Source organism: Amblyomma maculatum, chromosome 3 (assembly GCF_055883805.1).
Source record: "Amblyomma maculatum isolate TAMU_Amacu chromosome 3, ASM5588380v1, whole genome shotgun sequence".
Classification (NCBI taxonomy): Eukaryota; Metazoa; Arthropoda; class Arachnida; order Ixodida; family Ixodidae; genus Amblyomma; species Amblyomma maculatum.
The window spans coordinates 178934830-179006918 of record NC_139346.1 but is presented as its reverse complement, the minus strand read 5'-3'; positions in this window follow the sequence as shown (position 1 = coordinate 179006918).

The window sequence follows — 72089 nt, the reverse complement described above, 5'->3', positions numbered from 1 at the left end:
TTCGCGTTAAAACTGACGCCATTTAAGGCCTTTGTGTGAGATTCAACGCGCTGTCTTTTGCGAAAGTTAGCCGAACAGGATAGTAGGGTAAACAAGGGAGCGCAATTCTAAGCTGATGCACCCAACCGCACCTGCTTCGCAAGGAATACTATCGCAACGAGCGGGTAAGTTTTATCAAGACCAGTATTAAAGCCATGTGCTTTACGCTGCGGAACTTGTACCAAGGAATGTATAAACGAAGGGTTTAATGATTGTAAGCTGCGTTCCTTTATATTCGTTTCCTTGCGTTTACCGGGCTGTCATTCTTCTCTGCCCCTGGAGACGTATGCCAGGACAAAATGCGAGGTGCCAGAGTACCCCTGCGGTATGCCCGGATGTAAAGACTCTATGCAGATGAAAATTTCTAAGGAGGTGCGTACGTTCATGAAGCCAGAGCCAAGGCGTCCATGTGCAGCAGCGGCTTTTCTTTAGGGAGATAGCGCTTCGGTCCAGCGGCCACCTTCAGCTTTCGGGGACCAGAGAAGAGTTGATCCCAGCTAGCGTGCGTCTTTTGTGCGGCAAGAGAACCTTACATTGGCAGTTTCCTTTCGGCGTCAAACTGTTAGCGATCGAGAGTACGCTTGACTGGCGAGTTTTCAACAATCAAGTGAGTCAAGGAATCTGCGAAGAAACAACTAAGGAAATGTTTCGAAGATAAGCCATTATTACTTGAGCACACTCAAGGCAAAACAGCGGCTTAAAGCCAATACCAAGAGGCCTGGTTCTGTGTTCCTTCTCACTAGGGCAGAAACAAATGTAGGCACTGACGTTAACAGAGACCCACGTTAACAATAGAGGTGATTAACAGATATAGAAAACTAAGGCTCCACTCGAAAGTGCATGAGTAATGCAAAGTCGGAGTTTTGTCAATTCTTTCCTGCCTTGGACGGACTGTCTAGAAAGAATCGTACCAAGGCGCATCTTTTAGAAACAGCTGCAGTCATCTGAATTCACAAAGTGGCATTTACTTCGCTCTGCGATTACTGTAATAATATAGGGACGATGGGGGTGTATACTTACTATCGTAACTAGTCTAAAAGTTGTATTCCCGCAATCACTGCTTTTATAACATTTCATCCGAAGATTCATTCTCTACCACAGTACCGTGAGGCTAGAAGGAAGCGTAGATGGGCCGGCCTCGTCATAGCTGCTAACACTCGGCATGCACCATGCACCATCTGCTGGGAGGACGAGAAACAAAGACTAGAAATGCGGTGGTGTCTAAATGCAGGCGAACTTCGTATTTTTACAAAGCTTTGCGTACACTGTCACAAACAGAGATCGCGTGGTTTGTTAGACGTTCGGTGCTGGTCAATATATTCTCCCCAGTAAAAATAAAGCTCCCGCATTTGACAAAAATTTTACTCGTAACAACTGCACATGACTTTCTTGGCTTCCGTAGTATTTTATTTATTTATTACAGAGTCCTTCAGCACCCGAAGGCATTATAGTAGGGAGGGGGGGGGGGGCGATGATAAATAACATTACTAGAAAGGCCAGAAGTACAATAAAAATACATAAAATGAAGAAAATAACACAACAAAAATGCAGAATGAAACGTATGCATCGAAAGGGGGCAACTGCGCGACGAATAAAGTGATGAAAATACTCAACACCAAATAGATGAAGAAACCACGCGCAAGAGAACTGCGCGCCACGTGACACATCTGATAAAAAAGCCCGAGGTTTGTTCGCATAAAGAGCTTTAATTTAAAGAAATATTTCACTAGGGTGCTTATGCAAGCCATCGCTTAACTGTAACCATGGCTTCAATTCAATGCGAAGTTCTGAAAAGGACAGCTGCCCAAACAATAACTTCGTGCTGGCGTATTTGTTAAGCTCTTTCACAAAGACTACGCTATAGAAATGCTCTACAGACTCCAGAAAACGCGGTAAAAATTTCCTAATGCTGCTGATCATATTACCACCTTTATTATGTTAGGATTTCAGTGATGTATCGAAGTATCGACGATACAGTACCGAGTATATGTATCAAAACTTGATTTCGATTCTGTATCGTGTATCGGCATCAGAAATACAATTTTTCAGTGTATCGAGTATCGGTGTCGAAGATACTTTTTCGAAGTATCTTGCCCACTGCTGATCCCTCGTCTAGCAATCAAATGGCTTGAATACCCTGTAGAGCATGCATCACCACACCCAGACTCTTTATGCAAAAAAGCAAACTTTCCAGATATGTGCTCCTCTCCTCAGCACAGTACAGAATGCAGAAGGTTGTCATTTTTTTTTTTCGTGTGCATTATGCAGCATTTTTCCATACCTTTAAAGAGAATAAAGGGAGAGAGGGAAGGAAGGAGGGAAGGATTTTATTTTTTTCTTCTTCCCCCTGCTGGCCTAATGACCGAGCTCTAAACTAAGTCTCCGGCAACGACACTACACCACCTAAACAAAATTTGGTTACAGTCTCGTTGAACCTTAATGACATTACTTGTTTGGAGCATGTTTTTGCTTAGCGCCAATTTTTGTATAGACTTTTGCCTCTGTTTATGTATATAATTCAGGGCGAGGACAGATATTTCAAAAAAGAGAATATTGGACTTAAGAAGAAATCTGTCTGAACTCTAGTGAATCTGAAAGAAAGCTGCAAACGTTTCTCCATATATCTACAATTCGGTAAAGTAAATGTGAGTAATCATTCACAACCAAAACAAAAACGGCAGAATCTATAACTATTTAACAGGGCGCAAGCAAGGAAGCCTGAATGCATCGGGAATGGTCCGGATCCCAACAGGTACACATATATCGTAACGATGCTATTTAACGTTAAACGAGAGCAAAACGGCATTTAAAACGTCAGAGAGGACGGGCACAGGCTTCTGTATATAAAGCGAAAGCCTTTATAGGCTCATGAGTGTCGACAGGAGTTCTGCGCCCGCGGAGGGTGTCACAGAGTCATTGTCGAGAAATGATTGATCAATAAAAGAATGGTTACGAGGTAAAGGATAAAAAATTGTGGGTGCAAAGTTTTGTTATGCGTAGTAATTCATTAAGAAATTACAGCCAGAAAAGGTGATTTGGCGTTAAAATAGGCAAGGACGTCGATATAATGTGCAGACATCCAAACAGCCACGGACGTCGCAATTGTGCAAAATATGCAAAAATTGTGCACAAAACGTTGCAAATAGAAAGGAGTAAAAACAAAAAAAGAAAGAAAAAGGAAGAATCAAATGAGGGTAAAAGCCACAAAAGAGAACAAAAAATCACTGGGAAGGCTTTCTCCTTGGCGCTGTTACGAGAGATTTAAGTGCCTCCAATGAATTTTATGTTAGAGGGATCTTCAAGGTTGTGTTAATCTTGAAACGGAACATTCAAAGAAAGCGTTCACCTGTGGGCCGCTGGCATTTTAACAGCATTGATCTACACTTAGCTACTCACCTCATCTCTAGATAACCGCGCTCTTTTTAGATAGTATGATGAGGGTATGGTATATACTATAAATACTATACTATACTATAAATGTAGCATTGTTTAAAAATGCGTACGGACACGAGAAAGCGCGAGCAACTTTTTGCAAATCGCTATTTAAATGTTTTTACAAAAACCTGCATCCTCTCGTTGAAAGAACGGGTTGTTGGACTAGTTGGTGGTTGTTCAGCATTAGGTAGTCGAGAGTCAGTCCCATGGAATCATCTTGTGCCTCTGTGTGTCTTGCTCCTTCAGCCAACGATGAACGGCCCATGCACACAATATTTTTTTACTCTTCTCTCTTTCAGAAAATTCTTATAATAACCTACAATGGCTGGAGGATCGATTTAATAATTGCCTGCACCTTCCCATCATTTTTGAAAGCAAGTTCAGCGTACCTTTTATTGCCTTGCCGTATTGCATTTTGGACAGGTTACGCGCCTCGAACGTGCGGCGCTGCGCATTATGGAGCGTTCCTTTACAAAATTCAATTACGCCGCCGCTGATGAATATCGATGATCGGAAGCGTTCCAATCTGGCCGAAACTGCTCCGGCAGGATTAATGTAGTGTATGCTTTGCCCTCCCCATCTTTTTCGTACTGTGGTATCTTTGCTGCAACCACACAGTTAGAAAGAAGCAGCATTGATTTCAATTAAGGAAAGAATAATTCACCAAATTACGGTGATTTAATTCACTTTCCAAGTAAAAGTCAGGTTTTTTATGTTAGTCGGATCTCAAAATTTTGCTTTTGTATTTTGCTTGGCGCAGTGATTGGAGATACCTATGTTTTCTGTGCAGTGAAAGGATTATACATTCCTAAAGCAGCAGGATCCTGCGTACCTCCAACGTTTCATTTGATCGCATCTCTTTCCGAACAACTGGAACTCCATCGCTAATTTTTTCCAGGAGGTGTACTATATACCCTGCGTACTAGAAAAGCAATCTTCACGAAAAAGAGGAATAATGAATGGACGTGAGTTGTTGCAGGACGGCAATTTATTTCAATTATTCTGGCTCACCTCACGAGAAGAAGCTTAGATAGGCGGAGATAAACCATGCGGCCACGGAAGCTAACCATGTGCAACCATCGGATCGGTTGATATTTTATTCCGGTAAATCCCATCATGTAAACAAAAATGGGAGGACGCCTAAGCTTCGCCTTTAACAGTTCAACGAGATAGCATTATCGGGCCCCGTTCGCATCACCTTCTCATGGTTAAAGATATATTTGTCATGACAGACCATTCCTTTCTTTTTGTAGTTAAATCAAGGGAAAATATCACTGCTGCTTTGATTGTATCCACCAGTCAGATAATTTTCATTTCGGTATTTCTTCCCGCTTGAAGTCTGTAGTCTGTTTTTTTTTTTTTTTTTTTTTTCATGCTGTCCTTAAACACCAATGATTTGAAGACGATGGATGGATTTAGATGGCTTTGAATCGGGCGGCGGCTCACGCCATTTGTTGCGGCAGCGCCGAAGGATCGAAGGATGTTTCCAGTAAGCGCCGCATCGAATGTAATCAAAGCGGAAATTGTCTTTGCTAGTCGCTAAACTATTGCTTCAGTAATTAGTTTCATTGCAATGACACACCTCAACACTAGCTGACAGTCATAAGGCAATGCATACAATAGGCACACCTCTATTCGGAGAGAAGCAATGCAGTTCGGTGGAGGAGTGATAGCGTGTTTGTCTTGCACTACGAAGGAACCGTGTTGGACACCACCGGTTTCCGCAAGTCATTTGTTGCTTCTTTACTTTCTTCTGATTTTAATTTTACCACCACAACCACGACACCGGCGTTTCTGCGACAGGTGGCCCTGAATAATATCGCGGTAGAGTTCGCCGTCGTCACGGAAAAGATGTATTTGTGAGCACATTGCTAGAAAGCAGTCGAAATTTCCGCCCCACCTAACTTTGAAATGGCGATAGCATGGTGTTCTATTTTCGGTCGTCACATTCAAACACGAAAAATTCACATTCAACTAATGCGAGCTATATTTAGACTGATTATTTACTCTACATCAGATTGAATCAGCAGTGCGGCCAAATTGACTAAGAACACAAGAAGTGAAGTATTGATGCACTGGAAAACCATGTTGTGTGACCATCCTACGGTCAGTTGTCAGATAGGGTAAACCGGGATTATACTCTGCAATATTTTTGCCTGTATTCAAGAGAACATTAGAACTGATTACGAGTTTTCATTTACTACAGTGCATTGTGGAGGACGTTCTCCATGCTAAGCCACGTCTGCTTCATCGTATGACATGAACGAAACCTTCCGCTTCACCTTTGGCTTTTAAGAATGCTAACAATATAATCGATGATGTGGACGCTTTCATTGTGTGTCTGGATGGTGATGAGATTTAAGTGGCGTAGCCACTGCGTGTCTTCTAACGGGAGTTGTCGAAAGGCTGGGCGAAAAAGGGGATGAAATATAGCAGCGATCACTGTGATGTCTTATCTCGAAGCATAGCCAGGAGTGTGGGGGAGGGAGAGCAAGGTTTGTGAAGGTTGTCAGTTACTCTTTATATTCTGTGTCTCCAAGCGTGTCGATAGATCTTTGCTGCGCGCTTGTTTGTCATGGGCCAAACCTTGAGTCCATCAGTGGAGCTGCGGGATTCCGTTCTCTCAACCTTATGGTCCTCTGAGCAGCACATTTCGCGACAAATAGTAAAAATATTGTCAAAAGGAATAAGAGTGCCTTCTATGTCACAATAGATCAATACTGCAGATCTCAGCACTCAAAACATCTGTGCAATTATTCTTCGTGCAATTTTCTATATCTTTTTTTACAGTTCACTATATTACACTAAGTTACATAATTTCTGGGGAGCGTTCCCTTTAATATAAATTGGGTTATGTGATGTATTTGATTCTTTATAGGCGCAGAACCAGCCGTGAACAGAGCCAGAAGGTGCCAATATAGCAAGGTTACAATATGCAATTATCTTCGCCCTACTTATTTCCTGTCTTAAGTAAATGTATGTTACCTTTAGGTCGTCCTCAGAGACAACTCTAAGCAGCAATCGCCGTTTAACTCGCTGATAGACAAGAAGTGAGGAGAAAGAAGTTGCGGGATCTTACCGTTGATAGAACGGAATTACTCTTTGAAGCTTTGCAAACTCAGGTATGACCTCTATCCCAATAACAACACTGTAATCTCGAAGCAAACCCACTATATAGACCATAGCTGATGTAGTACGTGGGGCGAACCTGACTTATCAGGTGCGGTCGTTGGCTCGTGAACCATCGTTTTTGTCGGAGAGCGGCCTTGTTTAACAGCACAACAACTGCCCTCCTCGTCGCTGATGCCGTCGAAACATACTGCCTTACAAATGAAAGGCCGTGCTTGTGTCAGAGGGCATAAGGAGGATACAGTTGTTATATACATTGATTTCGAACGACTGAGAAGGCCAGTCTGCTTGTAACAGCGGAGCTGCCCAAGGCAGGTTCACCAGTAGGCTTTGAACAATAGCTCACTTTGTGCTGGGCTTGGCATTCGTAAACAATTTTTTTTCAAACGGTTTTGTTTCATTGAAATCAGCGAGTTCCATATATTTGGAGAAACCGGATGCCTGCTAGAATGCATAAGCCTCTGGGGTCCTAAATATATGAAATAATTGATACAGCCACCAGCGTTAGTTCCTCAACTCGTTCTTTCTGTGTAAGGCTTCAAATGAGAAGAGCCTAAAATATTTTTTCCTTTGTTCCCAGAAAAATTTGGTACGTTGGATAGACAATAAAGAGCTACACAGAGCAACAAACACATCTTCGTCTTAAACGAGGTGGTGTGTAGAATGGACAAAGCATATTCGACGTTCCGTACTCCAGATCTTTTTCCAATTCACATGTCGCCCAAATAGAGTGTAGCCGACGCAGTGCACCCATGGCTTTCAATAAACTCATCATTAGGTTCCTCCCTAGGCAATAACAAATGAAGAAGCACGGAACTACTGTTTTACTCTGCTGAAAGAGAGTTCGCTCTCACGGCCATGGACAGCGACTACCACAGTGGCAGCGCACGCGTAGCCTACCGCGCTGCGGAAAGGGTCAGGAGGGTCATGTATGACAAGTCTTGCCGCAGAAAGGAGCCTGCAGCAGCCGCAGCGGGTTTCACGCAGTAAGGAAGACTGAGAGGGAATAACACAAATGAGGCGCAGATTCAAACACAGCTGCAGGTTTCGAAATTCAGATGGAGGGTTGGGCTTACGAGCCCCGCCGCCTCTGAATCCAAGGACCTCCTCAGCGCTAGGCGGCTGATGAGGTTCGTCGAGGCATTTCTCCGGCCACGTAACTGGTGCAGTAAGGCAAAGCCTTTTGCTGCAGTGCTCGCAACCAGTCCACTCAAGCCACGCGCCCGGGGAGGCGAGGCTTAAAGACTGCTTTCATTTGGCCCTTTACTGCCAATGTTTCGCCTGCAACGCGCAATCATGCTTACCAGGAAGTTGCACTGGCTGTTTGCGTGGCTGTATGAGGGACGCGCTAGCAGAATGGGCTGGCACTGGGCGAGAAAACGACCGGCTCGTTTCCTCGCTTCTCACTGCCAGATTTGCTGCAGCTGTCACGTATCGTGTACACAGCTGACAGTGCTGTGCAAAGGCGCAGCCATCGATACACGATCGTGCCTAGTGAAGCTCAATACACAAGTGCATTCCCGTCTCTGTGAAGACTCTGGGCTGAGGAAAGCACCTCGGAGAAAACAGTCATGATCACCTTGAAATCAGATACCTCAGTGTATGCACTAGCTATTAGTTTTATTCGCAAGTTGCCCAAAACAAGAATACGAAATTTCTGGAAATGAATTGGATGCAATAAAGCATGATTTACGGTGTGGTGGTCGCGTGTTGTCCGCCGTTGTCTCGTGCTTCGTTTGTTTGACTGGCTTTTCTTTAAGTAGGCCCCGGAAGACCCAAATCTCTACTTTTTCCAAATACGATTTATCGTGCCAGAACATATGTTGGTTTCCAGAGAAAACTGTGGCGGAAATTAAAAGCCAGAATTCGGAATACTTTTTTCAAGTAAAGGCACTTTAGAAGGGGTATGTCTACTTTGTGATTTTTCTGACTTGCCACAGCAAGTTTCTGGACAAATGGCATCTGGTGCTTCCCGTTAGCAGGCACCAGCATTACAAGACTTCGGGATGTGCCAGTTTTAATTTACACTCCCCAACCTATCAATAAACGCAAGCTGACTGGTACATATCTAACAGCATACATGTTTAGTGAATGTGATAAGACAATTGTCGCCTTGACGAGGATTACAAGTTTGGTTGCGATATTATGGTGCGCCTAAGTAATTCAGACACCTTTTCGTGGTACAGAAGATTATATTCTGCTAAGTTTCGCTTTATTCTTCAACTTTTCTTTGCTATCTGCAATTTTTAAACTCCCATGGTAGCTGCTGGAAGGCTGTTTAGCAGGAGTGTAGCCCGCACGACAACACGTACGTAGCGACGCTCGGCGGCGGCGACCTCATTCGCAGAACCCGTATTTAACAAACTACAGGAGCCGTTTTCTATTTCTGTGTCAACAAAAACACAAAACATCTTATCTTCGTCCAGAGCAGTTAAGGTACCTATAAGGGAGAGAGCAGGCTACAAAAGGGGCACAATAATCATCGTCACGAACATCATGATGTATACGAGGGTTCAGTATTTCTCAATGCATTAATCTAAAGCGCGTACCAAGTGCCGTGGAGCTCTTGAAAGCACTCTCCACAGGGTGTTCCTATTTATACCCAGAAATAACAGGGTGGCATCAGCGACTGCGGTTGCGGTCGATAGCTAACTCTCCTTAAACTCGGTTAAAGGATAGTTTAGCTCTACAATTTTTGTTGAAGGCAGATCTGTTGCTGAAGGCAGACCTAAATTCAGTCGGGACTAGATCCATCTATACAGGGGCCTATTTCTCTTACCACTCCTCATAAAACTGCAGAAATAAATCTGTCTTTTTTTTCTTTTAGTATTTTCTTTCGCTTTCTGAGCTAAGTCATATATTCTACTTGACCCTAGTCCACCTTTGAATGCGAAAGCACAAGTACCATCGAAGTAGAACCACTATAGATCACAAAGACAATCCTAGAGTGTGTCGCAATTTTCGAAATTCGGCATTAACTGTTTCCAGGCGAAACACCACAGGTTTTTTTATCTGCTGACAAATCTCTTTACTCACGTGCACCAAACAAATCAATTTCGCAACTACAAAAAAGAGAATCTGTTTGTTCGTCAATATTGAGCCAGTCACCCGCTTTTGTTTGCCTTGACTAGAAAAAAAAAAAAGGCGAAAGGTATGACACGCTCTTTTATTTTTTGTTGTAAATTATCTTCTTAATTACCTTTTTGTGCATTGTATCTTTTGTGCAAACAGAGGCTGAACGCTGCCATTGGAGCATCTTCCGGTTGATTTATTCTTTCAGCAGCATTTTTGCCCGCGCCTTCGTCCATCTTAGCAATGTGCAATTGCAGACGACAGAAATTTTAAATGAACTACGTTCTATGAGAAAGCAGCTGCTTCCTTTTAAGAAGATAACCAGGACTTTCTATGTTTTGTCGCGTGTGTTACTCCTACACATCCCTGAAACGAATTCCTTCCGCAAGTATTGGGCAAATTATATTTTTAATTCTCATGAGAAGCTACCGTATATCCTTAGAGCTATTGTTGGAACAGAGAGTAAAATGGCGCCAAGGAGAGCCGCAAATTGTTTCAAATAAATAAGCGCAGTATGACTTCTCGTCCTTCATACGACGTCGGGAAGTAGTTACCGCGCTGGATAAATATAATCAAGCGTCATTTAAAAGCAAGTAAGAAGCGGAAAAGATTTTTCAGGCAACACTGCAAGGAGGCCATCCCCGGGGAAACCAAACAAAACACATCTAGTCCAACAAACATTTTCATCGCCGTGCACACCCTTCATGATTAGGCTGAAAGGCTTAGGTACGAAGAATAAAATGCACCGCCGAGTGTTCCGTCCCTCGCGCATCGATTTCGGTCTTAGAAGAAAGTGAAGAAACGCGGCATAATACGATGACAATGCTCGTGCACGCTTGGCCGTCCTCCTAATCATACAAGCATCACGCAAGAACTCGGAGAAGTTTGGGCTCTCCGGCTGCGCACGCTACTCGTGAGCTGTGTGTGGGTTCCTGGTACTCTCAAATATTGAGGGCCTAATGGAAGTGGCGATAGCAGCCAAGTCTTGCCTCGTCTTTTCGCGTCGTGCTAACGCCTGTAAACATCGACGCCACGTAAAGCAACAGCAAGCGGCCAGCTTTTGTGAGTGCGCGTTGCAAAGAAAACCGAAAGAAGTGGGAGGATACCGTGTAACGCCATACGAAGCATCAATTTTTTGTTGAGAAGCGCACCACACACTGCTGTATTTCAGAGAGCGCAGCTCAGAGGCATTTAAGCGTCCGCGGTTGAATGCTCTTTAGCATAGACACTCACATTCATTTTGTGCGGCGTACGACCGCTAAGAGCAAGACACATTGAACTGACTCTTTTCTTGTCTTTTCTGCTAGTTTGTTGTATATTATCTGTAATATAATATTGCAAGCTTGAAAGTGTGAAATGCTCGTTTCGTATTGACAGTATATGACGTGCCGGCCGCTGCTGTCTCACATGACTACAAAGTCTCGCCTTGATTATCGAAAATAGTTTTCATTTATATCTATAGATAAATTATAAACAACGAAGTCAAGAACCTTTAAATATGAGCACCTATGAAGGATATATGTATGCATAAAGGGATGAAAAGATCTGTACAGCTCTTCTGTCCTGCAGTGGCTCCCTTTTCATTTCGGTTGCAGAGCCTTGTAAATTTCACCGGTTACGAGGACAACGTGGTCAAGCAACAGTATTTCTGCAACGAGCCAACAGCTTTGCAACGAGTAGAAATAGGTGTTCTCGGTGCCATTTGGAAGCACACGGATAATTTTGAAACAAAATCAACAGCAAATACATCACCCTTCGGCACTGAAACAAAGCTGCGTTGCTAACTCGCAGCTTACCCCGCAAGAAAATATGAAGGAATAAAGTGTTTTTTTTTTTTTGATGAACGCGTTGTGCGTGCTTCCATAAATGTGACATATCAGAAGATGGCTGTACTAGTTGCCTCACTAGCATAAATAGAAATAATAATAACGACAAAAAGCTAAAAAACGGTGAGAGTAAACATGAACGCGCTATTGTTGGAAAATAAAATAAAGTTGATTTCAAAATCATCTCCGCACAAAACCTTCCAAAATGCTCAATAATAATGACTGGCTTCTAAAATTCATAAAACTAAGAGTGAAAGGGCCATCTCCAGGCAGGTTAGTCAGCTTGTATACTCTCTTTTCTAGCACGATATTGTTCAGAGCCTCGTTCCGCTGACAGTTGATTTCAAAATCATCTCCACACAAAAACTTCCAAAATGCTCAATACTAATGACTGGCTTCTAAAATTCATAGATATAAGAGTGAAAGGGCCATCTCCAGGACGGTTAGTCAGCTGTTCTACTCTCTTTTTTAGCACGCTATCGTTCAGAGCCTCGTTCCGCTGAGAATCCGGCGTTGGCGTCAGCTTTCTCGTTACCCACGTTGTAAGCAACAAAGGCACGAGCATCGCTCCTACAGGTAACTTGTTACGCACTGGTTCTTGGTTGGTTGTACAATTTTTAATTCCATCGGAAATGGGCGTCCTCTTCCCCGCCCCTGGCACGCGTGCCGGGGAAGACGGGGAGTCGTGCGCCCGCGGTTTAGAAGCTGGCAGGTAGCCCTTGGCTTGTTGCGGCCTCTTCCGCCAGATGGATGGTGCGGTGCTGGATCACAGTGTCCGCGCTTCGCAGCAGGGTATCCCAGGCTTCTCTACTTGTAATATTTTGTCCTATCCCTGGAGATTGTGGGCACTCCCAAGTTATCTCGCACACACTATTAGCATACAGCTGTATGCCATATTATATGGCATACCATATGTGGCGTAAATATAAAGGAAATCACTAACCAAGGCGAACCAACGTGTCTCCATGGTGAGCCATTCAATTCAGACGCCGTATCTAAAGGTCCCGGAGGTTTTCGTGCCCATCTTACGCTCTCATTGCCAGCTCCAACCATGTCACGTGGCCTCATGACGTCACACAGCCCGTACAAGAACCAGTGGTCGAGGGCGATTTATTAATTAGTGTTCGTTTCATGGTTTGACAATAGAGTGACAAATCAGCTGTTCTCTAAAGCATGGAAAGCACGATTCTTTTCTAGCATTTTTTAAGCATGCATTTCGGCGGTGCACTCCAAAAATTACTTAAGGGCTGACGACTGCGCTAAACTGCGTGACTTTCACATAGAAATATTTTCTTAGCTTTTTGACAACCCTAACTTTGTTTATCTGGTATTCAAAAGATGCTGTGCGAGCGAAAGTTTTAACTAGAAAACGTACGGGTCACCTTCAAAATTTCATGCAAGGCAAATGATTCTGCACAATAGATGAACATGAAGCGCACCTGTGTAGTCAAACATCATGAATGCGTTTATTTAAACCATAGCACTGTGAAATATATGATACGGTAAGATTAGTTGAAAACATCGAAGACCCAGTAAGCAACACAATAAAGTTTCATTTTCAATATCTTGGCCTCGGGCACTACACTAACTTTATGCCCTCCAAGGATGAGCGCCTTATACGGTGGTTCTACACGTAATTACAACTAACAGCCGAGAAGAAATCGCATCAACGTAAGGCAGAACACCGATGTAGAAACAATTCTTGCTGCCAGGATTTTGCTTTACAGTTTTCAATTTCCTGCTTTATTTTTATAAATGGCTCATTTCCAGATTAATATAGTGCTGTTTTGTTGTTCCAGTTTCACTCAATACAACAACAAGCCAACAAGTCTAGCGTAGGTAAACTTTAGCACACTCTACGGCGAGCTGAGGAGTTGAAATACTCGCGATAAACGACCCCCTTACGCTTCGACTCAAGCACTCTAATGTTATTGGCAGAGTCGTGGCTGATCTTAACTTGCACTTGAACAAAAAAGGAAAACCTATTTATGGCATTCCCAAGATTTTAGCAGTCTTTTACGAGTAATAAAGATACGTAATTAAACCTTACATGCGTAATTCTGAAAACATTTTACCATTTTACCCTGTGAGCGCAAACATTTACTAAAGCGCGCAGGCTACATACGTAAAGCAGGTGCTATTTAAATTGGCATTTTATTCACGAAGGCACTCGCTGTTTAAAACTCGCGATTGACTTTAAAAAGCCCCCGAAGTGCTTACTTTAGCCGAATTAGAGCAAAATCAAACAAACAAGGAGCGAAAAGCAGTTGTTTAATTTGAGGCCGTTCCACATTCTTACTTTTCCTGTATGAAATGGTAAAACGCAGGCTGAATGCGATTAACAAGATTCTTGTTTGTCTGAGAGAAGCACACGCACCGCTCTTAAAGGAAGCCTCCACGGCATAAGCGTTTGTTCACCGTAGCGATTTTTTTTTTTAATGCTAATCGCGAAAGTTCCAGAATAGCACTGGCCTGGTGTTCTAGATTCTCGAGAATCAAATTATTGCAGTGCTCATGAATATGTACAGACCCTCTTTGTTCAAGGTCTGCGTCATAATTAACCGCAACGCAAGGAAAGAGTAATTGCAAGGCATGTAATTTCTGCCTGATTTCATTAGGGCCTGCATTTGCTTATGAGCCCATGCGTGTGTTATCTTTCGTACTAATCAGCTGGGGTTGCTTATATTTTTTAGTTGCTCTCCTTCGGTGCCGCCTATTTCGTTTTAATGTTTCTCATAGGAACTGAGTTTTCTCCTAATCAAGCAGTCTGCCACTATTATGTTTATTGCGAAAACTTTTAAGTCATAACAAAGTACTTCAACGCAGGCGACTTTTCTTTTGACGCGAAACAAATGCTATTGCACACCTCATAAAGCTACTTGGATGCTTAACAATGTGCTTCACACTAAGCATTCTTCCCCAAACGTTATGACGCTGCGGACATGTTAGCTAGAGCGTTAAAAATATACAATCTTAGTTCTTATCAGAGATGTAGGGGGAGCTCTGGTCGACGAGAAAGTACTGGTCATCATAGCTGGCGCTCTATTTTGTGAGCAACGTAGCCTTCATCAGTGTCGATGTAAATGACATAAAGCGAAAATATCTATGAGTATGCATGTAATCAGCCTACTCACATAAATTTTCCAATAGCCGTGCGCTGAGCGGTCATCAGGCTATGTGACGTCACGAGACCGCATGGCACGGTCTACCTGGCAGGCGCTGCCAACATTAGAAGGCCAGATCGAAATCCAGACCTCCAGGCTCCGTGGATACTGCATTAGACACGCTGCTCTATAAGCCACGCAGGTACGTTCTTACGGCTTGGTTAAAGCGGGGATATATATCTATACCGGGATGTCTTTCATATAATGTAGTGTATTGAGTGCATGCTAATGAATATGTGTGGGATAATAAATGAAGAATTGACAAGCCAAATGATCAAGCGAGTACCAAAGCGCATGTATACGAACAAGCACACTGCAATGGTAGTCTGCTTGTTAGGCCGTCTAGTCAGGTCCTTGAAGGGGGAACTTTTGCGTCCGCCGATTCCCAATGTTTTCATTTTTGGCTTTTTTAGGTAGATAAAGGAGTTCACTCAATTTAGAGTATCCGCGGGGCATGTTGTAATGCAGTAACTGCGCATGGTGCTTTTAACGCGCTTCTATATGCAGTGGCGCCAAAGTTTAAGACGCAGTCTCTCCGCAGGAGCGCACACACGCCTGCGGAAACGCACACAGTCAACCAGGACCATGTGACGGCAGACGAGTATCTGCCATATGCTCTTTGCAAAACCGCTACGAACCTTACAGCGCTTTCTCAGCAGATATATTTCTGTTTAGCAACGATCCACCTCTGCGTGTCATGTGCGGTGGTACATCCGTGAACTTAGCGAGTGGTCAGGGGCGAATTTCTTACGGCGTGCGCCGAAATGGCTAACAGGTACGAAAAGAATCAAAATGGCGGACCATCGAAGAAGCACTAATAACGTTAGAAGGCGGAAAAAAATCAAGGAGGAGAAAGTAAGCGTCAAGAAACAATGGTAAAATATATAAAGGAATTAGAATGGGGGCAGAAAGGCGGGCTTTTACAGCGTAGCATAAAAAGGAAATAATTGTCAGCTGGCGTGTTGCTTTTATGCGAGCCTTTGTGGTGAAACTAAGAACAAGGGATCCTCGACTAGGTATACCGCGTGGGTTTGGCGCTATAACATACACACCCCATTAAAATACCACAAAGCGCAGCGCGTACATCGCGTCCCCCCTCCTTTCTTTCTTCGTCACTGTCGTCAGCTAGTTTCGTGTTTGTAACGCGCATGATATAGCAGAGTTAAATAGTTGCAGTCAGACTGCAACGCTTGTTGCACACCAGTCCTTGTATATATTCGTCACCGGTATGCACTGTTACTGTTTTTTTTTTTTTTTTTTAACGCTTTAAGGTTGAGGTCTGCGCTCTTAGCCGCACTAGTAGCCCTTGCTGCGGGAGCGAGTTGCATCAGATGCATCGGCGCAGCCTGCTCGCCATTCCCGTATATTAAAATGACTTTGATAAAGCTGTTCGGAGAGAGGGGAAGAAAAAAAAAAGAAGGCAAAATCAGAATGACACTCGGTATCCTACCCTGCACGTTGGAAGAATAAAAAAGAAAGGAGAAACAGATGAGGAGGGAGAAACGGGAGATCAATTTTACGTGTCTCCGCAGGCCCTTAATATTTGAATGCGCGGGGGCCGTACAGAAAACGTGTATAGCCTTGAACATAGACACAATCTTTTACGAATTTTAAAAGTGCATTTCCAGCTTTCCTCTGGGCTGAAGGTTCGCAGTACAATACCCCAGGGGAACAAAGATGCATGTGGCGGAGTGGGGCAGCCTGTGCACTCACGATCAAACCAAGGGCAGTCACAAAGTAGTTACTCAATCTTCGCGGTGAACCCATAGTTCTCACCCATCGGAGAGTCCGTCATTGCGTTGAGGGGGCAATGGACATTTGTAGAATCCAATAAAAATCACAGGCGACACAAACGCGTAGCGTCACAGTGGGAGAGGCTGGAGAGTATATTCAGTCGAAGTAAGAAGCCGAAGCGGTGCGAGCGGCATGCCGAGCTATGCCTTTAGAATGTTTCAAATTCTAACCTGCGTTGAGCGGCGCAAATTATGGCAGCTATTTTGTGCAGCTGCATGGGATGAAGGCCACCCTGACAGAGTGCAGGTGGACTAATTGGCTAGACCACTGCTGTATGTGAAATTTTATGGCATCGAATCATCCTGATTCAATGTGAGATATCCCGGTGCTCACCTAAAGGCAAAGTTCATCCACAAAACTTATTTAAAGATGAAACATGTGACATAAAAAAGAAGTTGAGAACGGTCAACCTGCACCCGCTCATCGGTGCAGCTCTGTGCTTATATGAGATTTTATTGTGCAAATAGCTGTGTACAAGTGCATTAAAAGCTGCAAACCCACCTTCAGAACAACAGAGATTGCGCAAAAGCCTATAAACAGAAATATGATAGTTTGTAAGATTCCAGAAGAGATGTAAGAGTAATCCGCAGCTTATTCCCTTTCTACTGCAAAGTAAAGTATGTTGCAACAATAGTCAAGTTAAGAAGGTTTTTCATGGTTTACGGGGCCATTGCCAGGAGTGAAAGAATAGGAGTAATCTCCTATTATGGAGCTGCCATTCGGCCTCGATGGTGTGGATGTTAGCGAGAGCCTCAGGCATGTGTCCACAGTGCAGACATGGCACCACTTTCTCTGTCACTAATTCAATGACTGCGTACGGAAAGACATGGACTTTTTTTTCCGTCATTGAGAGGGCACGCACAGCTTCTGAAGCATATTGCGCAACATAATTGTTAATAGAAGAGTGAACTACTCAATTGGAGGAAGAGTGAGAGCATAGAAAAGTCAAAAGGTTTATTAGGTATAGGAAAGCTATGCTCAGGCACATTCAGATTTTAGTGCCCTAATATACTAGCATATCTCATTCTTAACAAGAACAGTTCTTAGATAGGCCCCACCGTGATGGGACAAAGGCTGGGGCGCTCCTGCGCCCCTGCGCCCCAAATTGCGTACTCAAATCCCGGTCATAGCGACCTCTTTTTGATGGAGGTGAAAAGGAAGGCGCCGGTGTGTTGTGTGCACGTTAAAGGAACACGGGGGATATATCTTTTCTGAGCCCTTGACTAAAGCGTCTTTCCGGAGCCCGCCACCACGACGCTTTATGACGTTAAACCCCATTAACCTAACCAAACCAAGTCAAACCAAATTTATTATTGGCACGCCTCAAATACCTCACTGTTTTTCTGGGCAGCACAATTCAATTTGGAATTATTACTGACTTGGAAACAACGCGATGGGTGCTGCCGAGATACGGCTATGTGATGTGTCGCTCGCTTTCCATGTCGCCCAGTTGGCCTTCATGAAGTGGCGTGTGCAGAACTTAAGAATCAGGGGTTCTAAAGCGCACTATTCTGCTTGATAGGCATCTGAAGCCTGTTCATACAGTTTGTATGTGTTGCTCGTTTCAGAACGTTACCTGCAAGCTTCCTTCCTGTTTTATTTTGGCACACAGTCCAATAATAAAAAACAAACTATTCCCGTTATCTGCCACTCTTGAGGCCAAGTTGGCTACTTCATCATTCGCCAAATCATTTCATCGTTCGCATTGGCCTAAAAACCATGTGTTGTCTGTGTTAAAAAAATTTCAAATATGTTCAAATATGCTTGAGAAGGAGAACACGCACTCGCTCTCTCAAAGTTTCTTTGCACGCCACTCGCAAAAGAATTCCTTCCTCGATATCTGCTAAGATTATTTGAGCCATGTTTTTACAAGTGCTTTTTTAGGCTCGGAAAAAAAAAAGTCCTGGGTTCGTTCCGCACATTGAATGTGGCTCGCAGAAACCGAGGAATATTTAAGGCCGAACAACAAAGAGGCCTGCAGTGCGTCTGGGGAAACTCGTGAACGTCTCTCTTGGAGACAAATCACAGCCAAAGTAGCGTGGCAAAAAGCCCCCACCAAATTCTCTCTAAAGATGAAAGAAACCAAGAAACGTGGATGAGAGGCATTAAACGTGCACCAAAATAGACGCCAACGACATTACGTAAGGCGAGGACAAAGGAAGTTCGTCTAATTTACGTGAAAGCTACGCCTTCCTACTTCAGTATATACATCATCTTCCGTTGTTACCTCATCTTTCCTCCTTTACTTCTTCATTTTCTCTGCGTCAGAATACCCCAATTCTTGAATTCCGTCGACATAGGGCTATGAGATGACGCTGGATCAAAGTGCAGCAGAAAATTATCCAAGCCTGAGCTGTTCAGAGTGAAGGAAGGCGAGGAAAAAAAGAGATAACAAGACTGGCGGATATTTCATATCGTCTTGCCGCGTGTACCGCCTCAGCTACCCATGACTCACAAAGCCTCTGCAGGCTGCGCCAGCAGCATTTCTACAAGGTTTTTCCGCCGCCCCACCGCAAAAAGTGGAAAAGGACAATCGTATTTTTGTTTCGACCTCGGCCTTATCCTGTATGACTGCAAAGAGTGTGCGCTTGTGAAAAGTTACAAAAAAATACCGAAAAGAGTCCTAGGCCTCATCCCATGTAACTTAAAAGAGTGTGCGCCTTTGAAAAGTCAGAAAAGGATACCGAAAAGAAAGTTTTTATTTAACGCATATGCACCAAAATTTTAGGACTTTTTTTTTAGCTTCCTCTCTACCGTCTCCCTTTCTCCGACCACCCCATGCTTAGGGCAAAACATAGTTATAGTGCTCCGTTCCGTTTCATCTTTCACGACGGCGGTGAGCTGCGCAAAAAAAGTGCTTCAACAATCCACCTTAGCTTTTTTTTTTTTTTTTTTTTTCAGCAAGAAAGACCACAGGAAAGCACAGATATGATGCACATGCTGTTGTGCAGCCAAACAAAGAAAAATGCGGACACTGACGCGCACGGCAAGGGTGCACTCTATACCTTCCAAACAATCACTCTTGCGGTGCCTTTGACTATAAGCTAATAAAAATCTAGTCAGTTCTGCAGAGAAGTGCTTGTCCAAATGACTCGGGGTTGAATATGGACAGTACGTCGACTACACTACGTTTATTTTGCCGAACAAACCGGCTTGAATGGCGAGGGATACTGACCAGTTATTATCACATGCCGGCCATCTAAGAATGTAACTAGCTCTGCCTCTAGCTTTCTTTGTACGCGCTTTTAAGTGAACAGAGTAAGCGGAATAGTGAAAATAAAAATAAACAAACAAAGGCCCGCCACTTACAGAGGCGCTGCGAGGCCAACTAAAGAAATCCGGCCTCAATGCAACATTTTTCTATGTAGGCCACGATGCGAGGCAGGCTTTCTTCTCTGGATTACCTCGGAGCAGCAACAAATTGGACTGGCTTTTCGGCACATGATCCCGCCACCTGCAAGCGGAAGACTGCGGCACCGAACAAGCGCAGTGTACGTGTTACCTTCAGGCGGGACACTTCTACCATGCCATCGTTGAGCTGAGCGACGATATTACCATATTGTTTTGTTTTAAAACATACCCTACCTCTACCGCTGCCAACTTATGGTGCGGAAATTTTTCACTATTGTTTCATCATCTGTATTCTGCTTCTGTCTATCTAGTCCATTTCCTTTTGCCTTGCCGCGGCTTTCGGTGCCTGTGTATTATGCATTCACAATATTTCTTTGTCCATGCAGAAGTACCTTCCCAATTTTGTGCTGGACTGGACGTCATTGTTTGTAGCTGACACCGTCTTGTAAGAAAAAATGTTGATATCAGCTTCAATGACACTTTTAAAGAGCGCGCTTTACCTCCTCCTTTTCGAACGTGTTCTTCTAAATTTGTCTTGGATCTTTCATGTATATACATAAACAATGAAAAGGCTTATCTCCCAATAGACAGGGCTCTGTGAGAGCAGCTTCCTTCGACTGCTGCAAAAAAGGCGAGCAAATACATTTTTTTTTTTCAACAGCTGCTAGTTTATTTTAGCTGTGATTGAAATGCGTCGAGTTATTTGCGCGAATCTTTTGCGTTGGTAAATGTTGCTCTGACGCGAACTGGTGTTCTTAGAAGATAATTTTTAGTGGGCTACCACTAGATCGCTCTATAGGCGGTCTACCTAGATGCGTTTAAAGGTGTCTCGGCGTGCAGTATCCTCACCGGCGGAGAGGATACTTGCTTACATCGTCTACCACGACAACAAGAAATATGGGCAAATCTTGGTGATAACTGATTACCGTCATGTTTGCTATTTTATCTATAATCACAAACCTAATGGCTAGTAAATGAGCCAAATCACAGTTCAAATAAGCCAGGAAGAAGTCTGGCAGAAACCTGAAAATTTCTTCCCCCGGAATGGTTGAAGAGTAGCCTCTTTGGTGGAAACTACTGTCAATGACCCCCCAGGTCAGACACTCTACGCCTCTAACTGGCAGGCACGTTCGTAACGCTTTAAGTCGCCACTTTATATTTGTTGTTTCCGGTGATATTTCGAAGTAGCATGAGCTTCCGTCTTGTGAAGCACTTTTGAGACGAGTATCAAACCCATCGGACCATCTGGATCCCGAATCAGAGACGTTATTCCTAGGGTCATGCAGGCAAGTTGATATTGCTTTCTGAAGTACTGCTTAAAATCTATATCGAGCTCTCTTTCACACCATCTGACAGAATTTTACGCTAGGCCAGCTAGTATATGCAACCAGAAAAAGGAGTAGTGAAAGTCAATGTGCTAGCGCAAGTAATTCGAAATATCCTAGCCAGGCTAAATATTATCTGTCATTAACTTCTTTTTCTTTCTTGGAGTCCTTCCTATTTTTTCACTCCTTTTTTTTTCCAATCAATCACTGAGCAGAGTTCTTTGTTCTGATGACGTGTGTGAAATAGCTATCATGTTCATTACTTCTCTTTGCCTTTTTATTGCTTTCTTTCACTCTTCGTTTATTTTATCTCTGTTTTTCTTCCTTTCTCCTCTCATCGCACTCGCCCTTTTCCTCGAATAATTCATATCTTCTTTCTTTAATTGTCCCTTTGTTAAATTTCTTTCTGTCTCGAACTTTCCGTCCCTTCCACTCATCGTCTTGGCCTCCTGACTTCAATTATTTGTTTCTTCTTCACTTGCGTTCCTTCAGTCACTTTTCTCCATTTTTATTTATCTCTTCCTTCTCCTTATCTACCTCTAATCTTCTCTCCGCTCGCAGCCTACTTTCTGGCTTACTTATTTTCCCGCGTATACTTTTTCGCTTCTTTTTTCTTGGCTTCTGCCTTCATTTCTTGCTTCCTACTTAATTTACGGATGACTTTTTGTTTTTCTTTTTACCTTGTGCACATTGCTCTGTCCTTTTTTGTTTTTTCAGCAGCTGCCACTTTATTTTAGCTGTGGGTGAAGTGTGACGAGTTATTTGCGCGAATCTTTTCTTAATTTTTTTCTTCCTCCTTGCCTTTCGTTTAAACCTCGTTTCCTTCCTTTTTCTGATTAAATCAACCCCGATCGTGAGATCTTCCTTTCTCAGCTACGGTGAAGATTGCGGGAGCTATGTCAAGGTCCACTAATTCGTTTCATGCTCTTGCCAGCCTCAAACTCTTAGCGTTGCAGAGAGAACACTGCGAAGGCTGTCGACTTCATTTTTACCGGCTGTGGACGGCTTTGAATTATCGATATTTGTTCGAGGGCTTCATGATTCCGCTACAAAGCTTTAGCTTTTACTTTTAAATGTTTTCTTGCTTAACTTCTCAGACTTTACTGGCGGTGGCTTCCTGAAGCCCCTGCCAGACTTGCATCAATATTGATCTCTTTATCTGTTTTGCTTTTTTCTCATGACCTAAGCAAAAAATGATACCTTTTGCAACAAGCCTAAATAGGGAATTTCCCGCCAAGGATTTTAACCCATTGTATACGTTTATTTTTCTTATTCAGGTTGTACCAGCTTATTGAATGAATAGAGCGTCATAAAACAGGCTTAAACGCTATAGCATCAAAGACTACGTTCTAGAGAAAATGCGGCGTTGGCTTCGAAGTTCTGAAGGTGGGCGCTCTGGCAGGTGGTAATTGGCCGGTTGCACGGCAGGGGCTGAGATTGGTTCCACATAATTATTCACTATGACAACTGAAGAAAACGACAGTCACAGATAGAATGCAATGCAGTGTCCTCGGTTTCAGCAAACAATAAAACTGGCTTTTAAAAACAGCTTCGTTGCAACCTTTTCAGTGGCTTGATTGATGTATACGTCAATATGCGACCCAAAAATGAGGTCGACAAATTCGTTCCTTGGCTCGCTGAGGTCTTCCGGACGAAAACTCTGATTTTGTAAAACCGATCGTGCAGGTCACCATGCTCAGCCCATTTAGCGAGCATGATATTGGAGCTCTAGTCCCGTTCATGAACTTTATTTCGATCTAGCTAACACACATGAAACGTTCGATACACATTTTTTTTTTTACATTCAGCCTCTGCCACCGGGAGACCATCTTCGTTTTGCGCGGTGCACGAGTGCACACTGCAAGCAAGAACGCAAGTGTTGTGTTCTCGAAGCTGTCGAGCGGGAAGAAGCACATACACACATTGCTTATATATGAGCCCAAATAATTATTAAAAAAATTGAAAACAAACATTTTTCAAGACACGTCGTGGGAAACGGAAGGGCGTTTACTTGATACTGCACGGAAAAGTGAGATTCGCTGGAAAAGAGAGGAGGGCGAAGGAGGAGAGGGGGGGGGGGAAGGGGTTAACACCAGAAGAGCCGACAACTCGCTATTTTACGGTACGCAGTTATTTCTGATTGTTACTTATATAATGCGGCAGCTTACGGCTGTACGTTAAGGAATATGGGCGAGATAGTATGTCGCCACAAATTAAGTTATTAGTCACTAAGCGTGGAGAAATGCTCATGTGCGCGAACGAGAATCCGCGAGATGAGCCGCAAATGGGAGCCACGAACCCTGTCTGGTCATACCCTTCAAGACAGAGGTTAAGCATGCCATCAATTTTCTTTATTGTGATGATCATCACGGAGGAAAGCACAGGAAGTTCTACTCTTTCCGTCGACAGTAACAGGCACGCCGACAGTGACATGTAGGAAATTCTACACTTACCGTCGACAGTAACATGCACGTCGCCAGTGATATGCTCATGGCACAAAAGAAGTACACATCTTACTTTCGGCACAACTACGCCCAAAAAATTCTGCTCACGACCTTCGTCACTTCGAGAAAGGCGCTATCAGCATATCTTGCATGTTCAAGCTGAGTACGATGGCGGAATGGCAGTGCGCTGAATGCACCAACGTGCCTTTAATGCGGGGCGTTGAATTGTAGACGCACATACGTGCTGGGGGTCAATCAACATCAAAGGAGGGGATGAAAAGCGCAGGCCCGCGCACACGTCAGGTGCTCTTCCGGCATTTGTATTGTTGCGTACGTTCTCCTATTGTGCTCAGGGTGATGGATAGCGGCAAACGGAGGCGGAAACAGGTTCATTTTAGGAGGCGAAAGTAAACATCGGTCTTTCGTAAAGGTCTAAGGATGCGAGCCTGGCTTAATGGATCGATTCTCGTTCCAAGTATACCGAATTCGTAGCTCCATGAGTTCCTTTACTTGTTTCTTCCTTCTTATTCGACGGCTATGCGGCCTTCATGAAAGCGAAATTGGCATTTTAGAGGCGGTTCTAAAGGGACCGTTTCTGCCGATATTCAAGCTGAAATGCAGTGGACATTTGCAAAAGAAACGGGCCTGCTTCAAATTGAAATGGCTTCTGCTTTCACAACGTGCAGAGAACGCGTCATTGGAAGCGAAATGGAGTTTAGCGTTGGGCAAAACTGTGAAAGGCGATGCTTCGAGGAATTCGTCATCCCAAAAGCGCGAAGCAGGAAAGCGACTTTTTCGAAGCACGTGAAAACATGAGGGTATGTAAAATACACAAAAATGTCAGCCGTTCAGGTTACCAAATATATATACTAGAATTTTATTCTAATGCGTTGGCGTCAAAATGTTGCTATTGCAATTTTATGGTGCACATACCTATTGGAGTGGTAACGTGTTCCGAGTTATGCAGACATGAAATTTGCATTGTGCGGGAAAAGGCACCAATGCATAAATTTATATGGGGAGGGCAATTTCTGCATCGCGGTTTCAAAACATAAATGAGTTTCTTTCAGTAAGATCGTCCATGGTGCTGCAATCTCTGTATCAATGATTTTTAGTAACAGTTTAAAATTGGTGCACTATGAAACCCAGAAGCATTGTAACCCTAAATCTGCTTAACCAATCACTTATCCTGTATGCAGCCATTTTAGCAAGGTCATGGTTGAAAACAGCGCAAAGGGAGTACGAAGACCGACATGAAGGACATGAAAAACTTCTTGTTCCCGTCGTTTCTGCCCGTCTTCGTCGCTGCTTCGCGCTTTTTTTTTTTTTTTATCATGATCGCAAATTGACCTCCCATCTATCGGTGTTCACTTTTTCTTAAGAAACAGATAGTTCAAGAACACGACAAAGGATTGTAGCGTACGCATTGTAAACAATATCCTTCATTTCCATCAATGAATCAATAAATACTTTATTCATTTCAAAAAGAAATACTCTTGGCCCGATATAATGCGTCAAGAGACCTAAATAACAAATGACCTTTCATGAAAAAAAAAAAAAAAACTGAACGCGAAATAGGCGGCTAACCTACTGCAGATCTCCTACGCTCTTACCATCGGTAAGGTAGTGAGTATTTGCTGCCCACAAACGGAATTCACAAGAATAATTTTATGCTCCTTGAAGTATTCAGGCCACTTTTTTTTTATTCGAGGAGTTTGCCATCAGGCATGGTGAAAAGGAAGCGGGAAATTGGTATTAGAAACTATTGGTATTAGAAACTAGAAGAAAGAGTGCAAACAGGTCTCCCTTAAATAATCGCACAGGTTGCCGATAAACTGATTGTTCAGCGTCCAATCACATTCGCGTTGTCGCAACCAAGTCAGGGGTCTAACTGTAATAAGTTAATATACAACTTCGCAGAAAACGGTTTTTAGTTACGAACGATACCTTTCTCATTTCATGCTAGCGGTTCTTTTACATCGAAGCAGAGTGGCGGAACTCTACTCACTTTTAATGAGTCGTATATGAACTCCCCGTCCTATTCTCGTTGAACTGCTCTCTTAAGGCGCTTGGCTATGTTCAACCCTCTAAGCTATTCTTGAAACAAAATCTTGGGACGGCAGTACTGACTCTGACATTGAGGGCCTTTACCACGTTCCTCTCAGGTGAATAAACGGCTTAGGTAAGGCCAGATATAAGCAAACGACTAGTTTAGGCATTTGAACAAAGAAGCAGGCACAGTTGTTTATTCCAAAGGGCACGTTACACCTTAATGAGAATGAGGAATACTCCAAGGATTGGCTTTGGCTGCACTCAGTCACACCGGAGGTCCTTCTCTCGGTCAAAGCGGCGTTAGTTGAGGACAAAATTCTTTGGGTATGTGCGGTTAGCCAACAGAACATATTCATTGCAGCCTTCTATGCCAATTGATTTCCATTCATCTGATTCGATCTTCATCAGACGAAAACCGCTGCTGCATATCGTTACGTCCAAGTGCAATGTGTCATCTAGAATAAGACGTGCCCTCGTTCAACAGCCTGAAAGTTTACTTGCGCGAACAGAGCGTACATGCATAGACAAATATTTCCGCACGATGCGTGCCTAAATGTCCTTCGTCAAAAAGGCGAGATAATGAAGCTATCAGCGGAGCTATCATGATAGCAGATATCTTATGGTTGCCTGCATTGCCTTTTGATGATTGTCAAAGCGCTTACTTGATTTTGGACCCCTCAGGTGTGATGTCGTCTATCCTTGGTCTCGACAACTGTACGAGCAATACGAGCAGGTGCAAGAAACGATATATACACAGGCAAAACATAACTACGATAATGAGAGTTAACTTCTGCTTGCTGTGACAACAGAATCATGTGAAGCATTTTGTTGATACCTTGCATGTTACGCTACTAAGCATGGGCATACAGCTCTCAAACTATGTATCTAAAGATAGCGAGCGATTTTTCGTTTACTCTCGCCATCCTTCGCCAACGAGACGCTTATTCTTATTCACCCAAGGACACATGCGCGCTAATAAGATGTGGGCTACCACAGCGCTCGGGTGAGCCAGAGATTAGCTGCGCGAGTAACTAGATGAACGTTTTCGCTGCGACATGGACGCACAGAAAGCGGGCGACAGAATTTCCTGTTCCGACGCATGAACCACCTGTGTGCGAGAGAAATGCTTGGGGGTAGCATCTGCTGACAGCATGGGACAGTAGGAGGAGAATGACAGCCACGCGAGTGCTACCATTGCTTGTAACCACGTTTTACTCTCACCTCTTCTCTCCAGCATCGACCGACGATCGTTAGTTCGGGCGCTGGATGACGTTGGCATTTTTTTTTTCGATTCATTATAAAAAAGACATTTAACACAAAAACGACGTTTCGCTGGCTGAGATTATCCTTTGAAGCCTGGGGTGCTGTTTGCATATAACCAGACACGGACATTAACAAGCAGGGAAGGACAAGAAGCGTGAACTCATCATGACGGTGAAGCCTCAATGTTGGCATTAATATTACTCATATCTCGAAGCCTGGGTCTGTTTCACTTCTTTTTATAAGCCTGCAGTGTATCGTGCATTGAGTGTTGCTGCTTTAAAGAACACCACCAATCTCAATTTTTAAGTATGCATAACTTGTCGGTGTCAGGGATAGCAGCATGCTCGCGATAATTTGCGAGGGAGTCATCATGCTTCTGCAAACCACTCACACCATGGGTTTTACAGGCCTTTCGATGGAAAAGATGACTTAATGTTCAGAAAGAAATGCATGGAAATGCATGGGTAAGCTTAAGACAAAAGCTGTCTTCTGTTAAGCCTCCATGCTTTGACGTTATACCAGCTGCAGGCAGGCTCACAGCGGATGCTCCTGGCAGTTATGTCAAAAATGTGAGTATTGACGTCATACTGCCGTTCCTCGCGGACCGGTTTCGAATACTGAACATTGGCGCTAGTAGACCCATTCTAAGCCGCAAACTACCGCTGGATATGTTGAGCCAGCAAGCACCTTTCCTCCAACAGAGTAGACACGCCTGCACTGCTGTTACATGTATTGTACCCCTGGGGCTTGGCATAATGAAAAAACAAAGCTAGAAAAGAATATTACCCGTTCTGAACTCGAACCGCCATTATGCGATTGCTCATTTTCTTTGCGAGGAAGATGCACTACTTTTCTTATTGAAATCCCTGTCGTGTTGCCCCTGGTTCTTTCTTTCCAAACGTTTCCGATAATTTCTGCACAAATGCCTGCCTCGAGGTTGGAATAATATCTTATAAGCTCCCCGCTTACCTGATTGCCGAGCAACGGGACCCGCAGGACGTTCCCGTGATGTTATGATTTTGGGCGAGACAGCTGCGTCGCAATTCAATGTGCGGTGTTTTCGGAGATTGAGATAAATTTCCCCGTAGCAATCTCTCTCACACCAGCACGCACCAAAAATTGATTCCCAAGCAGGGTTGCAGAAGGATTGCTCTGGGACTTTCGGAGCCAGTACTGCTGAGTCCGTCCAAATACGTACGAAAGATATGAACAAGCTGAAAATAAAAGAAGCACGCGTCCAGAAATTGAGGCTTTGAGCGGCCAGGCATACTAATCGCTGCGGTGACTTCGAGCGGGCAGTTCCTTCTGGCGGATTGTCTCCAGCGCATCGCTAGAAACGGAAGTAATCAGAAGGAAACGGTCAGAATTGATAGCTGTATGGAAAAAGATGTGGGGTGCGTTTCAAGAATATTATTCGGCTGATTTTTGTCGTACCTGCACAAACGTCTCTCTGAGTCTCAGTCTCGCGATGATTACATTTTTCATCTCATATTGTTTGTAAGCTGCTCCTTATCTTTCATGTTTCTAGTTTGAGCCAAAGCATATATAGTGGGCTAAATATCTGATACAGCCTTGTCTTTTCTAGTGATACAATGAACAGACCAGTGCAAAAGAGGAAAGTCGTGCATTTAAAGGGAATACCTGAGGCATATAGACAAGCAAGATTGAAAAACAAAACGCTAATGCACTTTCCGGGTTAATATTTACATATATATATACTCTAATGTCATGCATGTCACTGAGTCATACCACCAAGCCAGGACATGCGCAGTCATTGCCGTGGTTAGTTCATCGAATTATCCCGAGCATGACTGCAAATAAACATGCTTACATATCGTAAACGCGCAAAGGAAGGCATTAAAACTCACTGCATTGTCCAGTATTATAGTACTGAAACCTCCAAATCAGGGATCCAAATAGAGCGGATAAATATTACAGTCGAGATGAATACGAGGGAGAAAAGCTCGAGACGTCATGATAACGCTTCCAAGCACATAAAATAGAAGTTGCTAGTTGGCAGGAAAAAAAAAAGAAACAAAGAAAGGTTTTATGAAAACTTAATGAAGCAAATTAGGTGACTAAAATGTAACTGATTCTCTCATTCCATTCAACTTATTTCTCGGCCCTTTTCATTCTGTCGTGAAATTAGTGAATGCAGAAAATAAGGTGAGGTTAGAAAGCAACCGTCATCTGCATAGACACAAAGAAATCGGCCGGTGCTCGGAAGCCACGGAAGGGAGAAGATGCTCTGAGTGGTGGCGAGCCATCTATATTCCTTTCCTTCGGAAGGAAAATGTGAGCCAGCTCTACGGAAACGCTTCTTCCTCTAAATGAAAATTTATATGATTTGGGCAGGACGTACGCGCTGTAGGGCACCATACTACTCCTTAACACTAGAGTTATTGCTCCGAACGATGTCATTTAGTGGTTAAGATTAGCCAAATGGAAATGCACGCTCGCTCCACTGCGGCGTGCCTTCGGAGGGGAGCGCCGTGATGGTGAGCGGGATTTTTCTTCTTCCACGTTCACAAGCGCCAAGAAAGCACTGGAAAAGGGAATTCTCGATGTGCAAAAAGGGAAAAAACAAGTATTACATGTTACGTTCTGCTGAAGCCAGGCAGATGTGCACACACGAGTCCTCCATCACCTCCTTTTCAGTACCTCATTATTATCTGATCACTTTCTATTACTATATGAACGCCCGTCCTTTCCTTTATATCATCTACTTATCAGCTTTCTATACCTATAACTAAAGCACACGAGCTAGGTTCACATTTATTCTTCAAGTAACACGCACCGGCAAGGTTGTGACGTTTTGTACTCGCCTCCCAAAAAATCGTTACATTCAAATCAGGGTTGACAGAGTATAATCCGAGAATTTTTCCTGGTTCTTTGCTGCATGAAAAACATAACTAACCATTGCTGAAACTAATCACTTCGGTCTGCAATAATAGCATATTATGAATGAGAGGTGAGCTAATCAAACGTTTCTTAGACAATTATCTCATGTGACAGTGCCTTTGATATCTTGTTTTTTTTTTTTTTATTTTTACACATTCTTAGGCGAAGTGATGCCACCAGTGGGTTCCACATCATCCCCACAAGGCTTAATAGGATGACGCTTCCCAGGTGGTCGAAATTTCCGGAGTCCTCCACTGCGGCGTCTCTCATAGCCTGAGTCGCTTTGGGACGTTAAACCCCACAAACCAAACCAAACCAAACCAAACCTTGCCAAAGTGAAGGAGTGACAAAAAAACCGCTAACTCACTTCACGGAATCCGATAGACAATGCAGATTTATGTTTTGACGTAAGATCTCGCCACTTGAGCAGTAAAAAAGAAGAGGCGGACAACGCCTCTCATATTTCACTGCGGCGCTCCTACTCTGCAGCACCACCAGCTTCCTTCGTGATATTTTTTTAGGTTATTAAGCATAAATATTTCACTTTTTGTCTCTCTCTCTTTCAGGCCTCTCTTTAATGCCTATATTTGTAAAATCGCAGCTAAAAAGAACAGTCCGAAGAATCAGTCCAAATTTGTCGTAACACCGGAGGCCTAGTTCTTAAGAGGCGAGAGTTAAAAACAAGCCTCCAAAGTTTTGTACCCACCTGAAGCAAAGAGGGATGCGCTCGAACTTTCCTTTCGCAAAGCTAATCAGGCAAGAACATTATTTGTAGCGGTTGTACTCCTTGCACCACGAAACGTCAGCTTAGATTCCATAAATGAAAAGCACTTTGGACGCGAATTGAACCGCATGCCGGATGTCGGCACTAGCGTAGAGTAATGAAGGCTTTCTTATTATATTATGTCTATATTTACCGAACTTATTTAAATAAAGACTGCGGACTTCAAACGTGACACGCAAATTGTTGAGCACCTTCATAAATCACTCATTAAATTGCTTCCTATATGGCATGCATCAGGAAGGCCTTTTATTTATGGCGTTCGAAAAATAGAAAACGGACGGAAGATATGACGAAATTCGATGTGATGGGGCACTCGGCCACTAATATGGTGCTGCTCGTGCTTGCATTTGTTATGCATCATATACTGTTGCAGGTTGTGTGGTGAAGATGTAGAAGCTCTTAGCGAGATTCTGGCGGCAATACCAAGCGCAGTGACGATATTTTATAAGTTTAAAATACCTGAAATCTAAGTCATCGGGCATATGTGTGCGTATTTGTGAGATTTGATATTTCAAGCCTTGCCGATTTGGAAAATTTAAAAAACGAATGACCTTTCATTTTGACGGCTCTTATTTACCTAGTGCATCACTGAGACTAAAATCAAAAGTAAAAAGTCTGAATAATTATTTTTAATATTTATTCATTCAATCAGTGATTCATTCAGTCTTTCATTCGTTCATTAACCCTAAAAAGTTCTTTATGTCCTGTTAGCTCTGCAATATATTCATCAACACAGCATTGCAGTATTTCTCATATATACACTCTTACTCTGGTTGCCCATACAGGTTAAAAAGTTCCAGTTACAAGTTGAGCTTTTTTTGACACGCATGTGAAACTAGATTAAGAGTGTACTAATATACAAATCTCTAAGCAGTAAGAAAAGTGGACGACCGATATGGACGCATCAGTGCGACTTCTGGTTACCAACGCAGAAAGCTTAACTAAAATAATGCTCAGTATGCCGCATATTCCCCGGTCATTGCCTATCAAAGAAAATTGAAAGTAGCTCTGTACATTTGTCTGTTCTATCCCGAAAAGACTAAATATAAGGTGGAGCATTTTAGTTGTAAAATGCTTAACATATTTTAGAGTAAAGGCTGAGACAAGGCGAAGTGGCCAAATTACCATTGGAAAGCTTAAGGTGAAGCGGTTCCGCTGGCATCAGTAATCAGTTAAATGTGAAAAAGCTGCCTGCAATAAACGTTAGACCTTAGGCCTGTAAGGTGACTGTAAGAAATCGCTAAATATGTGCGCTTTGAGAAGCAGAATGGGCAGTGCAAACTCACACTCATGTGTGAGCTACACAACGATGCTGTTTGAAGGCGTGGCAGCGCAGAAAGGCATGCATGCTGTCTAATGCAAGAGCATTTTGAACATTACGTTGTTTGTTTCCTGTCAAACAGTTTTATATGTCTTTGATCTATTAAAATATACTCATGGCACATTTCTACTGCACAACTTGTCAACTGAAGCAAAACAAAACAGAGCATTTTCACCAGCGAAAAAAATGCATTATTGTGAGCTTTCGCACATTAAAATTGAGCCATTTACCTAGAAAATTAAATATTTTATACCATACAGTGCCAGCTGGGTCCTTATTCTTCAAACTTGGTTTTAGCAGTACAAAACGTTGCGATTGCGTAACCTACTGATTTCCTGAAAAACTACCAACCTAAACTCGACAGGCCGAAAGCAATACCACCACAACTTGCTCTCATTCAATATTGCTAAAATGCTGAAGCGCTCTTCATTAGATGAGCTGTGGTCCAAAATATCATAATGGCTTGGCTTTTGTCAACAGTAGATAAGGTCTCTTCGCCGATCCGAGTATTTGTTTCTTGGACGCAGAACTTGTTTTCGTCGCTTATTTTAAATGTCGTGTGTGCTTGTCGCTCTGAAAATTATTCCTGCCATGTCGTTCGCCTTTGTATAAGAACCACATGACTGTTCGTCTTGTACTTCTCGTTGGCATCGTGGAGAGGACAGTACGCAGCAGTGAATTTACTATTAAAAGGCACTAAGATAAAATCTAAACAAAATTTCGCCTTCTCAGCAGAGATATAGTCCAATATCATGAGCTCTCATCCATCCTGATGGAGATTAAGGGCATAGATATTTTGGATTTATATAGACCAAACTTCTCTTAAATTTTTTGAAGCTCTTTATGTTGCCTAGGTATAGGGAAAGATGTTGTGCCAGTATAGTCAAGCTTCAACCTATAGAAAAACGTTCGTGCAGAAGTAGTGCGAAGTGTATCCCTGAGATAACAGAAATTACCAAATGTGATTGAACAGATATTGTCTATATAGGTGTTACACGTAAGTTCAGAATCCAGGTAGAACGAGAGGAAGAAGATAGATAACATGGTCTGAAAGAGCACTGAACAAGGGTAGAAGGGGAAAGCCTCAGTTTGCAGGTCGAGCCAACATTTCGACAAGTGGACTTGTCTTGATCTGGGCATAGCGATCACCACTGGCAGGGGTTTAAATACGCTTTTGCTTCCTAAAAAGAAAAGTTGGGGAGGGGGGACGTGGGTGAGTAGAAAGTAGGTCAAGGAATCGTGTAGGGGAGGGTGGGTGAGGAGATAGTAGGTCAAGGAGTGAATTATAAATTTAAAAAATGTTTCTTCAGTACGTATTTCTCAGCCTGGAAGTGGTGATCCTGTGTCCTGAAAAAGAAATAAAAGCAGCAGTACCGAGAAAAACTACAATGTGGGGTGGATGATTAGTCAGCACCTAAAGCAGGTTCGGTGCAGACACCTTTCTGGAAAAGGGACAGGCATTCCAAAGGGTTCACTGTTACACCTAAGCACTTTACGTTTGTCACGTTCTGCAATGGTACTGGTGAGGATTCCAGTTTACGGGAATAGTGTCATAGGTTTATATACCTATCGTTTCGGAGAAGAATCAAGTAGTTTGAGGGTAGGTCATACATTGTAAAATAAGAAGTTATCATGCAACTTAAAGCGATATATACCGGAGCAAATGTTTCTGTGAATACTTAAGACTAATGCATAATAATGACTAAAATTTCGTTTTACAACCCACCTAGCGCAAAACAGATGGACGCAAAGGAAGCTTGAAAATGCTTCTCTAAATATCAGTTTTGGAGAAACCAGGGACTTAATAACCAGGGACTTAATACCCCGGTCAGACGAGCAAGTTTAGTGTCACTTTCAACGAGTGCACTCGCCTTTAGTGTCATTCGCATCGTGCCACACGATAAACTTTAATGACACTCGCTGCCGAACACACTCAGCGCAAAGTGAGTTTGGGGAACTCACTACACTTTGTACGGCAGGCGAGTGTGTAGTCTGGACAGCAGGACACTTCATATTGCCACGTGCCTAGCGCCGCGTGACAGCCGTTTTGGGGGCCGACGACGACGAAGCGGTGGTTGGCACGAGCGGCGCGCTTGTGCTGGACTCTGTGACTCTGTGTTCGGAACGACAAGCCGACCTTATTTCTCGGGTCCTCGGCTACGTGTACTTTCACGGCTTCCTCTGACTTCAGTCGTGACACTGGTGGAGGTGCCATCGATGATCCCTTCTCCTGCGGACGACCCTACGCGGCTGCCTCTCGTGACCACTCCTGTTCACCGTACCAGCCGACGGCTCCGAGGCTTGTCCCCCGAGGCCTTCCCTCTTGACGAAGAGACTCTGGCTGTGGCAACGACACCGCCCGCCCGTACCATGACTGTCCCTTCCACCCCTTCGTCCTGTCTCATCCTTCAGACCCCACGTACCCCTAAACCATTTCACGGTGAGCAGTTTGAAGACGCCGAGGACTGGCTAGCTCACTATGAAAGGGTCGCGACGTTTAACGGCTGGGACGACGCTGCGAAAATGCGGAACGTCTACTTCAGCCTTGAAGACGCTGCTCGGACATGGTTCGAGAACCGCGAGGCCACATTCTCTACGTCGCCGGCCTTCCGAAGTCAGCTCCTCGGTACGTACGCCAACAGTGACCGCCGAGAGAATGCCGAGCGTGTCCTGACCTCTCGAGTTCAGCGTCAGAACGAGGGGGTCGCAATGTACGTTGAAGACGTTATGCGCCTTTGCCATCGCGCCGACCCGTCTATGAGTGAGGAGAAGAAGGTTCGGCACCTGATGCACGGCGTCAAAGAACAGCTTTTTTCCGGCCTCGTGCGGAACCCGCCCACCACCGTCGCGGCGTTTCTGGCTGAAGCTGTGACCATGGAGAAACTGCTACAGCAGCGATGCAGCCAGTACGGTCGGCTGAATTCCATCTCCACACTACCGCCGTCTGACCGAACCGACTACAATCCCGGGGCAGATATGAGCTCCCTTCGCGACCTCATTCGCACCGTTGTTCGCGAGGAGCTCCAGAAAGTTCATGGATCATTTACTCCTGGCGTAGCTTCCCTGGCCAGCATCATCCGTGAGGAGGTCCAGAACGCACTCACGCCACCAACAAGTACAGTCGTTCCACCACCACCCCCGGGCCCCACCGAGCGGATGACTTATGCTGAGGTCACACGCCGCCCAGCCCTGCTACCTACCCCTTCGCCTTACACGCAACCTCAGGTCGCTGTGCACGCTGCGGCACCGCTCCCCCTTCGGGCAGATCCGCGCCAGGCGCCCCGGAAAACTGATCTCTGGCGCGCTCCAGATAACCGCCCTCTCTGCTACCACTGTGGCGAGGCAGGTCACCTGTACCGGCAGTGCCCTTATCGTCAGATGGGCCTTAGGGGATTTTCCCCCGACAGCCCTCGTCCACGGCCTGGTCAGCGGCCTCAGGACATCGCCGAGTACGTCACCCGCCAGCGTACGTCACCCGCCAGTCTGCCACATTCTCCTCGTCGCGAGTCGCGCTCGCCTTCGCCTCGTCGCTCTTCACCCTCTGGGTCACGGTATACCGCTGGACGCCATGGTTCCTCGAGCCCTCATCGGGAAAACTAGCTCCGGCGACCTTTGGGGGCGAGGCCGCCGCACACCGATTCGCTGTAAAGCTTCCACCGCCGCACCGCTCGATTCGCCCCGACGTCGAACGCCGAATTCCTGTCCAGTTTTCGCCGCACAGACCAGATCGCCCCGACGTCGTCCGCATCGCCGACCAGTTATCACCGCCGTGTCGCTTAAATCGCCCCGACGCAGACCACACAACTGCCGCCCAGCTTCCGTCGCCGCACCGCTTGCTTCACTCCGACCTGCCGTCGACATTGAATTGTCCCGACGCCGACCACCCAACCGCCGACCAGCTTCTCCCACCACACCGCTCACTTCACTCCGAACCGACGTCGACAGGCCCTGGTCTTGGCCGGGTCTCCCTGGACATCCCTATTATCGTCGACACGAAGGAGGTCAACGCTTTAGTTGATACGGGAGCCGATTATTCTATCCTTAGCGGGCGGCTTACAAGGACACTGAAAAAGGTGATGACGCCATGGAACGGACCAGACATACGTACGGCAGGCGGACATGTGGTTGCACCACTGGGTATGTGTACAGCCCGGGTTACGGTGCGAGGCTGCACATTTGTTGCGACTTTTCTCGTACTGCGCGAATGCTCTCGTGATGTTATTCTTGGCATCGACTTCCTTCGTGAGCACGGTGCCACTATAGATCTACCGAACCGCTTGGTGACGTTTTCCGCCAAACTGGCCACTAAAAGGCATGAGTATCGCGGGTCCCACTCCACGCTGCGAGTCGCCGATGATAGCCTCATAGTGCCGCCACGCGCCAGCATCCTCGCCAGAGTTACTTGTGACGAGCCACATCACGGCCTCCGGGTTGTTGAGCCTAATGTCTCCCCCTCACTCGCCTTGGGAGTTTCTGTGGCAAGAGGTCTTTGTTTCCTTCGTGGAAGAGAGACGGAGGTACTTGTCACCAATTTCTCCAATGAACATCGACATCTGTTCCGTGGCACTGTCATTGCTTACGTCGACCATCTGCACGAAGTCGCCGAATGTTTTGCTTCAGAGGAAGCTGCACCTAGCACTGAACCGGATGATGCCGTACACGCTGTCGACATCAATTCTAGCCTTTCCTCCGTTGAAAAGAGGCAACTCCGAGATCTATAGCTGGAGTTTCGTGTGTGCTTCACGTCTTCATCTAAAGTGCAGCAAACGTCGGTCATTAAACACGGGATTATCACGCATGAAGGCACTCGACCCATCCATCAGCAGCCCTATCGTGTGTCGCCTCGGGAGAGAGACGCTATCCAACAGCAAGTCAAGGAGATGCTCGCCGATGGCGTCATTCAACCTTCAAGCAGCCCATGGTCGTCGCCTGTAGTCCTCGTTAAAAAGAAAGACGGAACACTTCGTTTCTGCGTTGACTATCGGAAACTTAACAGTATGACAAAGAAGGACGTCTATCCGTTGCCACGGATTGATGACTCTCTCGACCGACTTCGCAGCGCCAAGTACTTCTCCTCCATTGACCTCAGGAGTGGTTATTGGCAAATTGAAGTTGATGAGAGGGACCGTGAAAAAACTGCCTTCGTAACACCAGATGGGCTCTATGAATTCCGCGTCCTCCCGTTCGGGCTCTGCTGTGCTCCTGCCACCTTCCAGCGGATGATGGACACTGTGCTCACAGGTCTTAAGTGGCAGACGTGCCTTGTTTATCTCGACGACGTGATAATTTTTTCACCGACGTTCACGGAACACCTGCGCCGCCTGAGAACTGTTCTCGAAGCTGTCCGGTCTTCCAACCTTTCTCTCAAGCCTCAAAAGTGCCACTTCGGGTTCACCGAATTGAAGTTTCTTGGGCACACCGTGAGTGCTGATGGCATCCGAGCTGACCCTGAGAAACTTGCTGCCGTTGCTGCCTTTCCCGTCCCCGTCCATAAAAAAGCAGTCCGACGGTTTTTGGGGCCGTGCTCCTATTATCGTCGCTTTATCAAAAACTTTGCACAGATGGCCAGCCCTCTGACTCTCCTGACTCGAGATGACACATCATTTTCCTGGTGTCACGACTGAAGTCAGAGGAAGCCGTGAAAGTACACGTAGCCGAGGACCCGAGAAATAAGGTCGGCTTGTCGTTCCGAACACAGAGTCACAGAGTCCAGCACCAGCGCGCCGCTCGTGCCAACCACCGCTTCGTCGTCGTCGGCCCCAAAAACGGCTGTCACGCGGCGCTAGGCACGTGGCAATATTCCCTCCCGTGAAAGAAAACATCGTCCCGATGACAAGGTTAGAGGAGAAAAAAAAAGTTAGGCGTGAGGTGAACTGTATAATAACGCAAGGTTTCACTTGCAGGGAACGCTCAGTCACGCGAAAAGTACGGCTTTAAGCGCACCACATGCACAATTTCAGGCCGCTGGCGTCGAACACTGACGGTCACGGTTCCATCTGGAATGACTTCATAATTGACGTTGTTTAAGCGGCGCAGGACTTTATAGGGTCCGAAATAGCGGTGGAGTAGTTTCTCGCTCAAGCCTTTGTGGCGCACGGGGGTCCACACCCACACTTGGTCCCCTGGTTCGTAGTGGGCCTCCCTGTGCCGAAGGTTATAGTGTCGAGCGTCGGTGGCATGCTGCTCCTTGATGTGCAAGCGGGCCAGCTGACGGGCTTGCTCGGCCTGTTCTGCGAAATGGGCGGCGTCGGGTTCGACCGCTTCTTCTCCGCACGGGAGCATCGCGTCCAGCATCGTGCGGGCCTCTCTGCCATATACGAGACGGAACGGCGTAAACTTCGTGGTTTCCTGCGGCGCTGTATTGTAGGCGAAGGTGACATACGGCAGGATCTCGTCCCACATTTTATGCTCAACGTCGATGTACATTGAGATCATGTCCGCCAAAGTTTTGTTTAGTCGTTCCGTTAATCCATTTGTCTGAGGGTGATACGCTGTTGTTGTGCGATGCTCGGTATGGCTGAGAGTTAAGGTGTCCCGCAGTAGCCGAGCTGTAAACGCCTTTCCGCGGTCAGTAATGATGGTTGACGGTGCACCGTGTCTGAGCACAATGTCGCTCATAAAGAATCGAGCGACTTCGCCGGCGGTACCTCGGGCAAGGGCCTTCGTTTCAGCGTAGCGTGTTAAGTAGTCTGTGGCGACTACGATCCACTTGTGTCCGTTCGAGGATAAAGGAAATGGGCCTAAAAGGTCCATGCCCATTTGCTCGAAGGGTGTGAGGGGTGGTTCAATAGATTGTAACATTCCGGATGGCTTGAGCGTGGGTTTTTTTCGCCGCTGGCACTGTCGACAAGTCTGTACGTAACGTCTAACGCTCGGAGAAAGATGTGGCCAGTAGTAGTTCTGCCGGACTCGGTTTAGGGTGCGTGTAAAGCCAAGATGCCCTGAAGTTGGTTCGTCGTGGCAGGCCAGGAGGATTTCGTCCCTTAGATCAGCTGGTATGACTAGCAGGCATGTTTTTGCACTCGACGTAGAATTCTTCTTATAAAGCACCCCATTGCGGAGGCAATACGACGACAACCCCCGAGCAAGGTACCGGGGTATTGTAGGATGCCCGCCTTCAAGATGGTCAATAATCAGTCGCAGCTCGCCGTCGGCACGCTGTTTGGAGGCGAGATCGGACGTATTGACTGCTCCGAGGAAGCTATCGTCGTCGGTGGCATCTGACGAAGGAGGGCCGACTGGCGCGCGGGACAGGCTATCAGCATCGGTGTGCTTCCGGCCAGACTTATAAATAACATCAAAATCGAACTCCTGTAGGCGCAATGCCCAACGTGCTAAGCGGCCACAAGGATCCTTTAAGTTTTTCAGCCAACACAACGAGTGATGGTCAGTGATGACGCAAAACGGTCGGCCATAAAGGTACGGGCGGAACTTGGCAGCGGCCCATACTACCGCCAAACATTCTTTTTCAGTGGTGGAATAGTTACACTCCGCACGGGAAAGTGCACGGCTGGCGTAGGCCATTACTTTCTCGACCCCGTCTTGGTGCTGAACTAGAACGGCACTAAGGCCGACGTTGCTCGCATCCGTGTGTAATTCTGTGTCGGCATCATCATCGAAATGCGCCAGGATCGGGGGTGACTGGAGCCGGCGTCGTAACTCGTCGAAAGCCATCTGCTGCTCGGCGCCCATACTCCGGTGACTCATACATTTTTTGAGAATTACAATGTTTTGAAATGTTTATCGTAATTTTATGAGCGTTTCTATTATTAGGCAAGGTATTTAAGCTGTCACCAACTAAAAACAATGCGTACACTTGAACAGCTACCCTCTCTCTAAGTGCTTGCGCTAAGAGAAAGGCGTTCGTCTGCTGCTGCACCTCGATGGTATGCGGTATCTCAAGCTGCATCAACGAAGTTGGAGTTATTTGTAACCCGATCTCTAGAACGTCGTTACTTGACACGGCAGCATTTCGCTCAAGCGCCGGCCGAAGACAGCACCGCTTTTGCTCCCGCAAGCCGCCAGCTCCAAGCTAGCACCTTTACGGCGCATCCGGCCCCGCTGCCACCGGCGTAAGAAAAGTGTGCGAGAATTAGTTTTTCCCGTAAATAATAATCCCTGGAGTAAAGCAATGTCAGAAATTAATCCTTGTTGGGGATCGTTGACCCGTACCGAGTCGCTAGCAGGAGTAATAGCTGCGATACAAGCAAACTTCTGTTCACTACTTCAGAGCCATCGTCACCGGCGGCGCGGCGCAGCTCACCCTTGTAGTACACGTATACGCTACCTACGCTCCTAAGGAGTCGTCGATTTGAATTGCACGTTTCTATCATTATTCTCATTTCTCTAAAGGCAGTGCCACAAGTGAGCCATATATCCGATTAAGCTGGCCATACGAAAACGCCGCCCACTGATACTTCGATGCGAAACAAACTATAGGCCTAGCGACGACCACGGAGGAGCGCACGGCCAAGCGCTACCTGCCCCGCGCGCTCTGCCGTTCACGGGCGCTCACGGGCGGCATACAGCGGAAAGCTAGTAGTATCCGGTGCTGTGAACGCTGCGAACTTCTCGCCTACTTTCGTGATGCTGCGGAAACTGGACATTTTTCGACACTGTGTTACAACTACACGCCAAGCAAACGCTGTGAAGACGCGACGATGCTGCCGTGCGTGGGAGCTGCGCAGCTGGACATTTTAGGCTGCATATAGAAGCGCCGTCGGAGATGATTTCGTGTGAAAAATGCACGCTACTCTGAATCATACAACTCGTGCACTTTTCGCGCTCGAACACCGGTGACTCCGTTCCATACCTAGGCGCTATCGGTTAACGATGCAAATCAAAGTCGCAAAGCTACGTTCACGATAACCGCAGTTAGTAGCGCAACTATATATAATAAACGAGGTCGGTTTTGCTTGTAAACAGCAGTAACCATGCATGTTAGCGAAAAGTGCGTGTGACATCGCGATGCTTTTTTTTTTTTTTGTGAAAACCATGTACTGAAATGCACAAATAAACTGAATATTAGCTTAAGGTAATTGTGCTTGCAATAAAATTGAATTTTAAGGTATTTTTGTGAAAACTAATTTCCACATAGGGCCGCAGCATCCGCATCGGCACTGCCGTCATTTCAAAATGACACTTGATTTTGCCGTGTGACAGCGAGCACCGAAAGTGTCACTCTTCCTATGTAAGTGCACTTCGTGAAAGTGTCACTAAACTTGCCCGTCTGACTGGGGTATAAGTATTGTTCAGCAATGATCCCCGTGCGGGCCACTCCTGCCATCTACACCCAACAGATACCACTTAGCAGTGTGAGGCCACATAACAATAAGAATTCAATCCCTTCAAAAAGCCAGCTCCATTTTAACTGGAAGTCCTCTTTACACTGGGCTAAGTATTCATATATATACTGAGCAAATTTTATAACAGTGGAGACCCGGGAAGCATGCGCTGTATGTATCTTTATGTAGAAGCACACAGATTTGTTCTTCAAGAAACGAGGCGTTAGATACATGTGATGGTAGATAGATTATATGAAGGTGCTTACATAAAGTGCAGGCAGTTTCTGACACAAGAAAAAGAATGAAATACGGGTTTAAACTTTTCTGGCCTTGTATCAAGAATTCTGATTAAACGGCCCCTAACAAAAACCAAACTAACAATAAATAAGCTAGCAATTCCATGCGTTTCGGGCAGGAGAGTGCGACAGTAACTAGCCTTCATTGAAATTCATTTAACAATTTCGAAGCTTTGTTTTACGAGGTAACTAATTAGCTAAAAATGATAAAGGCACAGGTGTAATAATTCCGAGGAAAAAGACAGGAATGCTTTAATGCGCCGAATTCGATTGCCTCACAGCTATTTTGTGCTCCGGGATAAAATTTCTGTAGCCACTCAATACGGGTGGACTCTTGTCTCAAGCACAGGCTGCGCTTGATTGCTGTATGCTTGATTGTTTCAAAACGCACATTACTGACATTTATCCACAAAATGATGAAGCGCCACTGGGCGGTGTCTATGGCCTGATTGACTAGTGGCCCATGAAGTTGAGCCTCTCTCGTTAAGAAAAAAGCATTTGCCCTCCCCCTCATCTCGGTTTCGCATTGTTCCTTTCCCTGGCTTTTTGAACCTGGTGCGTTCATTCACGCAAGCACTTCAACAAGAAATCTTGCTGGCAAGCGAACGGTTTAGTTAATTTGCCCAGCGCCATGCTATAGTGTTAATGGTGAGATACGAGAGCAAGAGAGACGAAATGTGGAATGAAATTTTACTACCGCTCTAGTTAACGTGACAGCCCGCGTGTGGATGCTTGCAAGTGCGAGCGTAATTAAGCATCGGCGACATTACATTAACTGCGCAGAAATGTCAATCTGCCTGCTCATAGCGCTATGTCGTGGACAAAAGACGACGCCGCCAGATCACTGCCGAGAAGCGGCCGACTAATCATTTTTAGCCTAAAACATGTGTCTTCATCGAAATCATCGCGGTATTTCTGTCATGAGCAATAACCTTCATGCAGAACGAAAGGAGTAGAACGGAACACGGCTTTATAAATAAGTTAGAAAATTTCACACCACGTTTTTCAATACGAATAGACAAGCAAAGCAAATGGAACAATATCTGGCAACAGGCTTCGTCTTGTGTCTGAAAGCGGGGTCTTTTAGTGTGTCGAATGCGTTTTTTAATTTTTTATTTTTTTCACGAGTGCCATGTTAAATCGGTTTCTTGTCGTCAATGTGTTGCTTCTGCGGTTCCTCTCCAAGGCTATACTTGACGATTTCTTTCCCCAAGGATGTTTTGTATATATTTTATTCCCCTAGATATATTTTGGCCTTGAAGATTATTTTGTACAGGTACTTATAATGTATCGAAATAACTAAAGCGCAACCAAGACGAACGCAAGAAAGGACCACACACGACAAGCGCTTGTCCTGTGTAGTCCTGTTTTGTGTTCGTCTTCGTTGCGCTATACGGACCATACTTGTAAAATTTGGGTCGAAATTATTGCGCTGAATTTAGATAAGTGACAAGAAAAATACATTTATATAATTCATTCCAAATCGGTCGTCCGTTTGTCGCAGATAAAATCAGCATACGTGTTTGTTGTTTCGTTTGTATTTGTTAATTTTTCTTGTCCTTTTTTGCGCTGGAGCTTCTCGCGACCGAAGAGTTGTGGCCCTCGCTAATGAAGACAAAAACTTGCGGGAACGTTCTCTTTGTCAGCGGCTGCTTCTAATGTGGAAAAGGCGCATCAATTTTGCTGTGGGCCGGTTCTGCTAGACAGTCGCCCCTGACGACGAGATCTCTCCTCGCTCGCCTCAGCCTTGTCGGTGTAGGTACCGCTAACTCACCCTCCCTTGAGAGGACATTTGCAAACTGTCGCACGTGCCAGAGAGCTGCGAACAAGACACAAACTTACTCGAGTAGGTACTGCACCCCGCTGCTCCCTCTCAGCCACCTGAGACCGCCTTTAGGGGCAGTGACCACAGTTCTGTCCTTTGTTGAATTACGGCATCCTTTCCCTGTCCTGAAAGGGCAAGTGAAAATAACTCGCGAGCGGAGTGACAAGTCGTCCGATGCCCGAAGAAGCGAAGTTTAAGTGAAGAACATTTACTACCACACTGTCAACTGGTCAGCCATCTCGGCTGGATTCCACGTCCGGGGGATCACACTCTAACGCCTCAGTCTCTAATTCATCGGCGCTGGTGAATTCTCGGAAATGCTGTCTGTAAGTAAATAAGACATCTTTTCTCAGCTGGAGAACACCAGCGCGGATACGGAAGGAGGTGCACCAATGATTCATAGCATTCTATTGCTCAGTGGATGAGGTTAAAAGAAGTTATAAAGAAGTTATGTACAGCGGGATTTTAAATTAGCCTCATAGCTGCTTGCATACCGATATCTCCCCCTTCACCTCAAGCATTATACAAGAAACTGTCAAGCGAAACGACTTTGCTAGAATAGTCGTCGTAACTAAACACTTATAAGTTGTCCTATCGATCAATAACGGTGTTGGTCACTGTTGCCGACAAGGAAAGCGTAGGCAGGCTGTAGACAGTGTGCCTCATGTGGTTGCGAAGTCTATGCGAACTGATCAGTCGACGCACTCATACAGATGTTAAATTTAGAGCCCTGAGGAGCTATTGTCGTTACCCTTCCTTGCCTACGTGGTAGGATTCTCGTTTTGTGGTAAATGCAATGACTTTGAGCTTTATTTCTATTTCTTTATCGTTCCGTTCCAAACACTCCCCTCTGTGCCCCCTCTTCCATCGCTCTCAAAATAAATGACCCTTGGACGGCAAACATATAAACAGGCCTATTTCTATGGCAAGGACCTCCCTAAAATAAATAGCGTCATCGTCATGTTGACAGAGCATGTGGCTGATGTTTCCGCTGACTGCGCCTCCGTGAAGCATGCGGGCGCATCAGGGCGCCCCTAATGGATTGGTAAGAGTGAGCCCAGGCTCAGGCAAGTAAAAGCGGAAGGAAAATAAGCACCACGGTGGGCCGTACCTGAGCCAGCAGAACATTCATCCTTCCTATCCACGCCGCCCTATGTCAGCGCTTCTGTCAACGCTTGACTAGACAGCGACTAACGCGAGATGGTTCGCTCTCTTCTCTTGTCGTTGAGACGCCTCCACAGCGACCGCTGATTTGTGCTTCATCTCATGCGCGAGACTTTCATGCTCGATAGGACAGCCAAGAACTGAAGCGGCGGGCTATAATATGCGGGCCATCATTACCGAGAAGTTGGCGCTGAATGCATGGTACCGCAGTTGCGCTGGCATAAGAAGGGACAGGAAAAAAGTGAAGCGCTTTATGGCTCAGATAATTCTATTGAGCGACGCACGTTGAAGTTCTGGGTAGTCTGTTGTTGCCGTAATATAAGTGCTTGTCGCTGTGGTTCAGGAGCTTCTGTGGAAAGGGAAGCTTCCGTCTAAGTGCGCTAGAGTTTCTTTCAGAGCCGAGTTCTGCCATTGGATAAAAGTTTGTCAATACTCCATGAAAATTATGTAGTTCTACACTGGTTCTTGTGAACAAACAATGCACGTGCGCCCATCACCACTAATATAAAGCGAGGCATAACGTTCAGATGGACGAAGCTACAAGATAAAGTTTAATAATGTTTGAGGCCAAGTGATGCGTTCTTTTCTGAAAAGTTTATGGAGTACCCCTATCTGCTTTCTGATTCCTGCTTCTTTTTCCTCATCCTTGTTGGTAACTGTGTTCGGCGTACTGAGCGCCTCCACTGCAACGCCTGTGCATCTCTCTTGTCCAGTTGCTGCAACTGGAACTGAATACCGCGGACTCACTATTGAGTTCATGATTTGGCACTAAGAAACTTGGTGGGAAAAAAGAGAGGTTATGCGCGCCCGTAATCCTTCGTTTCAGATATTGCATAGCTTTCAGATTTAAATGAACAAGAGGTAGTTCAAGTTAGCAAGAACCTATGGACAGCATCTAACAGCGAATGTGCTGCTCTCACTAAGCTTTACACAACTAGAAAAGGCCCCAAAATGAGTTTGGTGCGACTATCAATAGCCAGTTTCGGACCTATTGTGCGTGCATCGGCTGAGCTTTCTCCTTTTTTTTTTTCCGTAGCTCATACAGGCCAGACTCTGCACTGTCTTTTTTACTGGCATCGCGGAGCATCCTTTTTGCTGAAGTCACTAGTTAAAATCACTAAGCGAACAGATCTTTATAACTTCCCTTCAGTCCGTTATAAATGACCTTTTTTTTTTTTCTTCTTAACCAAGCACCGAGGTTTCCAGAGTAATTATATGGAGATTCCGTAAGTGGCCCTCAAAGACACCGGATGAGCACTTAGAAAGTTTTGTTCAGCTTTCGAGAGTAGTGATAGCAAGAACCACACCACTGTAGTTATGCCGGCCGCCAAGTGATAAATGCATTTACTGCGTTACTCCATTTCTCGAGTAGTTTTTCTGGGCAAATAATCGTGCGCATACATACTTGCTGCCAAAGGCCCACCCATTGGCATCTGTCTGCCAGTTCTACCGCAATGTTGCAGCGCTGAAACAGCATCACATTCTTCCGCAAGGCGGCTTCAAGGTAGTCAATTGCTTGAGGGGAAAGAATGTATGCTTGAAAATATAGATAACCTAATATACCATAATCAATTACAGTTTATTCTAATAATAATATTGCCAGTTTGAGCTTGTTGATTATTCCCACTCTATGCAAATCCTAGCCTACAGTTTTCATAAAGACTTGGCTGGCAAAACATTTTACTCTTGGCTATGAGCCCTCAGCCATGAAAATAGCACAGAGGAAAAACCTATTTGGCCACAATGAAAAATTCGGGGCCCAAGAGATTGAAGCTACTACATGCAATGAAGGAAGACCATGTATGCCTGACGGTATGAATAATCAAAGAAACTCTAATAAACCCTAATTGATTCTGAATATTTAAAGTGAATTGATGGACTGTTGATTACGATCAGTGTGTCTAAATTATAGCCTTTAATTAAGAATACATTTACACAGCCCACCGGCAAAATTTAGACATTGAACAATGGCTGTCATGGCATATTTATCGGCAGCACAAAAAAGCTTCGCCTGAAAGGCTCTTCTAGAGAGAGGCCTTCAAACTGTCCGCTGTAGTACTTCCAAACACGATGCATTTTACAAGCGAAAGAATATAAACGTTTGAGCTAGAGCATGGCGCATTCTTTCTCAAGTGCCCGTAATGTCAAGACCACTTTAGGGGGAAAATGCTCCTTCAAGACAGCTGAAAGCAACGACGCCACCATTTGCACCCCGTATGCGGAAGTGTACCTTGTTTGCATTAATATTTAGAGTGGCGACTTGGCTCCTATAGAATGCTGGCAATGTAGAGGCGTTTAACGCATAGCATAGTCAGTTGCACTGGAGTGGGCGACGCTTACTCGTACGTGGCTCGAGGGCCTTTTTTGTAATGCAAATAAGGATGCGAGATGTACATTTTATTCTCGAGGAGTACAGAGAGCGCTGGGCAAAGGAAGCGCTCAGCTTGTTTTCCTCTTTTCGACGGGCACACGTGCGGTGCGGTTCGACCAGTGGCTGCTGAAGCGAAGTTGTTGCTGCACACCCTAAGCTGGACGGGCTGTTTACGAGCACAGGGATTACCTTGAGCGAGTGACAATGTAAGGGGGAATTAGTGCGTCCAAACGGATTGCTGCTCTCGGATTAATTCATGAGCGTTTGCTGCTCATTTCGGCTTGTCTAGAACGTTTCGCCTGTTGCGTGTAAGCAAAGCGGAGCTCAATCTCTTGTTCGCGATATGTGACCGTCGGTTCATTTCAAGGTGAAGCACGCGCTGAGGGAAATTTACATTTTACGTTACCAAATCGCAAGGCTTATTTTATACCATGAGTCTTAAAAATGGCTTTACCTATCTCCCAAGTATTCTTAAATAACTTAGGCTGTCTCGACTCTCTGTTAGGCATTTGTTTTTCAAGGGGAAGGGGTTTTCTGTTTGGCAAGTTTCTCAGACATGCTATCGTTACACTAAAGGGAAGAAGGGTAATAAAGTTATTCCAAGAGCTAGCAAAGGCTGCGCTATATAGGTGGCGTGAGGCGACATTGCAAATGATGTGATGCCAGAAGCCTTATGGTACTTCAGGATCAAGAGCCGCCAGGAGGTGTGGCAGAATAGCTTAGGAAGGAGACGTCAGATCTTTTTTTTATATGCAAATTTAAGCTGTTCAAATATTCACAGTTTTTAGCTGGGTGGAAGAGGCGATCAAGTAGAGTTTGTCAGACTACCAGCGCCACAACATCAGATTACCAGCGCCACAACATTTTGGAGATGATTATATGGTCTGCCCTCTCCCACGTCCTCCTCCTTCACCTCTTATTAGTTTCTGCTCAACTATTGAGCTGAACGGCTCCTTTAAAAACACAAAGTAGTGTGCATATAATTCTCGCTAGCTTATATACACGAGCATATTTGAACATGCCGTTTTTCGCGCGCAAGTTGGTTTCTTATGACGTTTTTTGTTATGGAGCACATGAGGCAATGCATCCTATAACTGTTTAAGTGTAGAAAAGGTGTGTAAGCCTCCTGACCGGTTTTAACGTCACCAGCCGCAGCATAATTCGTTGTAAAATGCGTATTTTGAACTTTATAAAGAAGCTGAGGTGATAAGCTGAGTACAGTGGACCCGATACACGTGAAAAGATCCAATCGAACCAAATAAAGCGAGACAGTGGTGCTCATTCCGTATGCATAAATAAAAGGTTGAATCTTAGAAGGGTACGTGAAGTCAACAAGTGTGGAACACTTCTTTACCGAAAGATAGGTACAAGAAACTTTGTACGAAGTTAAAATAGGCCTTTCGGTATGAATATTACTGGTAATCGTTTGCTTAGTCCTAGTAGAACATGTTGTTCAAAAATCTGTTTGGCAATGTCAGTCCATTCGTTTCATATCACGGCATTTTTGTGTTTCCCATTTTTCTCCTTTTGCTTTAAAAGAAGCATGGGAACGAAAGCAAATACAACTGAGAGTGGAGATATGTCGTCGTTTTTTTTCAGGAATATGTGGAGGAGGTGCACAAGTTCTCCGCAGAGTAGCTAGCAAAAATACATGAAGCAGATGTCGGGGCAAGGGAGACTCGTGGAAATAAGCAAGTTGTACAGAAAAGTTTCCATTGCCGCACACGTTTGTTCGTCACGTCGGACAGGTCAGAGCAACGGATTCGGTTCCGGCTGGCCACGTACCAACAGCCGTGACTGCTCCAGCGAGGCGTAAAGCTTCTCTAGCTGTGGCGATGACGAAAAAAAAAAAAAGAAGGCCACAGATCAAAGGTAGCCAACTTGCGCCCACAACAAAAGGCAGTTCGGCGGCGTCACTCGGAGCGAAGTAATGAGCGATGCCAGTGCCGTCCACGAAGGTTCTCCTGCCTGTACGTGCTCGTTCCGAAAACCTTTTCTTTGCTCAGACCTCACTAGACACACGTAAGACCGACTCTTGAATTGCACCTGGGAAGAGCCATAAACCGGCCGCATTTTTTTCATATAGACGTGAGCATTGAGGAACACTTTATAAAAACATCGGTTCCCATCACTGTTGACTTACACGCTTGTTACTTCCAGTGTGTTTAGAGTGTCAGCGCAGTATAGTATAAGCAATATCAAGGATACCATACCTAACACGAAAACAAGTGTTTTCGGGTCATTTGTGTGCCTCAGATAATGTAACTCCGTAGTTTCCGTCTCCAGGTTCCAAGCCCGTGTGGATGTTTTCTGTCGAAGCTGCGACGACCATATGTCAGTTGAGGTGAAACGCGAAACTACAGGCGCTTAAAATTTTTATTGTAATGTGATAAACAATCAAACCCGATGTAGAACCCGGCGAACTTATGAAGTATTCGATATACACTGATGCAACATAGGATCATCACTATCATCATCAGCCTCACTATACCCACTGCAGGGCAAAGGCCTCTCCCACATTCCTCCAATTAACCGACCCCTGCGACGTTCTTAGCCTCATCCGCCCACCTATTTTCTGCCGCCCCCTGCTACGCTTTCCTTCCCTTGGAATCCAGTTTGTTGCCCTAAGCGGCCATCGGTTATCCTTTCTTCGGGCTACATTTCCTGCCCATGCCCATTTCTTCTTCTTGAATTGCACTAGAATGTCAGTGACTTGAAATATTTTTCTGAAACACTCTGCACGTTTCCCATCTCTTAACGTTATTCCTACCATTTTTCTTTTCATAGCCCTCTGCGTTGTCCTCAAATTAAGTAGCACCCTCTTTGTTAGCTTCCACGTTTCAGCCCCATTGGTAAGTACAAGTAAGATGCAACTGTGGTATACTTTCCTCTTGAGCGATACCAGTAAGCTGCTAGTCATAATCTGGGAGTGCTTGCCAAATGCGCTTCATCCCAGTCTTATTCTCCTTGCTATTTTCCCTTCATGGTCCGGATCTGCGATTACTACCTGTCCTAAGTAAACATATTCGCCTACTACTTCCAGTGCTTCGCTACCCAACGTAAACTGCTGTTCCTTTCCTAGGCCATTGAACATTACCGTAGCCTTTTGCATATTGATTTTCGAGCCTACCTGTTTACTTTTCCTGTCTAGGTCATCAATCATTCTTTGCAATTCATCCCCTGAGCTACTTAACAACGCAATGTCATCAGCAAATCGCAGATTACTGAGGTATTCTCCATCTACTCGTATCCCTAACTGCTCCCATTCCAAGTCCTTGAAAACTTCTTCTAAGCAAGCTGTGAATAGTACTGGGAAGATCGTGTCTCCTTGCCTAACACCTTTCTTTATAGGAATTTTGTAACTTTCCTTATGCAGAACTATGGTTGCTGTGCACCCTCTATGTATATCTTCCAGAACTTTCCCATACGGCTCGTGTACACCCTGATTTCGCAATGGCTGCATCACCGCCGAGGTTTCTACTGAGTCAAATGCTTTTTCGTAATCAATGAATGCTATGTATAAAGGCTGGTTATATTCCGAGCATTTTTTTATCACCTGGTTGATGGTATGGATATGATCGATAGTAGAGTATCTTTTCCGAAAACCCGCTTTATCTTTTGCTTGGCTGCAGTCTAAATTTGTCCTGATTCTATTAGTGATTACTTTGTTAAATACCTTATACGTAACAAACAATAAGCTTATTGTCTGTAATTTTTGAAGTCCTTAGCGTCCCCTTTCTTATGAATTGAGATAATCTTTGATTTCTTCCGTGGTTCCGGTATCGTGGATGACACCAGATATTGCGTATGCAGGATACTAAAGACGAAAACGCGAACACCAGCTCCAGATGCATTCAGCATGAACTTGCGGCCAGAAGGTGACGCCGGCAAATTTTGTCTTGTTTTATGCATCAAGCGTGTCGGGTCTTGCGATGTGAAATTTCTTTAAATAATGAGTGGCTTGAAATAAAGTTTTCTTGTCAGGTATTTGCGTGGAAAATCTGAAATTTTGACAAAAATGAAACAGATGCTTAGAACAGTATGGATTTATTTTCTTAAGAGCCCGAACATCAATAATGACTTTAGGCTTTTCAAAAATTAATAATCAAACTAGGCAGTGAGTCAAATATCGAATGCATGTTATATGTGCGGATAAGCTGCAACAATACTACCGGCTGTTTTCACGTTGCTGGCGATGTCCAGGTCTATTGTCATTATTTTATAATATCCGAGAATTTCGTTCAGTTTGCAGATCTATCGAGCAAAATACACCCCTGTATGGCAATTTCTGCCTCTCTCAACAGATCAGTAGAATAGTAGTTTTGGCGAAGCCACGGCCAAATCTAGAACGACTCGCCACAGATATTAATCCATCCACCTTTTAGAGGCGCCCAACATGGCCCATCTTTGGTCATCTGATGAGAAGAGAGGAGTCGCTGGAGAAAGATTTGACGTTGGAAAATGTTGAGGGTCGCCGGAGAAGGGGTAGGCAGCGAACGCGATGGTTAGACGGCATCCTCGAGGCACTGCAGATGAAGTTATGTGATGTTAGGAAGATAGCAAGAGACCGGAAAGCGTGGCGTGACATGGTCAATAGGGTCACGAAGAGACGGACACGACTGAACGACTGAACTGAACTGAACATGGCCCATAATAAAAATCGCCTCTACTTGTTAAGGCAATAGCCTTTAAGGGCTCATTCTCACGGATCCTGTCCGTCCGGCCGTTCGTCCGCAACGATTTCGTTAAGTGGGAGGCGGCAGCTGGAAGCTGGCCTGGCCGAACACTAACTGAACGCAGGGCTTCCTGACATTACATTTAGCAGAAGCTGCCAACTCGGGTCTCTCCTTACATACGGGAGAATGATATCAGAAGCAGCCTGTCAAGACCTTTTCATTTCCACTATCCCTAGACCACGCAGGCACGTTCATACGGCTCGGTTAAATTGGGGCTTTATGTGTTGGCTGGTAGCTTACTCAATCACGTCATCGCGAAGGTGAGAGTGAGAACCGAGATTAAGAGGTGCCATAGGGCCTCGGGCCTCCGCGCGATAGAGGTTTTTGCCTCATCGCAGTTCAGTGATGCCAAGTTCCCCTAGAATTTGGTTTCCCTCGCGCGCACTTCAAGTCGAGCGCAGCTCTACTCAGGAGGTATCGAAGCTTGAACTGAGGCGGTGTAAGTTTGGCTTTAAAGCTCTGGTAGCTCTAGAAAAGACTTAGTATCTTTAATTTTTGTTTCGGAATTGGGCGCTATTCTTCGCCTCTGCAATGTTCCGAATCACTTGTTAGATTTTAAGACCACGCCTGTAAACAGTCCTCTTGCTTCGCGTTCGTTTCATTCAGTTTCATTTTGTATGTGTAACCTAAAGCCAAATTTCAGAAGATCATTAACTCATGCAGGATGGGAGATGAAAACCAAGGCGCTCATGTGCTGTGCGATGTCAGCGCACGTTAAAGAACCCCAGGGGGTCGATATATCCGCAGTCCTTCACTACGGCGTCTCTCACAGCCTTAGTCGTTTCATTTTTTTTTTCATTTCATTTTATTACCCTCAAGCGCATACGCATTACAGAGGGGAGTGGTACATCATATATGATAGAAAGCATAGAACACTAAATGAACAAAACATAACAAAGGCTAAACAAACAAGGGAATACAGAACAACGAAAACAATCTTACAATAAAGAAAGTTATACAAGCGGAATAAATTGAAAACAATCATAAGCGGTGAGAGAACAGCATTATACAGCGAAAAGAACAACAGCACTGGGAGCAAACAAGCATGAAAAACCAAAAGCGGAAATAAGATAATAGTCAGGGGGCAAAAAAGTGTCACGGATCAGCTTCAAGATATTGCATCAGTGATGAGTGAAATGAATCGTGATCTTGGATTAATGCGATATCGGGCGGAAGGCGATTCCACTCTACTTGGGACGTTAAACCCCACAAACCAAACTCATGAAGGATGTCTTAAGAAGAAGATGCCTTGAGCCCCGTAAGGTCGGGAGCTGTAGATGGCCTTCAAAGACTACCTGGAACAAATGAGAAGCTAAGCTGATGGGTAGCAATACAGAAACGCGATACGCTGAATGAAACCTATCTGCATAGAGCCATCATCCCTGCTTTTACCTCAGCGGTCGCTACCTTCTTAGCGCCACAGCTGCAAGAAATAAAAGCTACGCTTTGACCACCCTTCGGCCTTCTTCTCCTTTAGCATCTTTCAGTTGGTGAGCGCGCCACCGAAAAAAGAAACATAATTCCAGCAATTGGGTTCACTATTGCATGCTATTGTTTTTGGAGAAGATAGGGAGTGAAACCTAATAAGACCACCGGACGAAGATGCATTCCTTGTAGAGAGCCGTCGAGTTCTTTATCGCGAAAAGCGATGAAATGATGCAACGTACGCGAAGTGAATCAGCCATTTTACATATGGTGCGTGGTACGTGCAGGGGTAATCAGCAAAATAGATTATCACAAGTTGCCAACTACCAGAGGTGCAGAATCACGCCGCTTGACACTGCGATTCGAGAGACGCCGACAACTAGAGTGTCCAGCCCTTCCTTTGTTTTTTGCACAGTGGACATTGTCAGGAAGCAGCCTTGGTCAAGAGTACCACAATTCTCAAGCATCGTAGTGCCACTGAGCTGGCTCTGGTTACGACAGGTCATGCGAGCGTGTCTGTCCTTATTGGCGTTTGTTTTGGTCGACCCTCGTAAGAAGCGATGTCTTCTTTAGGAAAATAATCCATAGAATCAAAATCTAGTTTAAAAGCCCAATAAGCAAAACAGGCGTCATTTCAACCCTTATCGGTGGCACTCAAAATCAATATTTTCGTCAAGAAATAAAAAGAAAACTTTGCAGGTGATAGCTAACTGCATAAATCGGCTTATATTGCAGTTGATTTCGTTGTAGTTCGTACGCTCAAGCCCACGCCTTTCCATTCCTCCGCTGAAAATCCTATAGGCAAAATAACAAAATCAGTATTTTGCAATGATATAAATCCAATTGTCTAAGCCTATACTTTGCTTCGGGGGCTAGGAAATGTGCTCAGAATCGCGCATCGAAATGCCCTGTTACTCAGCAATGTATACATGCTCAAACACGCTCGTTGATACATACATAAATATGTGAACGCGTAAAGGTAGATAGGGAAAGACGTACCTTCTCACCTGACCAGAGAATAGAAGTAACAAAACAACATGCAGTTATAGAAATGCACAACACGCTCTCAGAGCTGGACGATGCACCGCTTAACTACCGAAAAACAAAATCCACGTTCCATCTGACGAGAGCAGATGCCAGACTAGCTCGGCAAATGAAGCGTCCGAGCTTGCGTTCATAATCTGCGCTCCTCTTTCGCCGTAGAAGGTTAGTCACGTTCCGCAGAACTATAAATAGGTACACGGTGGCATAACGGCCTTCTCGAACACAGTCCTGCTTTAATACTTATCGCGTTATTACTTATTATTTTACTAGTCCCGCGGCATATGTAACCGCGGAGCCTCTTTTCTCGTGCGCTTGTGAAGCGAGTGTTCGCAATCGCCACCCTTACATTTTTTGTAACACAAGGAAGGGCTGCTGTCGCAAGATATTCTCTGCTCTGTGCAAGATATTCTCTACATAAACATAAACAAAAAGCGCGCACATAACCGCTAACGTTAACTCAAAGACGAGCATTTTCTCTAGCACGAATATTGCGGCACCGAGGTTGGAGGAACACCGGGTGCAGCTCATGAATACGGAAATGAGATCCCGCTTGCAAGCCGCACTAGTGAATGGGAAGGGTCAGAGAGAAAGGTGTTACGCCGTAGCAAGTGCGCGCGCTGAGCATGCCAAACACTCACTGCCATGGATCTCAGCAAACTACTGACGGTAGTGCAAGTATATAGAACAGCGGATGCCGTTCGGGCTCGACGGATCCGCATCCTGGACGTGACTGAGGACGATTTTGGGATGCGCTGAGAAACAAGGCAGAATGTAGCTGGACGTGTTGCGCTTGGATGATGTGAGGAACTGCTTATGAGCGGGGTCGGCAGGATGAGGCACATACACTGTTCGAAATTTTTCTGAACGCCTGCGCGCGGTGCATATTCATCTCCCTGTAGGAGGCTGACACCTCGCGTCATTTACAAAGCCTCTCCTCATCCACTATACGCGCAATGCATTGCTAACCTCTGCGATGCTCTCACCCACGGTTACAGCGCCGAACAATTAAGAACCATCACAACAGGCCTAGAAGGGGTAATGGAGAAATGCTTTGGAACCGGCAACTTGCGAACCCCATTTGGCATGCCTACAACCTTAAAGCTTTATTTCCATTGAAAAGAAAATGAATATTAAGGGTTCCTTAGAAACGGGAGAAGGTGAGTTGGGGAGAAGAGGCGTGATTGAGCGAACTGTGGGAAATATGCAAGACACGCTGAATCAATTTGCTTTTTTAATGACGGCGGTTGTTCCTAAGGTGTGCTGGCAAAACGAGGCAAGACATGTTTCTGTATGGCTTCGCAAGACTTTGTAATGTGCTAAACTGCCTCTGGATTTCTTCATAGATACATTCTGTCTGGTATTTTGTTTTTGGCGTACCTCTGAGACATTGAAGTATTCACTGTGAAGACGTTTAGCTTCTTTGCGTCAAAAGGTCGTGCTCTGCTCTCTCCTGTTAGAAAATTCCGTGTCTTTATTTTGGTTTGCTATCTTTGGCTAGCTCTTCGCTCACGCTACTTCGTTTCGTGGCACTTCCGCTCCTACGATCAGTCATAGGATCCACCTTCGAAGCATGCACGCAAAAAGTTGCCAGAGTCGCTCATGTAAGAAGACAAATCCACGCAGAATGCGGTCGTTAACGAGCGTTCTTCGGAAGGGAAGAGGTACTATGCAATGTGAGGAGGCTATTCTGCTCAGTGACGATCCTGGCCGTATGCATTGCCTGGTAGGGAGGACCAGCGCCGCAGAAATATCCAGTGGACTACAGCACAAGGTGGCCCACACGCATGTTCTGCACCCCGCCGGGGTGGCGTAGTGGTCACGGCGCTCGACTCCTGTGCCCAAGGACGCGGGATCGAATCCCGGTCTCGGCGGCCTCTTTTCGATGGAGGCGAAAAGCAAACGCAAGGCGCCTGTGTGCTGTGCAATATCAGTGCACGTTAAAGAGCCCCAGGGGGTCGAAATTTTTGCAGACCAATACAGCGTATCTCATAGCCTGAGTCGCTTTGGGACGTTAAACCTCACAAAACAAACAAACAAACAAACAAACAAACAGACAAACAAATGTTCTGCAAGACTCTGTAAATAAAGGTGTTTTCAATCAATCGGCAGTAACGACCCTCGCTGATTTTCTGGAAGCTGTCCAGCACCGTATTGGGCCGCGCTCAGGTGGCGATCGCGCTCCCAAATGTTGAGTTGTGAGCGTTGATTATAAGAGAAATGGTGAAGACGAATAGTACAAGAAAGTTCTGCTTCGTGATGACACATACTGAATAGAGTGTACCAGTTGAATGTCTGTAAACAAAACTATTTACGAACGGTGAATTGGATTCATGTGGAGAAGATGTGAGGATATTTTTGTGCAGTCCTCAATCTGATACGACTGCTATTTCAATCTATTCCTGATTAAAATATCTTACATACACCCGCTCACTCCAATTTGGATGCTACTCTAATACCGTTGACCTTCTGATGTTGTTTTTTATCTGCATGCATATAGAAAGCTTCGTATGAGGGACATCATCATCATAAGCATCATCATCATCAGCCTGACTATACCCACTGCAGGGCGAAGGCCTCTCCCATATTTCTCCACTTAACCCGGTTCTGTTCTAGCTGCATCCACTTGACCCCTGTGAACTTCTTTATCTCATCCGCCCACCTCACTTTCTGCCGCCCCCTGCTACGCTTTCCTTCCCTTGGAATCCAGTTTGTTACCCTAAGCGACCATCGGTTATCCTCTCTTCGCACTACATGTCCTGCCCATGTCCATTTCTTCTTAATTTCCACTAAAATGTCGGTAACGAGTTATTTCTGTGACCCACTCTGCACGCTTCCTATCTCTTAATGTTACCCCTACCAATTTTCGTTCCAAAGCCCTCTGGGTTGTCATCAACTTAAGTAGAACTCTCTTGGATAGCCTCCACGTTTCAGCGCCATAGGTGAGTACAGGTAAACTGCAACTGTTATATACTTTCCTCTTTTGCGATACCGGTAAGCTGCTAGACATAATCTGTGAGTGCTTGCCAAATGCGCTCCATCCCAATCTTATTCTTCTTGTTATTTCCTTTTCATGGTCCGGATCTGCGGTTACTACCTATCCTAAGTAGACATATTCGTATACTACTTCCAGTACTTCGCTACCTAATGTAAACTGCTGTTCCTTCCCGAGGCTGTTGAACATTACCTTAGTCTTCTGCATATTGATTTTCAAGCCTACCTTTCTACTTTTCCTGTCTAGGTCATCAATCATTATTTGTAGTTCATCTCCCGAGTTGCTTAACAAGGCAATGTCATCAGCAAATCGCAGATTACTGAGGTATTCTCCATCTACCCTTATCCCTAACTGCTCCCATTTCAAGTCTCTGAATACTTCCTCTAAGCAAGCTGTGAATAGTACTGGGGAGATTGTGTCTCCTTGCCTGACACCTTTCTTTATGGGAATTTTGTTACTTTCTTTGTGCAGAACTATGGTTGCTGTGCAGCCACTGTATATATCTTCCAGCACTTTCACGTACGGCTCGTCTACCCCCTGATTTCGCAATGCCTGCATCACCGCCGAGGTTTCAACTGAGTCAAATGCTTTTTCGTAATCAATGAATGCTATGTATAAGGGCTGGTTACATTCCGAGCATTTTTCTATCACCTGATTGATGGTATGGATATGATCGATAGTAGAGTACCGTTTCCGAAACCCTGCTTGATCCTTTGCTTGATTGAAGTCTAAGGTTGTCCTGATTCTATTAGCGATTACCTTAGTAAATACCTTATACGTAACAGACAGTAAGCTGATTGGTCTGTAATTTTTAAGGTCCTTAGAGTCCCCTTTCTTATGAATAAGGATAATGTTTGCATTCTTCCATGGTTCCGGTACCGTCGATGACACCAGGCACTGCGTATACAAGGTGGCCAGTTTTTCTAGCACGATATTCCCCCCGTCCTTCAGCAAATCCGTAGTTATCTGATCCTCTCCAGCTGATTTCCCCCTTTTCATAGTTTCTAATGCTTTCTTGACCTCGTCCTTTGTCACTGGCGGAACGTCTGAATGTTTGTCCCTACCGCCAATCTCATCACGGTCCTGACTACTTTGGCTGCTGTAGAGATTTGTATAGAACTCCTCGGCTACTTTGACTATCTTATCCATATTCGTAATGACGTTGCCCGCCTTATCCCTTATCGCATACATCTGGTTTTTGCCTATGCCCAATTTCTTCTTTACCGCTTTAGGGCTTCCCCCTTCTTTGTAGCATTCTCAATTTTCTCCACGTTATACTTCCTTATATCGGCCACCTTGCGCTTATTGATTAGCTTTGATATCTCGGCCAATTCGATCCGGTCTGTTGGATTGGAAGCTTTCATTCTCTGGCGTTTCTTAATCAAATCTTTCGTCTCCTTAGACAGCTTACCGCGTCCTCTCTAACTATCCTACCGCCTACTTCTACCGCACACTCAGTAATGATATCTCTGAAATTATTGTTCCTTGCTTCTAGGGTAATGTCGCCATCCTCGGTTAGAGCTGAATACCTATTCTGTAGCGAGATCCTGAACTCTTCTGCCCTCCCCCTCACCGCTAATTCGTTGATGGGTTTCTTTTTTACTAATCTGTTGCGTTCCTTCTTCAGATTTAGGCTAATTCGGGGCCTCACCATCCTGTGGTCACTGCATCACACTTTCCCGATTACCTCTACATCTTGCATAATGGCGAGGGTTGAACACATTATGAAGTCGATTTCATTTTTAGTCTCCCCGTTAAGACTTTTTCATGTACATTTCCGGTTCTTTCGTTTGCTGAAGTAGGTATTCATGATTCTTAGGTTATTGCGCTCTGCAAACTCAACTAGTAACTCCCCCCTGCTATTCCTAGAACCAATGCCACAGTCACCTACTGCCTGGTTTCCTGCCTGCTTTTTCCCCACCTTGGCATTGTTTTTGAGGTCACCCAATAGTACAGTGTACTGCATTTTTACTTTTCGCATTGCCGATTCTACATCTTCGTAGAAGCTTTCAACTGCCTGGTCATCATAACTACATGTAGGTGCATAGGCCTGTACAACCATCAGTTTATACCGCTCATTAAGCCTAATTGCGATGCCTGCCACCCTCTCATTAATACTATAGAATTCATCTATATTACCCGCTATATACTTATTGACAAGGAAACCTACTCCTAGTTGTCGCCTCTCTGGTAAACCTCGATAACACAGTACATGCCCATCCTTCAGTACAGTATATGCCTCATTCGGCCTCCTAACCTCACTAAGCCCTATGATATCCCATTTCATACCCTCTAGTTCCTCTAACAGCACTTCTAAACTAGCTTCACTAGCTAGGGTTCTAGCGTTAAACGTTGCCAGGTTCAGTTTCCAATGGCGGCCTGTCCAGAGCAGCCAGGAATTCTTAGCACCCCCTGCTGCGTCACAGGTCTGACCGCCGCCGTGGTCAGTTGTTCCGCAGCCGCTGGTGACTGAGGGCCGGGGTTTTGTGGAGCTTATCATGAGAGGTTGCGGCCAATTACTGCACCAGGGTGGCCAACTCCTGTTATGGTGAGGGAGTGCGTTGCCGGAGGTGTTCACCGGCATCAGGTCGCACCCCAAACCTGTTTATGCAATTCCATCGACACGCGGATTTTTTTTTTTTAATCCGGTGGAGAATTGCGCGGCGCCGGGATTTGAACCCCGGTGTATGAAGGACTCTTTAGTAGAAAGAGTTAGTAGAAAGAGTCCCTCATACTCAAAGAGTCCCTCAGAAAGAGTATGAGGGACTCTTTCTACTAACTTGTGCATTAGTTCCCACTTACGCAGTAGAAGAAAAAAGGATAAAATGGGAGGAACAAAACTAGATTGGAATAGAATTTGAATTAGTATGGGCTATGACACTAGTATAGGCTTAAGTTTACAAACTGGTATAATGAACCACTTGACTTGCGTTACAAAAGAGAACTGAACAAGGGTTCAACTCCCTTCCATACTGCATAACCATCTTTCTCCTCCTCCCATTCTACACTTCCACTGCGTTAAAATAAATAAATATAAATAAAACGCTTTTGTGAGATAGGAATTTAAATAGAAAAGTTGTGCTACTATTTAAACCGTACGCTGGTAACTGCGAAAATAGAACCCACAAAACAGCTGTTACTTATGAACGTATTTTAGAAGATTAATATGCGCTCTAGAGAAAAGCGGAACGTCAAGTAGCTCCGGCATGGCCACTCCATGGAAGCCCACTAGGTCTTCCATCGAACGGCCGTGGCTCTGACATGTGGTAGTTACCGGTTACGTGACGGGGTACCGACTGCACTGAAAACGTCACTACCATCTGCAATTACGTGCTTTGTGACGTCACGAGACCTTATGGCATGTTCGATTTGGTAGGCGCTGCCATCTCAGGCTTCACATTTGTGATAGAAAAGTGACACCGGTATGCAGCCATGCGGGACACTTGGATCCTGAGTTGACACTTCTACACTAGGCGCCGCAGGCAGGTTCGTATATTGATTGGTTCAAAACGGGGTTAACACCTAGTTCCTGTGCTCTTTCATAGAATCTGGAAGCTTCCGACAGTATGCTGCTAACACGCGTGTCCTAATAGAGACACCAAAGATTCGATATATACGAGTGATAAAGTGCATGTGCGTGAAAGCGGATCACCACTTATGGTGGCCGTTCTAGGGTCGCCATTTTGAGAGTAGTACAGATTCTGCTATCAGGCTACGCCAACAATTATCAATGCGTCGATTGTAATTGTGCTCCGAACGAGTGTTTTCGGGAGCGTCATGCTGTTATTATTTGCGCTGATGATTTCGGGAGGTAAACACATGGCGGTGGTTTTACGAGAGAGGCGAATCTGCAGGCGATATAAGAGCTGCTGCCTGGTTTTCGCCTCAGAGAGTCTTTGGTATTGGCGCATTAGGTGTACCTCGTCAAGCTCTTATAGGGTATTATGCACCCCCCACTGATGAAGTTTGGAGGTGGCAGTGGTTTTGGGCACAAGAAGGGCCGTTTTGTAGGCCCTTCTGATTAGACTGTTCACCTGGTCGGTATCTGAGGGGGAGAGATAGAGGGAAGGGAGGGAATACGTAATTCTGCTTAGGTAGAAGGCCTGCATGAGTAGGCGCGTGTCCGCCTCTCTCATGCCACCATCAATGGCGGTAAGAGGCACGTTTAATAAGTGTCGTAATGTTTTTAACCGAGTTTTATGGCATTGCTTTTATGGCATTGGTGCTGGTGCCATTGTTGGAAATGCAGAAGCCTAGGACATTGATGTTTTCCATCGCTGCGTGCAATCTGCAGCTAGCTGTTAACGTCGTGAACGCGCACATACAAAGTATAGGACTCTCCTGTTCGACATCCAAATCGTGACTTTCAGTAATATATTTTAACCCCCACCCCCCTCCCTCCAAATTCGCCTCATCCTAGCGTTTGTGGAGTCCGAGTGACTTCGGCTGTCGACTTTAGTGAGTTGTAAACCTCTTGTCGCCGGAAATCCTCATCAATCCGCGTTTTTTCACAGAGCTCACATGAGTCGCATCCACACTCCTTTAGCCCCCGATGGACCTCCCCCGAAATGTTTGCGTGGAAATTGTGACACATTCAGGCCCCTTGTAGCTTCTCTTCACTTTTAGTCAAATACTTATCTGCATTTTTTATCTGGTTCATGCCAAAAAAACTCAAAAGAAGTGAACAAAATTTTTCGATTCAATCAAGCTCTCAAGCTTTTTTTTTTTTTTTTGTGTTCGACCTCCGTAAACAAACAGCTGCTATAAAATGTTGATTTCCCAGAGAAATTCTCCTTTCTCCAAGTAAATTTCAACCGCCTATGGAGCGCCTTCTTCCGAGACAACAAGAGGACAGTAAGAAGAGATCTCAACGCACGTTCTTCACTCTTCCCCGATTGTTTACATTGCCCTGGACAAAGTCGTGGAAACAGAAAAGCTAAAATAATAACTCGCAAACGGCAGGCGATGTCAAAAGCGAAAGACTTCTGGAGACAGAATTGCATGCCTGTTTTCCGTCAAACAGTTGTTGAGTAAATCTTTTGATTCAACGGTACGTATGTTTTATCTTACAATTTTTATACCTATGTGCAAAAGTCGTAGTGCTCTGTAAAAAGTGTTTGATGTGATATACAGGCTGTTGCACAAAATTTGGCCGGCAGAAATTAACTAAATACGGCAATAAATTACACTTGAGTAGAGGTAGGGCCCTAATGTCGGTTCTATACTAACTGTTATTTAGGAAACCCTTGACCTCAATTCATTGTTTCCGAGTTTAAGTAAAGTATATTTAGCAAACCAGTTAAAACTGAATGCCTTGTCTCGACGCTTGCCTCCATTAGACCCTTTCTGCAGATCAGAGAAAGACGGCGTTTCTCGAGGCAACTCTGGCGTGCGAGACTTCACTCACAAGATCCTTGCTGGGTGCTTGAGCCGTCAAAAAAACTCGATGTCCACTTTACCTCGCTTGAAGGAGGATGAATGGAGGATCGCCCATTCACTCTCTTTGTAGAGTCGTGTAAGCCGTGAGAGCAGCGCTATAAATATCTGAGTTTATGCATTTCTAGGAAGTTGATTTAGTGACGCACCGAGTGCATATCATCCAAACCTGTAGTAATCTGTTTCGCTGTAGTAGCTTCACAGGACAATAGCGCTTGTATAGGAGCATTTATTTTAGTGCCTAGCACTATTACCAGCAGTCACATATTTTTCCGATGTCTGAACGAAGCCGCTCCGTCTCACTCTGAGTGAAATTGAGGCTCAAGAAAGGAGGTTCTCACACGAGCGTCACGATGCTTAGCCAGTCAGGAGGAGGAGCGGCCGTACTGCTGCTGTTGATGGGAGTGGCGCATATCACAGCTGAGGCCGGCAAAGCGAAGAGCTGTAAGAGGGCGGTTTTCTCTTAAGTTAGCCGTCGCGTATCAACTCTCCCGCCCTCAACTTCGGCCTCTCTTTCCTCCCTTGCGTCAATCACCCCTCACAGACGGCAGATGTGTACGGGCAGTGCTCCACAGGCCTCACCTTCGTGCCGCTCGCAGCATCGTTATAATGCTCACCTCTACAGCATCGTGAAGCAGCTGGTGCTCACCTCTACGTCTTAACGGGCACTCTGCTAGTTCAAGCGCACCTCCACGTTTTCTGCAAAGTGTATTGATGCATAGAAAAACAGCAGGGTACAATAGCCTATCTACTTCGTGTTTCATTGACTATAGAAAACGGCTGATCTTTTTTTTTTCCAACAGCATATCACTTCTGGGGTAAAGCCTGTGCCGTGGAGGCCATAGTTTTCTAATTTCACCAGGTCACTCAATCAAATTGCAGAAAAAAAAAACTGAGAAACTTGTTGAAATAAGAGTTCGTAAATATCTCCTCATCACTCAGTATGCACTATGTGCTAGCGCTCATATTAAGCAAGCCGCGCGCACAGTAGATTCGGGACGGCAACGGGTATAAATGATTGAATCGCTCGCAGCACCTCTGCCGAGGCGCTGTCTGCTGCGTAGGAGATAGGAAAGATTATGGCCATGCTGAGACGAAGAACAAATGGCCCGGAATAAATACTACTGGAATCGGTAGTGTGAAGGGACAGTACTTTCCCGTCCCTGCACGCCGGCTTCGAGCGCAAGTGCGGACTACGGCCGAGGCTGTGTTTATACAGAGCACGTCGTCCGTCGCTGATACACGTGCGGGCTGGAGAAACAAAACTACCACGACTGCCCGCGCGGGCGCTGTCGTCTAGTACTCCGAGCGACGAATGCAAAGCGCAATCTGTGCCTGTCCAAGTACGTTGTAGGGGTGATAACCGCTGACAAAATAAACAGCAACATATTGCGGACGTACGCGGCTAGGAGAATACATAGAAGACGAGCTGATAGCGAGGAGCGTGTGTGCCCAGTACGCTCCTTCGCTAACATGTCAAGGAAGGGAGACATTGCTCACAACAAGTACAAAAGAACTCATGGCCGACAAATGAAAGACCTCCCGTTCATCCCAAGAGGAAGAATTTTGAGCTCGAAAGCGCCATTAAAAGAGCATTCTTGCAGGAGGTTGGCGGGAGAAGAATGAAAATTCAGTCGATGTATTCAATGCGACATGGTGGATATATTTGACGTATTAAGTAATGACAAGCCTGTTTGTTTTCTGTCTTCATCCAGAATGCACGTGTTAAAAATGCTAATTAGTAGGTGCACTCAGCAGTGTAGTCGTACATAAAACGACAAGCATATTTCAAAGACCAAAAAATAAGCGTTACAGGGATGGTGGCTAAGGTGAAATAAAGAAGTAGTGGGTATATTAATTACTGTAATGAGTAATTCATTTGTTTAGAAAAGATGCAATGAGCCTATAACCACCGTTAGTGACATTATCTATCTTCTCTAGGCTAGCATCTTGTTCGTTTTGTACACGTCCACCTTCATCATCCTCACATTCTCTCAAGTTTGGACAGTTAGAAAGGAAACCTGCCCTACTGCCTAGTCATTTCTGTAGAGAAACGAAACGAAAAAAAAAGAAGTGGGCACACGCGAGAGTTTAACGGACGTTGTTATACATCGGCACAACACGAAGAACCGACGAACCAACTTAATAAGCTGTTCTAGCTTTATGAAGTGAGCGCACACTTAAAGCGAAAACGGCTACCACCGCCGCCGTGGTTACACGTAACTTCGTGCAAAGGGAACGGCGTGGGTTCTCATGATAGAAATGCGCAGCCAGCCGCTGTCACGATATGCGGTGTTCAAATAACGTGCATCCGGATTCGCTATTACATTAAGGGGTGAAAAGTAGTAGTTCTCAAATAATTGACGCGACTTTATTGTCCCATTAATTGAGCTCTATTCCCAGGTTACTTTACTTTTTTCTGGTCTGTGGAAAACAAGCGAAGAGAGAAAGGTCCACACTGCTGACATCAACACGCTCTACCACCGTCTACTATCTCTTACAGGCGATAAACTGCGCCACTCCGGAATTTATCTGGTCTGTGGAAAACAAGAGGAGGGAGAGAAGCCCACACTGCTTTCATCAACACACTCTATCATCGACTACTATCTCTTACAGGCGATAAACCGCACCACTCCGGAATTTAAATCAGTCGTATAATTGGCAAGATGCGTTTCCGGTGACGCTCACCAGGCAGGCTATCAAGAGAGAGATTTAGCTTATCGTGATCCGCGATCCGCCACCGAGACCCGCTACCGTGCGTGGGCGGGGCGCACAAGTTGATTGGTCCCGACGCGGCAGGTCTATGTGCCGACATCCAGTATGTGGCGCCATCTATTGGCGTCGAGGGATCTGGGCATGCGCAGTGGAACGCGTGGTGGCGGATCGCGGTAGCGGATCACGGATCACGGTAAGCTAAAACTCTCTAATACAGCGGGCGTGATATGGCAAGACGTAATGATTATTGACTCAACTAAGGGTAGCAGAGAAATAATTACGGGCATTACACAGCGCAATGAAAAACTGATTCCACCAGACATTTCCACCTTCAAGCGCAACGGACGACTGTTTCCTATCAAGCCAGTTTGGCAGAAAGAAACACATAAAACACATATAAGCAATGCATTTTCTTCTGCTGGGCGCTCTGAATTATGCAATATGTCGTCTGTTTGCAGATATCGTTCCGCCTTCAATATGAAAATCAGCGTCGACGTGCTTTCACGTTTATATTTTTTATATATGGTACGAGGAGAGCTCGAACTGAAGTATTTGCGCCATCGCATATCTGAGCGAAGCGCTTTGTAAACATGTCATGTGCGCCTTTGCTCCGTACATAAAGAAATAACGTTCCGCATGCGTGAAACTCGCAGCAGGAGGAACCTCATTGCATTATTTTCGAAGCTGATGGAACTCAGCATATTCACGCGTCGTGCAGGAGACGTGTAATGAGCCAATCGCAAAACTAGGTACAAAGAGCCCAATCCTTACAACGGTCATTAGAGGCGTAGCAAATACGCCTTTATTTTTTGTTTCCGTAACTCTTCAGCATTGCAGCTGAATTGAAAGGTTACCTAGCCGAAAAGCTGCCATATGTTTATTCCGCTCTATGGGAAGTGTACAGGAAGTGGATAGGAAGCTATGGGAATGAAATAACAAGTACAGACACAAGGGTATATACAAACACAGTCGAGCGATTGACGAAGCCTGGCTGGCCGTATAGAGATGTTGCTATTCCAATCTTCCATCGCTGTACGAGGAGAATTCTGTTCTTCGGTTGAACATTGTGTATACCCTCGAGCAGCAGCTGCCTTGAAGCCCTCTGTGAGGAATTACACGGTGGTGCCGCCCGATCAAGCCGCTCAGACGCGCGCCGGATTACAGGTTACAGATAATGTCATTGATGTCGGAAAATCAGTACACAACATGAGAATAGTCCATGGCCACGCCGTATTCCTACCAGAAGGCTCATGGCGCGGGCTTTGTTGAGCGCAGCATATGATGTCGGGAAATAGATTGGTCATTTTCCAGCTTGTATGGCTGTTTTTAAGCCAGCCTTGGACACAACACGCAGTCATGGGCTATACACATCGTCCATCTGAACACCTCAATGAAGGGGCCATAAGAAGCCACAATTATTATTATGTGAACAATTAAAATAGGTCATGTGCACCACCCAGGTGAAGTCAAGAAGGAAAAAAATGGCCAGAAATTCTGAAAGAAATATTGTTAACTCTTTAGCTGCCCTATATAGTTAGACGATCACTAATTAGCTATAAGTAATTCGTATTATCAGGTAGCCGGCTAGCTAATTTGGTAATGTACTATTATATAGTTACTCTTGTTTATATTATTAGACATGTGATTTGTCACTGTCGGTCTCGTGGGCTATTATTACTTCTAACTAATTAGTCCTTCATTGATAACATCCTAAATAGTAAAATAATCAAAAAGAACTAACTATTCGCTTCTTATAGTTAGCTAATTAAATACTATATATATATATATATATATATATATATATATATATATATATATATATATATATATATATACAAAGGCGAAAATTACTCCTATTTTTATTGCAATTATACCTGTATGCAAGTATTCTTACGTTCTAAAGTATTCTTAAGTGAGGGTAAATATATGCCTTAATCTAAGGATAGGCGGATTTGCTGGGCAGGTTCATTAAGAATGAGTATGAATTAAAATACGCGGCGATCGATGGTCTATACGTGGAGAATGCGAGAGCCTATTTGATAATTGATTGAATGATTCATTGGAGGGAAGGAAGGGGACGGAGGTGGATAGCACGGGCCTGTATACTGACGGCATAACCATCACGCCCACCACCAGCGTGCTGATAGAAGGAGAATATATGGTAAAGAGAGGTGGAAGGAAACTAGACATGCGCTGTGCCATGCCGGTGTTAAATATGTGATATGTCGAATCCTCAACATAGGATTACACTTGATTACACTTGGCCAGTGTCCTCCAGATAAGATAGGAATACGAAGTGATGTAGTCAACTAAGACTAATTGCTGTGCTAGTTTGTGCCTTTCCTGTCATATTTGTTAGCGCTGTTATTTTTTTCTTTTAAGACTTGAAGTGCTTTTGCAGGAGAGAATTTACACGGAAATATTTGCCACGCTGCTTGAGGAGAGGAACCCAATAGTTTACCTGATAGCCGTCCCCAAGGGTAGCACACTGTGATGCGAATGTGGGACATTCACAAATGAGGTGCTCCAAGGTCTCGTTCCGATGGTTGCACAGCAGGCATACCGGATAATGAAAGAGCCCGTTCCAGAAGCGACGAAGTCGGTCCTTGAAACGTCCAGTCGAAGGAGAAGGAGACCGATAACACCCTGGGGAGTGAGACTGTGAAGCGACCGAGGGGAGTTCCGTTTCACCTAACGTTCTGGCGGTACAGCAGGACATGGCGATGGACGATGTCCTGTGCCAAGTCCAGAGGTAACACAGTAGTGCTGAGTGAAGCAGCAGGGTCATGGAAGCCTTCACCAAGCACCGCCTTCGGATGACAGTTCCGCTCTGACAAATGATGTCGAGCCCGGCAGTCGAGCGGTTTGACGCAGTTAAGCCGAGTATGATTTGCGACATTTTTTGCTCACAGATGGGAATTGACGAAGACGATGACATGCAATGCACAACTCGAGTGCGTGTTGAAGTTTAACAAGCGGGATGATGACCTGCGGCGATAGCTAGGAGGTTCCGTGCTCCCTCACACAAGACATTTATGGGTTCAAGTTCATTCTGTTGCAACGGCAGTTTTGCCTTGAGCTCTACTGAAACTTCACACATGATTGTGGTTAAATGTAACCATGTTATATCTAGTGCTTTCGCGCCAAATAATTCACTGGCCTATAATTTTATGAACGATTACAATACTCCCTAGTGCGATATTTGAGCGCAGATATTAGAACGTTTTTGTGTGATATATTTAGGCAAAGAATTTGAAATAAGCTTGTATAATTGTATGTACACTTACAAAGCAGTCTTTATTCTTCTCACAAGCCAAATGAACTTTGTCAAACCAGAATAAAAGCCACGAGCGAGCGGCACAGAGCTCGTGACTCTTTTTTTTTTTCTCTCTTCTGAGAAAGTCCCTTTGGCCCATGACTCTTTTTCTCTAGTTTACAGCGACAACAGCGGCGACGATGCTCAACCCCTGAAAGGCATGTAAGAGTTGCGCTCTAAATGTTGGTGAGCGCGGCGTCAGGGGACTCATCCCAGGAGTCCAGCCGCCATGATGGCCACACAGGCCCGTCAGTCGCGGCTTCCAGTCGCGCGTTACACAGCGCTTTCTCCCTTTGCGTCAGGGTGAAATTTAAGCATTGAAAACCAATTGATTGTATCGGCAGCCACAAGTGAGACGGTAAATAGGGGTACCATGGTTTCACGAGCAATTGAAGAGATATAGGATAGAATCTAGTTTGTGATAAAAGCACAAAGGGAAACACACAAAGAGAGCAAGCAGATACTAGCACCAATGAGAGCATAAGGAGTTTTGTGCAGATCGATATGAATTAACATGGTAGTCATGGAGACAATTGCTTAGAAAGTAAAAGACAAACGATCCCATGTCGCCCATCGGTTGCTTAGATCTAGCTCCAGCTGCAGGGACGTGGATTTGGTTCGACTGCCTGGTACAAGCGAGGGCACTAAGATCGAGCCTTGTGATTTCTCAATAAAACAAAGAAAAGTGGTCAAACACTGAATAACAGCAGTTTATCACATATGATATATAGCAGAGAAATAAATAAAATTTATTTTAGATTCTGCTACTTTACAATAAAGCATTTACTGAAGCATTCATGTCCTGACAAATGCTTTTCAAGTCATTTTTCATGGTCGCTTTGAGCTGTAAGCGGAAGTTTACAGGAATTTATCCAATGTCAGTTTTATTTTTATGAATAAAACAATACATTCATTGGTAGAAATTCTGTAACACTGAGGAAAAAGAAAACCATATTAATGCTATTTCTTCTATAAAGGATATGATGCTATTCCTGCTTTTGTAACATAACCGTTTTTACTCTTACTTTACTCTTAATTTAGGTTATCGTAAAGTTGCATAAGTACAAAATAAAAAATGTAAATATACAGTACACAATACTTTTTTAATCGTACTTACTTCTTATTCCAAATTGTATTTCTGTACAAGAAGAGGACAGCTCTCAATTGCCACCACCAAAACGTCTGTTATGAGTGTTCTGTATCTGATATTTAAAAACAATTTTCAAGTGTCATCCCCCCCCCCCCCTTCACTTATAAATGTTATCACAATTTCACGTAGAACTGCCAACTTCTCCAGTGAAATTACTGCGATTGACAAAGCAGTTAAGATATACGGATATCTCAAATGTGGTTTATCGGCCAACTCCAAGAGTTGCATTCAAGCTCCATAGGCTGATTTGCTGCAGGCGAGGAGCGCCATTTCAATGGAAAGCTTTAATATGAGTGAGTAGCACGCAACCACCATGTGATTCTAAGCTGGCATTGATATTTAATTTTAGCGCGTTAACAGATTGTTTCGACAGTGAAAACCTTACACGAGCCGTCTACGATTGACGCGTGCTGACTGTTCAGATGCGGATTCTGAGAAGGTGTATGATTGCCATAAAAAAGAAACACTAATTAGGAACAGAGCGACAGAAAGCTATCAATTCTTATTTTATTTATTATAAAGTAACTCTAGACAATGCATAAAAATTTTAGAAAATATTTTGAGAGTGTTTCACGCATTTTTATGCAGTCATCCTGGCACTTGTATTCTAAACAAAATGCGTTCTCTTCGTACAAGTGGAGCGCTATTCGTTCCTTATTTTGGGGGAGTGGTCTATACAGCTCCAAGCAGAAGATCAAATGCATTTACCGCATGCACTGCCAGATATAAATTCAATATAGCTACTTGGATCTTGACAAATATTAACAGAGGCCGCATGTGATCATATATAGCGCGATGTCAAAAAGAAAGGTAACTTAATTTCCGCCTTCAAGGTATGACCCGAAAGCCTTTTATGGCTATCGCTTGTGGCTTTGTTGATATAAGTGTACTCTCGTGCTCAGTTATCGCTAATCGCTTAATTTGTCTCCATATTATGGCACACATATTCATTACCATGCAGTCGCGAAATACCGGATATGTGAAAGACCGCCCGAATTCAAACCCCATTTCAACGGAGCCGTATCACCGTGCCGGCATGGTTGCCCTATAGTAAGCGTGCCTCACTCGGAGCTAAAAAGTCGTGGGTCCAAGTTCCATCAAAACCTCCACAACTCCAGTGTCAACTCGGCCATGCCATGTTGTCTCGTGACGTCACCAAACACAATGGCCAATCAGCGCCTAGCCATGGCAAATGCCAACTGCCACAATGCTAAAGGCCTGCTCGCGATTTTTTGTTCTCGTGGGCGACAACGACAACGCTGACGCCGGCATTTTCGCCCACCAGCAGCCTCAATGCTGTGAGTTAATAACTATCAGCTGAATATTAATGATGCTGTTTCAGCATCAACAATAGCTTTTTGTTTCAGCGTTTAATAATAAGTTTTTGTTTGCGAATTAGGCTGATAACTATTAAGCTTGAAGCACTGCGGTCACGTTAAAGATCCCGAAAGCGCCTGGCAAGTTAATAACAAAAGCATGATAAAACTTTGTGTAGAGAACATACCACCACAGACAACAGTACAGATGTCCGCTGAAAGTTGAAGCACTCATCTACTGGAAACGCAAAAATGAAAACAGTACCAATAGGAGTACAAAACCATAAAATCGTCAATGAAAGGCGTTAGCAAAACAAACGGTCGTTAACCAAACAACCAGTGTTCATGAGGTGTGCCAAAAGAACCATGGTAAGATCGTAATTTTAAAGTTCTTTTAACCCCCGATCAGGGCACGTCAATATAATGTATTCCAGACATTGCAGCGAACTCGATGCCGAAACCAATGTCATACATACCAACTGCCTTTAAAGCCAATTTTTCTGCACGAACCATTTCAATCAGGAAAAAAAAAAACATTTACTAACGCTAAAAGCGAGATGCGATACTGTATAATAATCAAAGCATTGCCAAAAGAACTTACAATACATTTGCAGTCGCATCCACAAATAAACCTCTGACTCCCGGGATCCGAAAAGAAACGACCTTCTGAGTGCTTTGGTTTCCACCGTAGAAAAGTTGGAGTTTACACTTTTGGTAATTGGCTGCCAAACAGGAATTAGCCTCGTAGCGATTCGTCTCGAATACGGGGTTTAACAGCTCAAATGAACGCAGCGCGCGTAAGTAGAGCGGAAGCCAGTGATTAGCAAGCAGAAGCCAGCCGATTAATCCGTGACGTGCTACCCATCCTAGATGGTTTAATGACAGCGTACGCTATCATGGCCTGTGCCTTCACGCGCGGACATTTGCCTCTTTAGCAAATACACGTGTTCACGACAGTAACCTCCATCCAGGCGGGCAGGGCACGTGTGTCTTGATGAGGACGACAGAGGGCGTGCGCATGTCTTCTTCTACGCCCGGTGCGTCGGTTGAATGGGACACGCTTCCTGGAGCTCCCGCTTTCATTCCAAATGGCCCGCGAGAATACCGAGCTTATGTTGT